This window comes from Setaria italica, chromosome IV (assembly GCF_000263155.2).
Source record: "Setaria italica strain Yugu1 chromosome IV, Setaria_italica_v2.0, whole genome shotgun sequence".
NCBI classification, from domain to species: domain Eukaryota; kingdom Viridiplantae; phylum Streptophyta; class Magnoliopsida; order Poales; family Poaceae; genus Setaria; species Setaria italica.
In genome coordinates, this window is record NC_028453.1 from 5,186,263 (window position 1) to 5,256,004 (window position 69,742).

At 46.5% G+C, this 69,742-nt stretch overlaps 6 protein-coding genes and 1 long non-coding RNA gene across 10 annotated transcripts; 4 read left to right on the plus strand and 3 right to left on the minus strand.

Annotated features, from left to right (window-relative positions):
• Positions 1-488: 488 nt before the first annotated feature.
• On the plus strand, positions 489-2,159 carry LOC101766494. 3 transcript variants are annotated; one of them, XM_012845443.2, is made up of 3 exons: positions 489-890; positions 1,599-1,676; positions 1,750-2,159. In XM_012845443.2, exons 1-3 carry the CDS (start codon positions 726-728, stop codon positions 2,029-2,031), a joined length of 525 nt encoding a protein of 174 aa, XP_012700897.1. In that variant the 5' UTR covers positions 489-725; the 3' UTR covers positions 2,032-2,159. The 3 variants fall into 3 exon arrangements, with proteins under 3 accessions (XP_012700897.1, XP_004964797.1, XP_004964798.1); XM_004964740.2 differs by having other exon boundaries at positions 1,756-2,159; XM_004964741.2 differs by having other exon boundaries at positions 1,762-2,159.
• A 3,874-nt stretch (positions 2,160-6,033) lies between these two features.
• Positions 6,034-6,615, minus strand: LOC101784584. The gene is made up of 3 exons (XR_001163865.2): positions 6,541-6,615; positions 6,399-6,455; positions 6,034-6,150 (listed from the first exon to the last, which is right to left on the minus strand). It is a non-coding gene; the product is annotated as an uncharacterized LOC101784584 (long non-coding RNA).
• A 10,441-nt stretch (positions 6,616-17,056) lies between these two features.
• On the plus strand, positions 17,057-17,750 carry LOC105914180. Its single transcript, XM_012845184.1, has 3 exons — positions 17,057-17,078; positions 17,150-17,205; positions 17,319-17,750. The coding sequence occupies exons 1-3, from the start codon at positions 17,057-17,059 to the stop codon at positions 17,748-17,750; spliced, it is 510 nt and encodes a 169-aa protein (XP_012700638.1).
• A 5,166-nt stretch (positions 17,751-22,916) lies between these two features.
• On the minus strand, positions 22,917-24,498 carry LOC101767579 (protein HEADING DATE 3A). Its single transcript, XM_004964742.3, has 4 exons — positions 24,188-24,498; positions 23,945-24,006; positions 23,741-23,781; positions 22,917-23,451 (listed from the first exon to the last, which is right to left on the minus strand). Exons 1-4 carry the CDS (start codon positions 24,389-24,391, stop codon positions 23,222-23,224), a joined length of 537 nt encoding a protein of 178 aa, XP_004964799.1. The 5' UTR covers positions 24,392-24,498; the 3' UTR covers positions 22,917-23,221.
• Positions 24,499-42,017: 17,519 nt separating this feature from the next.
• On the plus strand, positions 42,018-44,622 carry LOC101767983 (GDSL esterase/lipase At5g45910). Its single transcript, XM_004964743.4, has 4 exons — positions 42,018-42,354; positions 42,463-42,672; positions 42,814-43,236; positions 44,181-44,622. Exons 1-4 carry the CDS (start codon positions 42,102-42,104, stop codon positions 44,393-44,395), a joined length of 1,101 nt encoding a protein of 366 aa, XP_004964800.1. The 5' UTR covers positions 42,018-42,101; the 3' UTR covers positions 44,396-44,622.
• A 1,430-nt stretch (positions 44,623-46,052) lies between these two features.
• Positions 46,053-51,176, minus strand: LOC101768383 (probable beta-1,3-galactosyltransferase 14). 2 transcript variants are annotated; one of them, XM_004964744.3, is made up of 7 exons: positions 50,599-51,164; positions 49,478-49,630; positions 49,321-49,403; positions 49,121-49,220; positions 47,873-47,986; positions 46,952-47,094; positions 46,053-46,567 (listed from the first exon to the last, which is right to left on the minus strand). In XM_004964744.3, exons 1-7 carry the CDS (start codon positions 50,997-50,999, stop codon positions 46,464-46,466), a joined length of 1,098 nt encoding a protein of 365 aa, XP_004964801.1. In that variant the 5' UTR covers positions 51,000-51,164; the 3' UTR covers positions 46,053-46,463. The 2 variants fall into 2 exon arrangements, with proteins under 2 accessions (XP_004964801.1, XP_022681386.1); XM_022825651.1 differs by lacking the exons at positions 46,053-46,567; positions 46,952-47,094 and having other exon boundaries at positions 47,906-48,041; positions 50,599-51,176.
• Positions 51,177-54,388: 3,212 nt separating this feature from the next.
• On the plus strand, positions 54,389-56,509 carry LOC101785382 (exocyst complex component EXO70B1). The gene has a single exon (XM_012845185.2). It carries the CDS (start codon positions 54,469-54,471, stop codon positions 56,299-56,301), a length of 1,833 nt encoding a protein of 610 aa, XP_012700639.1. The 5' UTR covers positions 54,389-54,468; the 3' UTR covers positions 56,302-56,509.
• The last annotated feature ends 13,233 nt before the right edge of the window (positions 56,510-69,742 follow it).

Below are 69,742 nucleotides of genomic sequence, written 5' to 3' on the forward strand. Positions count from 1 at the left end.
GGATGTTGTTTTGTAGACATGCATGTAGGCCCGAGATCGAGAGAGATGGATGTTGTTTTGTAGCCATGTATTACGCCGGGCCGGCCTTTCTGTTCTCTTTCGCAGTTCGTGAAAAGATCGACGACGCTAGCTTTGGGTGATCTGCTCTTTTCACGCCGGGGGTATACCTAAGGGCTGTGTTTTATGTGTAAATTAGCCAACGACAAGCTTCTACCATTTCGATCGGCGTGGCCGTTCTTATTACGTACACTCTATCCTGAATCTACTGTTCACCTTCAAACTTGTCGGACAAAGAGTATTTTTCAGATCATCCAATAAATTTCCTTGTAATACTTTCTCGCCCAATTAACGAATCGATCATTTACTCACACCATCGATATCCGAACCAGACTCTCTAAGAGCACGTACAACGGGTGTCTTGGAGTCGACTGGGAGCCGGCATATTTGCCAAAAGCCCCTCGTCCGAGCCAAGCGACGGGCGCGCCGTCGTCTCTTGGCTCGGACGCACCGTCGTCTCGCGGGCTCGTGCTCCAACACCCAGTGACGACCTCCATGCCCCGTTGTATGATCCACCCGCGCACCTCCGGATCGGGTGCGAAAATCAACCCGCACGCTTATCTCAGGCAAGCAGCAGCGCTGCTTCAACCGATTCCCCTTCGGCTCCCCTCCCTCCGCACAGGACGCCGACGGGAGGCGAGGCCGGATAGCTGGGCCGCCGTCGCGCCATGCTTCCTCCATCTCCGGAGGCGGGAGCTACGGAGGCGCGGCTCTCGGCCCTCCTGGCCGCGCGCGGCGTGCGGGATTTCGCCTTCCGACACGTACCCGCGAACTACTACGACCGTCCCCTTGAGGAGCGCCGCGGCCTCCTCCGTGCCGACTCGGTCGCTCAGGTCTGCAAGAGCATCGTCATAGTTTCCCTTTCCATTTCCTTGAGGGCATTTCATCGAGCACTTAGCCTGCCTAATTGCGTTAGGTTCGCTACAGTTACGATGATATGGCGTTTTGTCGAGCGATTGGTGCGGTCATGCTGTTGGTCGATTTAGGCAAGCTGCATTAGGTTGTTAGTAGCATGTGGAATATGAAGGAAATGGTGTCCAGATTAATTGCTTCTGGATTGTTAAATGACATACGAATTGTATTGTAGGATGAAAAAATGCTGGTAATATTCAGATTTTTTAGACGACTACTACTAGATTACACTCAATATGACTGCTGCTATCTTCTATTGTATGTTCATACTAGATTACAGTTAATAAGACTGTTGCTATCTTCTGTTGCTCGTAATGTTCTGTACCATTCTATGATTGTACTAATATGTTGGGTGAGTGCTGTTGCAGTTGACTTGTTACAGGAAGAACTGCTCTAGTTTTGTGTTTTTGAAATCCTACAGTTCTAATAGCTGTACAAAGGATAGGATAATTTACCGATGATATAGCCTTGTTTCTATGAACAATGAAATACTCTTTGAGGGCTACAACTAACAATGATATGTAACGATTTACTTCCTAAGCATAGAAGTGTAGAACTACAGTTTATGGCCATGCCTCAAAATCCGACAATAATCTTTCTTGGTGATGAATACGTCCTTCGTTTATTAGGTGAACACCCAAGCCACTGCAGATGTTGTTGACTGCAGCAATCCAAAAAATTCAAAATACTATGTTGTTGTTGTTCAGGTAAGCTTTAAGATACCAGAATACCATTCTGAATTTATGACCTTGTATTTATCTTGAGAAAATGAATATCCAGAAGAAGTTTCAGGTAGCAGTGGAGAAGAGATGGTCGGAGAAGCTTAAGGTAGTGGTAGTGAAGAGATGGCAGGCTTCATTCAGAATTCGGACATCCCTTCTCAATCTGCTGCGGAGCCTGAACAAGCAGAGGACATGCCTTGCAGCAAGATGTTCAGTAGACTCTGAGGGTGATCATGCTGATGGCAAGGAGGATCAGGAAGCCCATCAGGGTGATCAGCAAGATGTGTTGGAAAAAAAAATAGAGGATGGAGGATTGCATTGCTCTGTTAGGCCACAGTGAACCCAACATATTGCTCTGTGAAATCTGTAATGTTAGGTGTGAACCTGTGCTTGAGGCGAACATGAGTAATCTATTGAGTCTTTATGACTAATATATTGAATCGTTATTATATTATCATATTATGTATTGCAAAGATCAATTATTATAAATATATATTATATTTATGCTTCTATGTCAAATTTATGTGTCCATAATATGAGGCAGCATGCATTGCATTGAGTGAACAAGCAAAATGACATACATAGATCATATTTATACCTAATCCCCTTGATTTGAATGAATTAAATAACTTGCAGATAACTTAAAAGTCAAATCATTGTACAAACTGTCAGTTTCACTGTCTATATGTGACTTACAGACGGCAGCCATCTAAACCGTTGTGCATGCCCTAAATAAAGAAGGCTAATAGATCCGACAATTACCACAAACGTGCATGTATAATTAATTCTATTGAATAATCCATCTGATTAAGAAGAGTTATTAGGAGTATTTTAGACTTTTAGCATTGCTACTATCTTGTCTAAAATTTTCTAAACAAACAGTCTTTATGGGACACAATATTAGTCATGACAAATAACCATGTTACTCCTAATTACTCACATTAGTCGTTATTGAAAGTCGCATTGTCTGTTTAAATTTTCTAGATGTTGAATGAATATATGTGCATTGGAACTAGAAAAACAACATCAATTAGCCATTTGATTGGTTATACATGCTTCTCCATATACTCTTGTTTTATTCGTGTGAGTGTTGTTTTAATTAAATGAGTTCCACTAGAAGCTAAAAGTACACTCTTTATGGGACAAAATTCGAATGCTAAAAATTATACTTATTTTGGGACGATCCATCCGTCCCAAAATAAGTATTCGTTTATAAAGTTTTGGACACATTAGTAGTCATGAGAAGTGACCATGCTACCCCTAATTACTCATATTAGTGCAATCTATTTGATTTCTGGATCCTCAATAAATGCACGTACATTGAAACTAGAGAAAAAAAACATCAATTGATAATTTTATTGGCTCTATGTACTTCTCAATACACATTTTTTTATAGGTGTGAGTGTTGCTTTAATTAGATGTCTCTAACTAGTTGCTAAGGCTAATCCCAGTGGGAGTTTCATAGAGGTTTCATGCACATTAAATACGGTGACACATCAGCATATGTGATGACATGGCATGGTAGTTATGAAGTGAGAGAGGGAAGGAGTTTTATCAGGATGAAACTGTGTCTACACTGTTTCCAAGACTATGAAATCTATTGAAACTTGCATTGGGGCTATAGAATTTCATTTCATCTGACCATATCCAATCACATGCCTCACAATTAAGGGTGTATTTGGTTGGGCTGTGGCTTTTGGAAAAGCTGCTGTGAGCTGTGGACTGTGGAAAAGCAGCTGTGAGAAAGCAGCTGTGGGAAAAGCAGAAGACCGTTTGGTTAGAGGAGCTGTGAAACTGTAGGCTGTGTAAGAAATACCTGTAATGCCCCTAAAGGTCTGTGAGTGTATTTATATGCAAATTGCTCGTAACAAAATAATGCGTTCACTAGTTCAAATGTAAACCACTATTTTAGGAAGAAACAAAAAATAAATTTTATATGTTTTTCATCCATTAAAGTAATTGGTCCACATAAATAGAACTATATCGATCAAAAAGTTCTATACAAGGATGCCAACCGTCAACATTACTCTCCTCCTCTCGCACTAACCAAAGCATCAGCTATCCTAGTGCGAATGGTATTCATGGTATCCTCATTGTCCACATCGTCACTATCATCTCCTTGTGTTTGTCTCATACCACATGTATGTTGTACCAAGTAATCCTCATCATCATCACATCTCTTGAACTCCTTATCACACAAATTGCTATCACGAATAAAATTATGCAATGCAAGACAAGCCATAATGATATGTTTCTGAGTACGAGGTGAGAAACTTGGCATGTCTTTCAAAATACGCCACTTCTGCTTTAAGATTCCAAAAGACCTTTCAATGACATTACGAAGAGATGAATGCAAAAAATTGAACATCTCGTACTTTCCTTGAGGAGGCCCCGAACGATGCTGAAATTCTGGTATATGGTATGTGCTTCCTTTGAAAGGCGCAAGATACCCAATTCGGTTTGGGTAACCTGAGTCCACGAGATAATACTTTCCTACAAAATCAAGTTAGTAAGGTACATTTTAATACAAATTCAGGTAATTTGTTGAAAGAATCATGTATACCTTTAGGAGGCAGGGGAAATGAAGGAAAATTTGCCAATGCATGATTGAGGATACGTGTGTCATGTGCAGAACCCGGCCACCCGGCAACCGCAAAGGTGAACCTCATATCAAAGTCACAAATAGCAAGCACATTTTGAGATGTATATCCATGACGGCATGTGTGGTTAACCACTTCGTCCACTGGTACTACCACTTTGACATGTGAACCATCTATTGCTCCAATTGCGCCTTTAAAGTATGGCCAAAAACGGTCCTCTCTCACCCTTTCATGCTCCGTAGAAAAGGTAGGATCCCTCGGCTTAATATTATCCTTAGCTAACTTGCGCAAACATTTCAACACTTCGTGAAACTTCATGTGAACTGTCCAAAGTGACCGTGTGAAACGATTTTCAGCTTGTGAAAAAGATTGTGGTCCTCCGACGATCCACAAGAACATTGCCAATGACTCAATAGACGAAACATTGTTGGTTGAGGTCAATCCGTAAGTAGAGACTAGCAAATTATGAAGTTTATCGAAAATCTCGGTGCTCATCCGAAACATCTTATAAAAATATCTCGGACGTGACATACACCTCATCACCCATTGAATTCCAGTTTCTGACGTTTCCCTGTATTCATCTTTGTGCAAATACCGCTCAGTATACAAGTTGCCCATTTCTCCAATAGCACCAGCATGCTGTGCAAGTTCAGCTAGCAGTAGTAGTCCTTTTTGCCCTCCTTTAGCCACATCTCCCAATGTATCATCCATCTACATGAGACATTAGTACATTAATAATTAAATACAACAAATATCTTTGACAATACTAAATGAAAAAGCTCAACATAACACACTAATAGATAAATAATGTTTCAATATAGGGTAACAAATTATGGTTCAACATAGGGAAATTGTTGTCACATATGACAATAAATAATTTGACAAACAGGCAATACAAATCAATGGCGCTTCATCATCTCCTTTTCTAGCTCCCTCTCAATCAAATCCAGTCTGCCTTTAGTTGTTTCTAGAGAGCTAAAGAGCTCCCTAAATTCAGGTTTAACAATTAAGGAAGCGGCTATGTGCATTAGAGCAGTTCCTTCTTGCACCCCACATTCTTTCACCATCTTCATAGTCTCTGTAATGGTAGGAACTAGGTTAGTTGGAGGAGCTGATGATGCTTCAACACTTGTGGAGATCCTCTCTGCAGCATTTTCTATCTTCAAACAAGTGGACTTGTACAAACGAAAGAATGGGCTCTTCTCATCCTTCTCTTCAACACCAATAGAGGTACCCTTGCGTTTCCTTTTTCCTAGGTTCACTGTCATATCCTTCTGCGTAGGTTTCACTACCTCATCCACATTATCATCACTTGCCTCATCGGATGATATATCTCCAGGACAGGATGCAGAAGACCCAGTTACATGTGCCTTGCCAAACAAGATATGCAGGTCATCGAGGAACTTGGGTCCTTGTTTTCGAAACTTTATATGGTGGCATTTGATTCCTTTCTCACGATTGTTGCATCTCTACAATTAGAAAAAAAATTAGCAAGGCACACCATAAGAAAGAATGGGAAGAATATAATTATCAAGAAACATAGTTCTTACAGCAAGGTGTTCGTCCCACCATTCATCTGAGCAGTCAATAGTTTGTTTTGCCTCATCCCATCCAAGACCAGTTGCACAATTCTTGAACTCCATAAACGTGACATACTCCTTTTTCAGAAGATCTAACTTGTTCTTCAATTGTTTTTTTTTCTCGTATCACCGGATTTTTCTGCAAACTTGGAAACAACGTTCTTCCAACCGGTAGTAGTGAAAATTCCCATCGGCCTATTCCCTGCTTCAATCTCTTCTTTGCAAGCATCAATCAAATGCCTTAAAAAAGTATCACCCCAATCCGCCTTATCACCCATTCTTCAACCAATCAAAGAAAACTCATAAGAACTAAGCTAAGTCATAACTATGAATCCAACTATCCAACTATTAAACAAATGGGAAATAAATAAGCATAGATGTCAAAGTACAAACGTTCATCCATTACATAGTTTTGAATTATCATTTTGCATTTAACCATACTGATAGTAGAAAAGTGCTTTATCTCATAAGCAGGCTATAGTGGATGTTGATAGGTAAGTCATACCAGTACAATTGATTGTTCATACCTCAAGAAATTCCTTTTCGCAGGTAGCTTCCTATTTGATTTTGTGTTGTAATTGTACCTGACAACATAAAACAATTGAATTAGTGTAAATAATTTACCCTAAACAAGTGTTATAAATTATAAAAAAAATAGTGTTTACATACCACTATATGCTCCTGGTCATTCACCAGGAGCAGGGGCAGGAGTCGGCGATGGGGGGCGCCGGCGATGGGGCGCCCTCCTGTTCAAGGGGGCGGCGGACGGCCGGGGGGCGCTGGGGCCGGCGGCGGCGGGCGGTCAAGGGGCGGCGGCGGGCGGTCAAGGGGCGACGCGGGCGACGCGGGCCCGGCACCAGGAGCAGGGGCAGGATGGCCGGCGGCGGGCGGTCAAGGGGGCGGCGGACGGCCGGGGGGCGCTGGGGCCGGCGGCGGCAGGCGGTCAAGCTGGCGGCGGCCGTCGGGGGCTCCAGGGGAGGCGGCGGCCGTCGGGGGCGGCGATGGAGCCCGGCGGCCAGGGGAGGCGGCGGGCGTCAGGGGCCGACGCCGGGCGTCAGGGGCCGACGCCGGGCGTCGGGAGGCGCCGATGGGGGCCCGGCAGCGGGCGTCGGGAGGTAGCCGTAAGGGGGCCGGCGGCGAGCCTCAGGGGGGGCGGCGGCGAGAGCCCGGCGGCAGGTGTTACGGGGCGGCGGCGAGTGTCGGGGAGGCGGCGGCGGGCGTCAGATGGGGGCTGGTGACGGCGTTACGGTGACGGCGGCCCGGCGATGGGGGCCGGTGGCGGCGTCACAGGGCCGGCGGCGGGGCCTCAACGATGGGGGCGGCGGCGCGAGGCTCGGCGGCCAGGGGCGGCGGCGCGAGGCCCAGCGGCCAGGGGAGGCGGACGGCCCGCCGGCGGCCAGGGGAGGTGGACGGCCCGCCGGCGGCCAGGGGAGGAAGGCCGGCGGCCAGGGGAGGCGGACGGCCCGCCGGCGGCCAGGGGAAGCGGACGGCCGGCCGGCGGCCAGGGGAGGAAGGCCGGCGGGCGACGGGTGGGGAGATGCGCTGTGCAGGTGAACGGAGGAGAGGAGAGGTCTGTGCGTGCGGGAGAGAAAAATTAGATGAAAGGGTACATCATAACAAGTGGCAGGTGGGTAACTTTTTACCCCAAAAGCACTTGAAAGCAGGGGGGAAGGTGCTTTTGATTCTGTACTAGAGCAAAAGTAGCTTTTGGGCAAAAGCACGTAGAGCTTTTAGGCCCTTTGGTTGGCTTTTGGCTTTTGCAAAAGCAAAAGCAGGTTGGAAAGCCCATCCAAAGGGAGCCTAAATGTCATGGGCATCCTATGAAATCGTGAAATGAAACTATGCATTGGGACTCCCTGTTTCATTCATGAGAATATACCTCATGGGATGAGGTGGCATCCTTGGAAACAGTGCAATGAAACCTTGCACTGGGACTAGCCTAAATGAACACTTTTTATGGGATAAAATTCCATAAAATTTGAAAGGTAAACGGACACTTATTTTTTTAAAGGAATAGGAATTCCATTAACTCAGAGAGGCCATGTCCTCAAGCCCATTGGGCAAACCATCCCAGCGAAGGACAGTAACCCGAGGACACTTACATCCAAGCGCCGCTATAGCGTGCGCGACCCTATTACATTCTCTAGGGCAATACATAACCACGAAATTAAGGAAATTCAGCCTAATCAAGTTTTTTATTTCGTATACAATTCCTCCAGTAGGAGCCAGCCCGAAAGAATTCGATTCCAGTGCAAGCTTGACCATCGTCGAATCAGTTTCCAGGATGACTCTCGTTGCATACCTTGGTTCACGGTCTCTGTGATCCCTTGCTGGCACGCAAGCATCTCTGCATGGAAGGCGTCCATCAGGTACTGGCAGCTGCCGGCTCCCGCATGAATAATTGCCGCATGTTCATCACGTATGACAAACCCCCATCCGCCATTACCAGTGTTAGGAGTGAATGCGCCGTCTGTATTTATCTTCAGAGTTTCAGGTCCTGGCCGTCGCCAAACCTGTTTGCAGCGTATAGCCTGCTTCTGTTTTTCATTTACCAGCCCCTAAACTCTGCTGTCAGCTTGTTAATAATATAGGCCAGGTCATCTACCTTCCTTCTTTGTTCTCCTTCTCTAACTCGGTTTCTCTCCTTTCACCATTGCCAAAGTAGCACTACTACCATTATCTGGGCATCATCCTTCATTGCCAGTACAGTTTGTAAAACCTCCTGGGGCGATTGCTTTGCTTCTAGTTCTATTCTGTAGCTCTCAAGGCTCAGTGCTTGCCACACCTGCTTGACATATTTGCTATTGAAAAATAGGTGGCCTCCATCCTCATTCAGTCTATTGCACACCACACACTTCGTATCGAGCTTCATCCCTCTCCTCTGTAATTCCATTCTCAGGGCCAGACTACTGTGTGCAAAACGCCACAGGAAGTGCCTGACTTTCCCTGGGCAATTTATCCTCCACAAGCCCTTTCACTGCTCCTCATCAAAAGCTTGCCCGGTTGTCGACGAACCTGTTCCTTGTCTGCTTGATCTCTGGTCATGGGCACGCTGCATCTTGTATGTTGACCGTACCGAGAAGTTTCCTCTATTGTCATAGTGCCATGCAACAACATCTTCCAGATCAACATGGACTGGAATTGACAGTAGCAGCTTCGCATCTTCTTCAAAAAAAAATTCTGGAATATAAGTTCTGAATCCCACTGCTCTGTTACGGGATCAATCAGCTCATCTACTTTAGTTAGTAGGCTTCACCTTCGAGGTGTAATGGCCCTTCTCGTCCAGTCCCTTGGCAACCAGGTATCAGGCCAAATATTGATGTCTTTTCCATTTCCCACCCTCCAGATAATCCCATTTCTCAACACAAATACCTTGCATTATCCTTCTCCAAGTGTATGACATTCCCCTGCGACTTCTTGCTTGCAATACATTCCCCTCAGGGTAGTATTTCGCTCTTAACACCTGAGAGCATAGTGATGTTTGGTTTTGCACCAGTCTCAACGCTTGCTTGGCCAGCATTGCTCAGTATTTCGCTCTTAACGGACACTTATTTTGGGACGGAGGGAGTACATAATAATGGGTCGGTGGTAAATTACCCCATCCGATCCTGGCGGAGAGAGAGGGAGGTATGAGGGAGAGATGTGTTAGTTTGGTCTCCACCCCAACTCGGTTCAACGACCGAGTCGGATCCTATCTCGCGCCCTGATCGGGGGCACACAACCAATCCATGGTTGCGGGCCCTGTCGCGCAGCGCATATAAAAGGAGAGGTGGGGGCTGATAGCACGAACGCCCAAGTTCGTTGTCGTGCCCACTCGCCCACCTAACAAACCCTAGAACCCGATCTAATCTAGGCACGGTAGCGACGGGAAGCACCGCCGCCACCCACACTGCCGCCGCCGCAATCTCCAACTCAGTCCATGGTGAGCTCATCCAATAAGCCCGATGGTTGGTATCTCACTCCTTCTCTCTCCCTCTCCCTCTCGGGTTAGTTCTCTATTAGTTACAAAACATTGTTGTTTAGCCCGAGCTTTAAGTCTTTACCCGACTAGATGAACTGCTAATGATCACTATTAAGTTATTTAAGTTAAGCACTAAGTCAATTAGATCTAACATTTGGTACCAGAGCCGTGATTAGCAGTTATCTAGATTGGAGTTAGTGTTTAACTCTTGATTCCGTTTTCCCCTCCCGTGGTTGCACACACACCGAAGAAATTAGAAAAGAGGGGATTTTCAATTTCGAGTTAAAACCGAATGTAAGAATTTTTTTCAGAATCTTTTTCTTCTAAAGCGGCGGCCACCGGACCCACCGACGACCGTCGGTGGTGCTCCACCGCAGGACAGAAAACACTACGGCTTGCCATATCTCGACTAACAGCCGTGGTAGCGAAACCCTAAGAAGGGGAAGATCCAGAGAAGTAAAGGAATTGGTGACTTACCTTTAGTCCATCCCTCGTTGGATCCGCTCCGGAAGAAGCCACCGGAGGCCGCGCGCGCACCGACGACCTTCGGGTCGCCACGCTGCTGCCTTGGCCGCTCCGCTTGGCGCCGCCGCAGCACGCGCGGGTGCCTAGGGCACCGCCACTGGGCCGCTCGACGGCGGCACGCTCACCCTAGGGTGGGTGCGCGCGTTGGCGAGGGGACCAGCAGCGACGCGCCACCTCTCTCCAGCTGCCGCTCCTCTATTTCACTCGGTGCGGCGCTGAGGAAGGGAAGAGGAAAGAACAGAATGAGTTAGGGTTTGGGGAGCCGGCCACGCTGCGCCTTTTGATCCTCCGAGATCAACGTGTGGCCGTCGGATCAGATTGAATGGCACAGATCGTCTGGGCCAACTTTTGGCCCCGGTGGGTGCAAACTTTGCCGGCCCAAGCCCAAGTTGTGGCCTGGGAGAGCCATGCGAGCGAGCGCAAGTATAGGATCTAGGATACTGACTAGAGGGGGTGAATAGGCAATTTCAACTAAAATCACAATACTAAATAAATTTAATTAGTAACACAAGATGAAAACTATTTCTAGCTACTTTAAAACTATGTGAGCGTTTGCAACCTAAGATGACAAGGAATAGTTCAATCTCTAAGAATGTAATTGCTCAAATTAAATTGCAATAATGAAATTGAGCAAAGAAAGAACCGAACACAAGAGACGAATTTTTCCCGTGGTATCGATGACTTGCCGGTCACCCCTAATCCACGTTGAGGTGGATTCAATGCTTCAACTGCTCCTCTATCAAGATGTCGCTTGATGTTTGAGCCAGCTTGAATCAAAGAAGCTCTCCAAACCTCGATTCCACTAGTGTTGCTCTTCACCGCTTCGGCGAGGTGAGCACAAACCTCTCACAAGAATAGCCGAGGCTCCTTCACAATCTTCCTTGAAGGGCTCAACGGCTCCACATTCTCCAAGCCGTCTAAGAGGCAGCAACCTCCAAGAGTAATAAGCCAATAACACTTGCTTGAAGACTCCCTAGTGCCACAAAACTCAAACTCTTGATGCAATGCACTAGGATGCTCTCAATCTCACAAGAATGCAGTCTCTAAGCAAAGTGAGTAAGTGAGAGGTGGAAGAAAGCTTAAGGATGTCACAAATTCTTTCCAAAGTGCCAAGAGAGCTCACCCATGCCCGGGGGTGAAGTATATATAGGCCCTCTTCCAAAAGCTAGCCGTTAGGTTCAAAACTCGTGAAAATAGGGGACTGGCGGATAGGGATGAAAACAGTCGGGAACGATCGGGAAAACATCGTAACCATTACCGCTCCTGCATTTTATAACCGGAAACAGTAGTGGGAATGGGAAAGCCGGACGGGAAAACGAATTCGATATTATGGGATATCGGGAACGGAATAGTTCGATCGGGAATGTGTCGATTACGATCGGGAATTGATAACACAAAACGGGAACATCGATATACATGTAAACACTTAAAACAGTTAGCTCGACTCAATAATTGCAACCATGCATAATCCATATTCAAACAAATGACAACAATATATCCACACCACAGCATCAGTGCTTGACAGAATGACAGGTTGATAGCAACACGCCAACACAAAACAACAGTACGTCACAATGTCACATAGCCACTGAGCCACATAGCACACAAGTCACAACAGTACATCACAGTTCACAGAATCACAATTCACAGGCAATGAGGCAAGGCAACCACACTACTGATCCAACACTCAACTCACAAATACAAGTCCAAATAAAAAATAAAACATGCCCAGCTGCCAACACTACATGTCAAAGAAGCTCAGATCATCTCCATATGGTCCATCTACTTCGTCATCGCTGTCCGCAACATTGTCGTCCTACAAAAAATAGAAGGCATCAGTGTTAGTGTGTTACAGTAACAAACGATGTAGCAAAATGACCTAAGATAACTCAATTGACAATACCTCAATGTTCAGCTTTGAAGCAAGGGCCTCAATAACTTCAAGATCACCAACAATAGAACCAATCTTTTGATCTGAAATTCAAAGTAAGGAAAGACTCATATATCAGTAAACATGATTATGATTAATATTGTACAACTAAAACTAAGATGCTTTTCTAACTTCTTCTTCCTGCAGCAACCCAATCTTTCATGCATATCAAAGCTTCAACCATTTTAGGGTCAAGGCGGCTACGGAAAGGATCAACAACACGTCCACCAGTGCTAAAAGCAAACTCAGAAGCAATAGTTGAGACTTGTACAACTAGCAAATCACGAGCTATTTTTGAAAGAATAGGATACTCATTGGTCTGGTTCTTCCACCATGCCAAGATATCAAACTGACCACTGAGCCTTAGAGGTGGATCTGCCATGTACTTGTCCAGCTCATTCAAATCATCAGCGCCATGCCCACTAGACTCATATAAGAACTTCTCTAGTTCATCATCTCCACTGTCCACTAACATGTCAGCTGTATGTCTATCCTTAGCATCATTTGACCCACTTTTAGGCCTTGAAGATGAAGGAGCAGCAGCAGCACAGAACAGGTACAATTTCTTCATGACATCAACAAGTTCATCAACATGAACTTGAGATGAGATGCCATGAAATTTTCTCATGTAGAACTCTATAAGCCTTTTCTTATATCTAGGATCTAGAAAGCAGGAAACAGCAAGTGTAGTGGATGATTTCTTCCAATATTTTTCAAACTGTCTACTCATAGAACTAGCCATTGCACTAATAGTGGTATCTTGACAAACAGACCATTCATCTAGTAAAATCTTTATCTCACAAAACCCTCTATAGAACAGATTTGCAGTTGGATATAAAGTACCAGACAACAGTTCAGTGAGATCAAAGAATTTCTTCAAGCATTGGAACAATTTAAATGCCATGGCCCATTCACTAGGAGAAGGAGTGATTTTTTCATACCTACGGCGATCTGATGATTTAAGCCTCATGAATGCATTCTTGTAGTACAAAGCATCTCGAAGCATCAAATATGGGGAATTCCATCTGGTTGACACATCAAGTGAAAGACCCTTGTTTGTATCCAGCCCACAATCAGTTGCATGCTTCATGAGCTCCTCCCATTGCAATGGAGATCCCTTGATAGCAAGAACTAGTTGTATAATATTCTCAATTGTTGGTGCAATTACACTCAAACCATCCCTAGCAACAAGGTTCAGTATGTGACAAGCACACCTCACATGGAAGAATAGTCCATCACATATCAAAGACGTTGAACTAGCATTGGCCCTTAGATCAGAGATAATGTCTTTGACTGCTACTTCATTTGCTGATGCATTGTCCAAGGTTAGAGCAAACATTCTCTTATCAATATACCACTTAACCATAAGTTCAGTAAATGTCTCAGAGAGCTTTGTACCAGTATGACGGCCCTGTACATGCACAAAGTTCACAATCCTTTTCTGGATACACCAATTGTCATCTATCCAATGTACAGTAACACACATGTATGACTTGTTCTGATTTGAAGTCCCCATGTCCATGGTGGCACTAAACCGAGAAGAGACAGATTTGAACATGCTATACAACCTCTCCTTTTCAGCTAAGAACATGTTCATAATTTCCTTCTTAATGGTAACCCGAGATCTAATCGGAAAGGTAGGATGCAGGGATTTGATGAAATCAACAAAATACTCATGCTCAGATATATTAAATGGGTACTCATGCATGACTATTGCCAAGTAAAACTTTCTCAGGCTAGCCTCTTCATCATACCTGTATGGTACCATAGCAACATGTCTTTCCCCCCATCTTTTTCCACTTTGAGCTACTGTTGGCCCTTCACTATACTATGTGCCACCCTCAGATGGGTCCAAAATCCAGTTGTTCTGTAGTTACTCTCACATCTGCCCTTGTGATTGCATTTGGGCCAATCACAATAAGCCCACAACTGAACATATGTCTTGCCATTGTCCTCAACGACCACTCTCTTCTTGGTAAAGTACTGCCATACATTGGATGTGCACCTCTTGTGCCTCTTTCCATAAGGTACATCTCCCTCTTGCACAGGCTCATCACCCTCAATGATGATTGCATTTGCAGTACTTGTTCCAGCAGCAACAAGATCTCTATCACTTGCACCAGTACCACCTATGTCACTTGCAACAGCAGCACCTATATCACTTGCCCCAACAGCACGTATGTGTATGTCACTTGCAACGGCAGCACCACTACCACCAGCACCAACTGAACCACTGCCACCGGCACCACCTAAACCTGAACCACTGCCACCACCAGCAGCACTGCCACCTTGACTTGGACTTGGACTAGATGCAGGAGTTGCACTTGCAGATGATACAGACAGACATATACCAAGATCTTTACCAGGGCTTTCACTTGACCTCTTAGATCCTGCCAAGACAAGAATAGAAGACATCAAAATGACAGTAGCAATTGGACCTTACTCAATTACTTTTACTCATGCATCTGTTTTTTTTTTGAAATGTTCATGCATCTGTTAGTTTGATAGTTTCATCTAACACACAAGCAATAAAACACAAGGGGACAATATTCATCTATTAGTTTCATCCCTAAAAACAAGCAATCCCATGTAGTGATTCACACATCTAACATCTTTGCCAATAAATGAAACATACACAGATACACTAATTCACAGTTTCACACATCTTTACCTGGCATTGGAAAAGGCGCGAGGGTGCTGCTGTTCACCGATGAGGGTGGCTACATGAAGAGGCGGCGCTTGGAGGCAGATGAGGCAGATGCAGAACCAGAAGCTTGCTCAGTTGGTGATGGCTTCATCTTGGCATCCGACCTGCCTCCCTAGGCCCCCCAAGTCATGGATCTGTCGTGGGCTTGTGGCTTGGTGGTGGGCGGTGGGTGACGGCGGCCACCGACCAGCCAAGGCACCGCACGGCCGCATCAGGATGGAGGGCAGGAGCCCAGGAGAGGAGAGGCGTAGCCACGCAGGAGCTTGACGCCGATAGCTTGGGAGTTGAGAGGGAGACTGGGAGAGGAAGAGGATTGCGGCGAGCGGCGGTAGGGAGGGTGTCGAGCTGCCAAACTGCCGATTCAGGGAGGGGCGGAGGGCGGCCGGCGGCGGTAGGGACTAGGGAGCCGTCGAAGGCCGAAGTGCCGATTCAGGAAGGGGCGGAGGGCGGCGGTAGGGACTAGGGTTTGCCGATTCTTTTGCCTGGATGAGTGGGCCGAGCGACGTGGGCTTTGGTCGGGGTGGGCTGGGCTGTTTGTGGGCAAACCGCAAGCAGGGAAGTCAGGGAGGCCTTAAAATGGGAATTTCCCGCAGGAAATTTCCTGAGAAAATACGGGATCCGCTAATTCGGTCGGGAAAACACCCTAACCGATTTCGATCCCGGATTTGCCGTATTTTCCCGGATTTCTTCCCGAATCCGTTTTTTTCCTGTGAAAATGATATCCGATCGGGAATTCCGGTATTCGCTGTCAGTCGGTACGGGAATTTCCCATTCCCGCTTTCAACCTTACTGGCAGACCGTCTGCCTCATAGGGGCCGGACCGTCTGCCGTTCAAGTCCAATGGCTACTTCAGCATTTAATGTGTGTCAGACTGTACTGTTACAGGGGGGCGGACCATCCGCCTCACAAAAACAGCCTGTAACCCTGAAAATACGTCTCTGTCTAAGTTAGGTTGACTGTCCGCCCATATAGGGCTGGACCGTCCGCCTTTATGCAGTTAGCACTCTTTAGAATATGTTTTTTTTCTCATTTCTTTCACTTTCTCAAACTATGTTAATCCATATGCATGCAATGCAATTGTTTGAGCAAAATGGCACTATAGAACCGTCAAGTAAATGAAATTGACCCCTCTTAATAGTACGGCTATCTAGCCTATTAAATCGGTCAATTTACATCCACTAAGCACCTCTTGACTGATAAAATAGAAAACCCTATTGTATACCTTTGCCTTGAGCTTTCCAACGTACAAACCATGCAAGTTATCACCATAGCATCCTTTGATGCTCACTTCAACTCCGGGACTAACCTATACTCATATTCTCAAAGAAATTGTTAGTCCACTAAGGGCGTCATTAATTACCAAAACACAAGTTTGGTGCCTAGATGCTTTCAGCAAGTAGCAGGCCGTGCTGTTTCATCTGGTGGGCTGGACAGAACAAAGCGTTTTGGCTCAGAGAGTTGCGGGAAAAGATTAGGCCAAGGCACACACGCTAGCTGCGCCATGTTGCGACGGCACTCGCTGAGCCGCAAGCAGGCCGTTTTCGTGCTCGGGCCAGAAGAACAGAAGAGTTTGAGCTTTTTACGTTTTCTTTTTCCATCGATTTTTGCATTTTTCCTAGAAATTGAATTAGTGGCTCAAATAAAATTAGTTTTAAGGAGTTTTTCTTGTGGGTAAAATTCACAAATTAAGTTTAACCTTCCACTGTATTAAGTTTAAGTTAAGTTGAATTTTTTTGGCTTTATTTTGCCAATTTATGCATTAAGATGAAGTTTTTTAGTCTATTTCTCTAATTAAATTGGAACCAATGGGAAAATTTAATTAGAAAATAAGTAATTTTTCTGAGTATGATAATTTTATCTACTGATCAACGTTGTTGATAAAATTGTTGTACTGATAAGTTTTGTTTTATCATTGTTGATTCTATTTCTGTCCAACGATGATATGGAATTAATAATGAGAAGTTTTATGTTTTAATTTGACCAACGTTGAATTAACTCAATTTTTTATGAATTTTATTTTCAGGCAATGCTTTGAGTTACGTCTCGTCCATAGAGCCCCTCAATGGAGGGAATTATGGCTCATGGTGAGAGAAGATTGAGATAGCACTTGCGTTGTTGCATATTGATCTAGCACTGACTGATCCTTGTCCCATAGCTCCTGAGGACCCCGTGAGGGCTGAGAACGAGAGTGAAGATGATTTCAACGCTCGGGTGTGTGATCATGCACCAATTAGAATGCAGTACGACCTTGATCGTGCGAAGTGGGACTAGTCAAACAGAAAGTGCATGATTGTGATTAAGAGCTCCATTTTGGAGGCAATAAGGGGAGCAATCCCAGAGTGTACCACCGCCAGAAGTACCTAAGAAAGATGGAGAGTCAGTTTATTGGCTCTTCAAAGGTTTATGCAAGCACTTTTATTAAGAGGCTTGTTACTATGAAGTATACTGGTGGTGGAATAAGGGAGCACATATTGAGAATGAGCAACATGGCTTCCAAGCTTAAGCCTATGGACATGGAGCTCAAAGATGAGTTCATAGTCCATTTGATCTTTGCCTCCCTACCCGAGGAGTTTGAGGCTTTTGCTGTTAATTACAACTCACAGCTAGAAAAGTGGGGCATTGAGAAGATGATTGCCATGTGTGTGCAAGAAGAGGAAAGACTTAAGGGCTCACATGGTGATTCTATCAATTACCTGAACCAAAATAAGAAGAGAAATTATCAGAACAATAATTCTAAGCCACAAGGGAAATCCTAGTGGAACAATACCTCTTCTTCTAAGGCACATGGAAAGGCTCCACTGAATGATCACCATCAAAAATCAAACCATGAAGAGGTGGTGGACAAGGACACTTGCAAGTGGTGCAAGAAGAAAGGACACTACCAGAAGGATTGTGTAGAATTCCTAAAGTTTCTATGTAAGAGAGGGCTTCCATACGAGGAGGATCCTACAAAGAGGAGAAAGAAGCATTAAAGTAGCAACTGGTGTCGAAGCTGAAGTCAAAGCCATTGGAGAACTCCCATTAGAATTAGCAAATGGTTTTGTACTTCATCTGAGAGATGTTCTTTATGTACCCTCTTTGCGTAGAAATTTAATAAGTGTATCGTGCTTGGACAATGATGGTTTTGCTTGTCATTTTGGTGATGGACAATGTAAAATCAAGTTTAATAATAAGGTTGTTGGCCTTGCCTTTAGACAAGACGAGCTTTATTTGTTATCACTTTGTGAGAATGTGAATGTTGTAAGCACTGAGAATATGAATATTTCCTCATCCATGAATGTAACAAATAAGCAGAAAAGAATTGATGATGTATCTTCAAAATTATGGCACTGTCATTTAGACCATATTTCGAGGGGGAGAATTGAATGGTTAATTAAGGAATCAATTCTTCCACCTTTAGAATTTTCAGATTTATAGCAATGCATCGATTGCATTAAGGGAAAGTTTGTTAAGAAAATTAAGAAAGATGCCAAAAGAAGCATAGGAATTTTAGAAATATTTCACATAGATATCTGTGGTCCATTTCATATGACATCTGTGGATGGTTATGATTCTTTTATAACATTTACAGATGATTATTCACGTTATGGTTATATTTATCAATTAAGGAATGTTCAGAAGCGTCGGATAAATTCAAGATATTTAAGGTTTAAGTAGAAAATTAGCATAGTTTAAAGATTAAGATAGTAAGATCCGACCGTGGGGGAGTACTACGGTCGACATACCCCATATGGCCAAGTTCCTGGACCTTTCGCAAGGTTTCTACAGGAAAATGGCATAGTTGCCCAGTACTCTACACCGGGCGAGCCTCAGCAGAATGGAGTAGCTGAAAGACGTAACCATACCTTAATGGATATGGTGAGAAGTATGATAAGTTACTCCACTTTACCGATTAGTTTGTGGATGGAGGTGTTAAAAATCGCCATTCATATTCTTAATCGAGTTCCTAGTACGTCGGTGTCTAAAACACCGTATGAGTTGTGGACTGGACAAGAGCCATCACTTAATTATTTGCGTGTGGAGGGCTATCCAGCTGAGGCTAAAGTGTTTAATCCAAATATTGGGAAATTATATCCTAAGACAGACAGTTGCCATTTCATTGGCTACCCAGATAAGTCAAAAGGTTATCATTTCTACTATCCTGACAGACACACTAAGTTTGTAGAAACGAGACATGCTGTATTTTTGGAGGATGAGATGATCAGGGGGAGCACGGTACCTCGAGAAATTAGCCTTAAGGAGAATCGGGTACATGTACCCACTCCAATGATTCACGAACCTTTTTTCTTGAAACCTGTTGTTGTTGCATCGACAGTGCGGGACACTATAGTTACAGCACCTGCTGTTAGTTCTCCCATGGCAACAACAAATGAGTATGAGGAACCTATCCTTCAGGATCCTATAGAACCTATTGTCACACATGAGGAAGAGCTGCAACAGCCCCAAATGGAGGATGTGCCAAATGTTGAGGCCTCCAGAAGGTCTCAAAAAGAGTTAGAAAGCCAGCTATTCTTGATGACGATGAAGTCTATGTCAGTGAAGAAGTTCAAATACAGGGAGATCTCACCTCATTTGAAGAAGCCATGAGAAGCGCTAACTCATCACAATGGCTTGAAGCCATGGAAGATGAAATGAGATTTATGAGTAGCAACAAAGTTTGGAATTTAGAAGAAATTCCTAAAGAAGCCAAGACGGTAGGCTGTATATGGGTCTACAAAATAAAATATGACTCCAAAGGGAATGTCGAAAGATATAAAGCATGACTTGTAGCAAAAGGCTTTACGTAAAGAGAAGGAATAGATTATAATGAGACTTTTTCTCCAGTCTCATGTAAGGATTCTTTTAGAATTATAATGGCTTTAGTGGCGCACTATGATTTAGAATTACATCAGATGGATGTAAACACGGCTTTTCTCAACGGAGATTTGGAAGAAAATATTTACATGGCACAACCCAAAGGTTTTGTTGTGGAAGAAAAATAATGTATGGGATGTCGCCCGAAGAAATCCATTTATGAATTAAAACAAGCCTCCAGACAATGGTACTTGAAGTTTGATGAGACAATAAGAAAGTTTGGGTTCAATGAGAATAAGGAGGACAACTGCATTTATGCAAAGTTTAAGAGTGGGAAATTCATTTTCCTCATCCTGTATGTGGATAACATCCTACTTGCTAGTAGTGATGTTAGTCTGCTATTTCAGACGAAGAAGTTCTTATCCTCGAACTTTGATATGAAAGATCTCAGTGAAGCTTCATTCATTTTAGAAATTGAAATTCACCGAGATAAAAGAAAGGGGTTTTTAGGATTATTGCAGAAGGCATACTTAGAAAAGATTCTAAAGAAGTATAGTATGCATGCGAGTAAACCTACGCCTGCTCCCATAGTCAAGGGTGATAGATTTGGGAAATTTCAGTGTCCCAGAAATCAATATGAAATCGATCAAATGAAAACGGTTCCATATGCTTCATCTGTCGGAAGCTTAATGTATGCTCAAATATGTACATGCTTAGACTTAGCTTTTGTTACCGGGATACTTAGCAGATATCAGGATAATCCAAGAATAGATCACTAGAGAATGGTAAAGAAGGCATTGCATTGTACGCAAGACACGAAAGGCCTCATGTTAACGTACAGAAGAACTGATTCCCTTGAAATAGAAGGGTACTCAGATTCAAATTTTGTGGGAGATGTAGACGATAGAAGGAGATGTAGACGATAGAAAGTCCACATCAGGTTATGTATTCACTCTCGCAGGTGGAGCTATATCATGAAAAAGATCCAAGCAAACCATCATAGCATCGTCCATGATGTATGCCGAGTTTGTAGCTTGTTATGAGGACATGGGGTAGGCAAAATGGCTGAAGAAATTTGTACACAGGTTGAGAGTGGTAGACAGCATTCAAAGACCACTCAAGATGTACTGTGACAAGGAGCCAACAGTATTTTATGCTCACAACAATAAGTCAAGTGGTGCTGCCAAACACATTGACATCAAGTTTTATGTTGTGAAAGAGAAAATCCAGGATGGTACCATAAGTCTACAGCATATAAGAACAAAAGAAATGTTCGCGGATCCGCTCATGAAAGACTTACCGCCCAATGTGTTCAGAGAACACTTAGCCGGCATGGGTTTACGGGAAAGCCTATGATCCCTGGATACTAAGGGCCTAGAATAAGAATCTGTTTCAAAATAGAAAGGTGTGTTGTAGCTGTTGAATCTGATAGTACGTAACTGACTATTATGACGAGACATGCTCTATATACTGATCTGTGATGAAATGGGTGCTAAGTTAAGTTTAAGACTAAGTTTAAGTATGAGGTGAGATTAAGGGGGAGAATGTTAGTTTGATCTCCACCCTGACTCAGTCCAACAACCGAGTCGGACCCTATCTCGCGCTCTGATCGGGGGCGCATAACCAATCCATGGTTGCAGGCCCCTGTCGCGCAGCGCATATAAAAGGAGAGGTGGGGGCCGGGGGCACGAACGCCCAAGTTCGCTGCCGTGCCCACTCGCCCACCTAACAAAACCTAGAACCCGATCTAATCTAGGCGTTGTAGCGATGGGAAGCACCGCCGCCACCCACACTGCCGCCGCCGCAGTCTCCAACTCAGTCCATGGTGAGCTCATCCAATAAGCCCGATGGTCGGTATCTCACTCCTTCTCTCTCCCTCTCCCTCTCGGGTTAGTTCTCTGTTAGTTACAAAACATTGTTGTTTAGCCTGAGCTTTAAGTCTTTACCCGACTAGATGAACTACTAATGATCACTGTTAAGATATTTAAGTTAAGCACTAAGTCAATTAGATCTAACAAGATGGTTTCCATTCTATGGAAATGATAAAATTCTAGTTTAATCTCAAACATTTATAATTGATTCACTTTAAATAAAATTATATGAAACTAGTACCACCTTTTTCCTCAAAATGTAACTTATGTGCTGGTGCTCGTTTTGAAAGTTAATTGGATTGTTCTTGTTCCTAGTGTTTATTGCTTGTAGCCACGCATGCTATTTGTTTAAATTTTCATTTGCACTCTACTTTACGTTGACTGCATGATTAGTTGATTACATGATGTTTGAGCCATTGCCTTGTTTGGAACCTGTTACCTAATCATGTAATAGATATAAAGTAAAGTGCTACCCATGCATATATATGTAGGAACGTGAAATACAAGTAGGAAAGGTGAATTCTGAAAGCTGCCGACGAATATTGCGCACATCCATCGGCAAAGCCTCCTCCTGATGAGAAGATGTTCTTGCAATGGCATCAGGTGTGTCAGGTGAATCTTCAACTATTTGTAAAAGGGAAAAAAAAGGCTGGTGCGCCGCCCACAAGTTTCACATAACGAGAACGCGAGAATGTATTCACTTTCATTTACCAACTTTTTGTGCCCCTTCCTTGGATCATCCATATCCTCCAACTTTACAAGATACGCGCGCCGGCCGGCCCGTCAAGCAATTTGCATTGTCCCAATGCAAACCTAGGTTGGTTTACTGGTAATTGTGGATGTGATCGATGCATATGCCTCTGAGAGTGCAGGGAAAGAGGTGATGTGCTACGAGAACATGCCCTCGGCTGACCATGGGATCCACCGCTTTTGTGTTCGTGCTCTTCCAGCAGCTGGGCCGGCAGACGGTGTACGCCCCGGCGGGCGGCGGCCGGCCGCCGCGGGAATTTCAACACCAAGGACTTCGCCGGCCTCTACAAGACTACAACCTCGTCTACCTTATAACTGCCAGCGTGAGGATCGGACGATGTGGATTACTGATTCTACAGGGAACTAATGCTGAAGAAGAAGAGCCGATGCGTTCTTCTGCGTGCTGGCAGGTGTTAGTGCGCTTGCATGATCGAAAACTGAAGGGAACCTGTCCATATATGCACATAGAATTATAGATTCAAAATATACCAACTAACACTTGCTCATTAGTCATTTCTCCACTGACGACTTATTACATCAAGTAATGCATACATGCAATACCTTAATTATTGCAGTCTCTGTTTGTCTCCCATGTCACCATTCACATGCTAACTTAATTTGTCTCCCATGCATATGATAAATAGACACTTAAGGAGTGGCTAGTGTGTCGTACTGCTAGCCGTTTATTACACACACCATAATGCTAAGCTAGGCTTTGTCGTCCTCGGCTGCTGCTAGCTAGTTCACACCATTAATTGCTAGACAGAATCATGTGTCTTGATTAGCTGAGAGCTTGCATTGGTTGTCAATAATTAGGGGTACATCCTCCTGCCGCCGGAGCCGGCCTCGCGCTGGCAGTTGAAGTAGACGGCGGCGACGGGCGGGCCGAGGTTGTAGAGCTCGGCGAAGTCCCTGGTGTTGAAGTTCTGGCGCCACCCGGGGGCGTACACCGTCTGCCGGCCCAGCTGCTGGAACAGCACGAACACGAAGCGGTGGATCCCCATGGTCGGCCGAGGGTTCTCGTAGCACATCACCTCTTGCCCTGCGCTCATCATCACCAGAGCCATGCACAATCGTTATCAGTACTACATGTACATGTGTAATAATGTTTTGAACAAATTAATTAACCTTAATTATGTGTGTGTAATTTATCTCCCTCTATGTAGCCGATCGACAAATGTAAATAATGCCTGTGCAGATACGTGTTGTGTGATTGTGTCGTGTGGGTTTGATTTTCTCTCTGTTCTTCTTTTTTCCCGTAGTAAAAGCTAAGCTTGTCTGGTGGACAGAGGGTAGCAGAGACAGATTAAGACAGGGAGCTGATGGCTCACCAAACGCTGCCCCGGTAGATCCTGGAATATCAGTGACCAGCCTGCAGCATGAGAAGACAAGAGAGTGGATCAATCCGTATGCCATCATCATTATATATCATGACAAGATGTACATGCACTAGCTCTAAGCCTCTATACAATGGTCTAGCATATACACTACAGAGTCTGAGAGAAGAATAATCATCTGAATAAAGTTTTCCTTACCAGTGCAAATACTCCCTCAGGTTGGGGTCACTTGGGCTAGGAGCATCCGGATCAACCATCACCTATAAATCAAGGAGCAACACAAAAATTAATTAAGTCATATACGAAGTCATTTTGTTTCTTTTTCATTCAGCTAGGCACGTACGAAATTAATCACTAGTAATAAGATATACATAGAAGTAATTAATGGTTAATAATGGTTATGTGTATGCTGCGACGAGGACGACGACTTCCAAGACGTACGAGGGTGTAGAATGTCCTCATGTCGGGCCCGCCGACGTCGACCCTGGGCTGGTGCGAGACCATGGACGGCTTGAGCTCGCAGCCGTTGGCGATGGTCCTGGCGCCGAAGCTGACCCTGAGGTTGGTGGTCCGGGTGAAGGGGTCCAGCACGTCGCCCACAACCCTACCAACGACCAACGGGTCCCTGTCCCTGCCGCCGGCCATCTCGTCGCAACTTGCTCGCACGAACAGGGGTGTTTTTGTACTTGGCTGAGACCTGCAGCAGCAGCAGCAGAGCTTCTTCTACCTGTAGCCTTGCTTGGCCTACTGGTTTGGTGTTGTTGGTTATTTCCATGCTGGTGTCCTGGCCACTTTATATAGGACTCCGTCAAGCTCAGATCGACTTGGTTGATCGATCGATGAGCTCACTGTGCTCTGTGCTTGTGCATGCCGTACGGCATCTGGGTGTTCTGAACAATTAATAGAATCTGGCATCCCTTTCTATCTCCATGTGGACGTGACGCGCTCGGCCGTCGGGCATCGCATCGCTTTTGACCCAAATGCCAAAGCAGTGGCCAGCTCTCTCCTGTTGGAGATCCATCATCGCAAGTACACGCGCCAGCATCGTCAGTGCTGCTGCTATTGCATGCGTGACCATATGCATAGCACATCTCTCAATCCATCATCTCTTGCTAAGCTCCATCTTCTCTCCATCAGTACTTTGTTGCGTCTCGGACTCGATTGATCGAAGAATGAATGTCTGCCAATTACGACGTGGTAATTTAATGGTGGCGACACACGCATAATGCATGTTTTTCACCTTGTTATAGCTTACATGCTCAGCCTGATTTGCTCAGGCAGGATAGGGTCTCCTTTGCCGGCATTGTGTACGCCCGATCTTATTCATCGCAGGGCCTTGCTGTCGATCTGTGGCGTAAAGCTTCCGTTTATGTGCATGGTGACGATGCAAAAGGCGAACAAGATCTGAACTTTGGATAGTCACAGGACGAGAGAGAGGGTGAGGAACATTTTTTGGTGGCGAGGGGCCTCAGCTTGCATTGTGTGTGGTCAGAAAGGATGAAGAAGAAGCGCGGCATGCGATGTCAGATCAGTTGCCATATTGGGAAAGCGTACAGACGACGCACGCCCGTAATAGGTTAAAAGGCTTCTGATCGTTATCCCCTAGAGAATATGGATGGCGCGATCAACACCAAGGGCGACGAACTTTGCTTGCCGGCTTAATCAGAGAGCATCGGCCGGTAATGCATGCGCGCTAATGTGGTGTCAGTAGCTAAACCTACGACATTATTGACAAGATGCTTCATTCCTCTCTTTTGATCTGATTGCTTTTGTCTCCCCACAGTTTTTCGAAAGTGGACAACACTGCTTTCTAGCTAGTACATTTCGCTAAACAGCTACTCCCTCCGTCCCGCAAAGAGTATCCCTTTAGGTTTGTCTTAAGTCAAATTGTTTTAAGTTTGACCAAGTTTACAATGAAGAGTATCAATATTTATAATATTAAATAGGTATGCTATGAAAATATATTTCATAACGAATTTGATGAAACTTGCCAGACATCAAAAGGATTGATATATTTTTATATAAACTTGATCAAATATAGGATGGTTTGACTTAGGACAGAACTAAAGGACACTTTTGGCGGGACGGAGGGAGTATAAGGTAATGAGTTTGTGGGGATTATGTTCATTGGCAATTTTCCAAAACTGTTGGGAATGCTGGAAATCATACTAACAAAACTTTTGGTAACTCCGCTAAAAATACTAATGGGTAATAATACTGTTGGCCACATGTAAAAGAACTATTAGGAAAGATAGAATTTTTTGTGGTGTCTGACTTTTTGTATTTGTTTTCTTTTATCCTTGATGAATTTTTGAGAAAAATATATGAAGAATTAGTGCTACCAGAAAATGTTTAGATCCAGTACACACATACAGACGGACCCTCGGCAAGGCCAGGTCGCCGAGACTTGCAAGAAAGGGAAATAAAGCTTATGCATTGTGTCCTACTCCCTCCTTTTATCTTTATAAGACGTGATATGACATGGCACGGTCTTCCAAATTATATTATATTTTTTAATTATAAATTTATAATCATTGGAGAGTACATTTAATTACAAATCCAATGCAACCATTTCAAGTTTACATCATAAAAAAATTATTGGTTAAATTATTAGTCAAAGATAGCAAAGTTTGAATCTTGATATGCACGTGCGCCTTATAAAGATAAACGGAGGGAGTACTTCCCTTGCTTCATTTATGATGAGAGGGATGGGAGCAATTTCATCAGGATGAAACTGCTGCTTACCATTTCCAACACATCGAAAACCATGAAACTCCCATTGAGAGAGTTTGTGTGTTTCATCTCTACATGTTTCATGAATTCCCATTGGTCATTTAAATGCAACATTTAAATGATATGCTAGAGTATAAAACCATAAAATGAAACTTTACATCAACTTAAATATCCTTAGATGATGTGACACTCTTGAAAACTGCACAAGATAATCATCGGTAGCCTTTTATTATTTTTGCAGAACTTTTTTACTGTGCGTATATGCAGATGAGCGCACAGAACACAAGGATCACGATGCAAAACAATTACTACCAGAAAACCGGAAACTCCCGTCGGTTTAGATTTTTCCCGTAGTTATTAAGAAAACTGACAGGAACCAACTACATTTACTGCCTCCTCGGTCTCATTACTTTTGTATGCCCGCATGTATGTGTCTTCTTTTTTTGGGGGTTAAGGGTATGGCATGGGTTCGGTCCCTAAAACTCTAGAAGGCATTGGTTTAATTTTAGGAAGTTTTTAGGAAAGAAAGAAGGTCAGCTGCTACTTAAAAGAATGTCAGTCATTAGGTTGTCTGCATCAGTCATCGTTTGGGGTGGCCAGTCATTAGGTATAGCGAGCCGGGCTGAATTCCGCTGCGCGCTCTAACATCCCTTGCTTTTGTTTGCTGAGACTCCATATCTCTTGATGCTGGTATAATTACACGTGGGAACAAAATTGTGTTATACTTTTCGTTAACAGTTGGAGTCCCATCTGATCGAGAATGGAGCATCTAATCATCTACATACATTTAGCCGGCTTGAAAAGAAAGGCATCATCTATCTTGCTACGGCACAAACACAAAGTCAAGTCATTTTCTCCTGTATTGTCATTTTCCTTTTATCGATGCATGATGCATCTACTTGCTAAGTGGCTAGTGATGCTAAAGTTTCAAGGGAATCAATTTTTACATTTACTTTTCACCATCTTTTTTTTTTACCACCTGGCCTTCTCCTTTTCAATTATACAACATCAATGTCACACGCGTCTGCAACTAAAGCTGGGTTCAAAATTTCGTCCGAGCCGGCGATTTTCTATTCTATCGATCACCCCCCCCCCCCCTAAGCATGTATACCTGTATTTTTGTTTTTGATTCTAATGAAATTTGTTCAAATTTTGAAGACTTTGGCTGGTTTTTTGTCACTAGTCTTACCGGGCCTCTCTAATCTTTTCTTTAAAAATGGTATAGGCTGAACTCTGAACCAAAGACTCAGCTACTGTGCTAAAGAATTCCGAACAAAAGGTGATCCACCAAGAAGCTGACTTGGGGGTTGTTTATTTCAGTGCTATTAAAAAGTTAGAGAAGTTTAAAAGCAAGCAAACAAGATAATGTCAGGTGTGGCCCAAATCTATACAGCCTAAAGGAATAAATAAAATCGAAGATTACACATATATAGACATACGTGTGAACAATTCAGTTGACGAATGATATGTATTCTTGACTGAAATATTCCTGATTACTTTCACTTCTTGGTTAACATATGACTTTGCACACGGATGCTACATTTGTTTCAAAATGTTCAACACCGTTGACTTCTGAACACAAGACCATTTGTCTTACTAAAAAATGTAGTGCCACTATGCAAAATATAAGTCATACTTAAAGTACCTTTAATGATAAAATAAGGCAGCACAAAAATAAATGATGTTACACAGTTTTTTAAAATAAGATAAATGGTCAACATCTTATCTAAAAGTCAATAGTGTCAAACATTTCGAACAAAGAGGCATTAACTACTTTGACTCGTTAAATATCTAAAAGAGTAGAACCAAGACACGCCACTATTGGAACACGTCAGCGGTCGTATATGTTGTCTCGTACAGTAATTTTTTGATGTAGAGAAGAGAGAGGGAGGTAAGAGAAAGAGGTTGTTGTTTTCTTTGCGAAACAACTGTCTCAAAGACTAAATGTTAGGACCATGGACAACTTCATCACCATTGTACAAGTTGTTGCCATCCAACTCATAATATTCCTTTGCACAAATTAAGAAATTATCGAGTTACTACTAGACAACTTAGAAAAACACATTGTATAAATTGTTTGTTAAGTCATCTTAAGATTACATTAGACTGCCTATTAGATAACACAAATCTACTTGAGCATCGTATTTATCCCCCTCATATCTCACTTTTATTTTGTTTCCTTTAGGATAAAAGGACATGATACGCATGGTCGTTCATTGTTCAATAGGGTATGTGCGTGGATTTCCCAGGAACAAAAGGCATAACCTTTTTCCTCGTGCCTTTCTAATGACAACAGGCATGACGGTTTAGAATTCTCCTGCTCCGACCGGCGGGCCCAAGCTGGTATATTTGTCGATGAGCCTCCATGTGTCATGTGTGTTTGTCGCAGCGCGGCGCGTCCACCATGCTGGATCAGCACGGCTAATTTGGCGTGGGAGGATGCATAGCAGTCGTTCTTGTCGCCCAAAAGAACCCTGCCGGTCAAATCATCACACTAATGCTGGATAAACTGAATGCTGCAGGATAAGGCATTTCATCATGAGCTACTTGTTCTAGATGGAATGAATGTACCATACTGCGTGCATCAGCATGCCATGTAAGGCTTCTTGAAGAAAGGTGGTGCACATGCAAAAATTGTTTTTACAAAAGGCTGAAAATAAACTATATACCCTGCTTTTTTACATTTATTCAGGGGGATTTTACGCAAATTAGAATTTGATTATTTTTTACTGCGTCAATATAGTGTTTGTAGTGTGTTGGTAAGAATTTTAGTACATATGCGTACCGTTTTCTTGTTTCATTTGCTTATTTTTGCAATTGCTTCTATGTTCAGAGAAACTGGTTACCGACAGTTACAAGGGTTTACAGTGAATTTGCACCTAAAATTTCGTAACAATATGAACTGAAAATGGTAGCTGCTCGAAAACCCCCCAAAAAAGTTGTAGCTAACAAACTGAATATTTTTCCTAAAAGAAATGGCCAAAAGTTGTTCAGATAGAAATGATGAAATTTTCTTTTACTATATATTACCTCAGGCTAGTGCTGATGTGACTTTACAATGAAACCAAGCTTTAGGCAACGCCGTGTAGAGGCTGGAACTTGTTTCCATTTTCTGAAAAAGAAGGTCCGTGAAACAGTAAAGGGCACATTTTATTTACCACCTGCAGTCCTGTGAATGAAGAATTGGTTGCGTACCTTATTGTATTAGCTTTTGTTTGAGTGAAGGTTCAACGGTATTGTCGAATATTATTAATTATTATCATTTGAGGAACGTTTTGGGCATAAATATTATTATTCTTCTCCTTTTAGTGCTTTTGTATGGAGGATATTTCTAGCATATTCCAACGGTAAAATCAAATCAGCTACAAAAGAGATACCAATAGAGAATTAAAACAAAGGCTATAGTAGCATATATAAAAAATAGCAAAAGCACTAGTCCTTTGACCACCTAGCAATATATAGGGAAATATTCTATATATCTCGTATTCTAACTAATTAAAAAAATATAATTAACATTTATATTAGCAGTAGTCAACAAAGTATTGAAACTTTTATTATTGCATTAGTTCTAGTAGATATGACATATTTACCTAGAACTAATTAATTTGCCTACCATGGCATTGGTAAAATATGCAATAACAAAACACATCCATATATATAAACCTTTAAACCCAAAAGTAATTCAACTTCTAGATAGTATGTTAATTCCGTTGGTTTTTTCCTTGGAATTTGAAGAAAAAGAAAAAAAAAGGTTCACCATGTGAAAAATATACACTCCTTTTCTTTTTTACGGCGTGTATGTAACCCAAGGTTTAAAAATTTGTAATTTAAATTTGGTATTATTGGATTCACATATGAAAACAGTTTCATATATAGTTGTAATATTATAATATATATGGGATATTAACTGTAAAAAACGTGGCATATCGGGGACCTATAATAGCACATTAATTAGTACCAATAGCCCATACATTCAGTTTAGACCTAGTCTGGCTGGAATCTGGATAAGCTTGTGCTATGCCTGAGGTAACCGGAGCCCCATCACGTCAGCTAGGTGTCGTAACCGCCGGATGGAAGCGCAGGTCAATTCATGGGAAAAATTGCACTGGCGCCACAGCCTTATCCCCGGCCGTTAGCCATGGGGGCGCCCCTCTTGCCACCGGTAGCTTTGCTCATCCAGAGATTCCAAACTTTCCAAGAGGATCAAAAAAGGAATTTCGATGGCCTGAGCGGGTCAAAACGCTGCGCATTATTGGACAGGGACGGCCGGAACGAGAGCTCAAGAATCAGATTGCATTTGCGTGGCATCCAACTGACTGAGGATCAGTGTGGCTAGTGGCTTTACATCATCATCTTTCCCCCTGGAACTTTGAGTACGAGATAAAGGCCTGCAACCAGCAGTGTCTTTCTGGGGAAATGCCCTGGAAGGCTGGATGGAAGATCCATATCCGTTATGCTTTGCAACTTGCGAAGGTCATTTCAGAGGAAATGATAACGCATGCAGACGCTGTCGTGCATATTCTCTGAAAGCCTGAAACTTCACATGGGGATGGAGAGCTGCAGCAGACATCCAGATGCATGGTGTGTGTGTGTGTATCTAGCATATCGTTTGATATCTGATATGATAATATATGCCTAATATTTGCCATTTACCAAGTGCAAATTATGCATGTATATGCTAAGTCCAAACTTAAGAATCGGTGCATATTCTCTGAAAGCCTGAAACTTCACATGGGGATGGAGAGCTGCAGCAAACATCCAGATGCATGGTGTGTGTGTATCTAGCATATCGTTTGATACCTGATATGATAATATATGCCTAATATTTGCCATGTACCAAGTGCAAATTATGCATGTATATGCTAAGTCCAAACTTAAGAATCGTCAACAACAAGGAAATTTGTTGTTAGTGAACAGCTTTGAGACATGTTACAATCCAATATGAATCTGTTGGATTTTTAAAAAAAATTTGACAAAATATAGGGGCTCTGACGGTCTTCTTCTAGAGCTCAGCTCTGGTTTTAATCAAGAAGATAAATAGAGAATGGCACACAACATGCAACAAATTTTGATAGTGTGACTACCGCAGAAATCGTCATATCCACACCGGATAATAAGTAGATATGAGTATATGACCATATGTATGTACCTGTGAAGATGATCATAACTCGTGATTTTATCTGTTGGTGGCTATATATGGTCATAGTTACGTAGCTCTAACGTCTAATTAGACATGGGTATAAAGATGAGAATCACCTTGGTAGACTGAAGCAAGTGTTAATCGCATTGTGAATTTAGGGCACAAGCATCATGTGTTTTCTATTCATTTAGAACAAGCATTGGAAGTGCATGCCAATGATGAAGTTACCCAGGTTCTTTCTTTTCTTGTACTTAACATTCATGTCCTTATGCTCTAGGCTAGACATGACCACAATCAGCAATAAACATGACCATAAACTCATTGTTTCTCTGCTACTAGTTATGGACTTATGGTCATGTCTAGCTGCTTAGCCGCCTGGGCATGCCATGAATCAAGTGTGTGTTGAAAAAGGATGATTACCATATAAACTGAGAGATGAGAATCACCTTGGTATAGAACTGATGCAAGCGAGAATCCCATTGTGAATTTGTACATTAAATTTGATCTTTTTCTTTTCTCCAGATACATAACGAATTAGCGCTGGTAAAGATATACCGAAGGTGTCGGTATGTAATGAGCTCCGGTAGGGGATACACATTAATGGTGTCCATAAGTAATAAGCGCACCCAGGTGTAGGTTAGGAACTATAGCAATGGTGAGGGTTTCTTCAACCGTGGGTGAGAGTTATTTGTTAGGCAATTTATTAGCTCCACCCAAATGGTATCATCTTTGTTATAAAAAAAGATAGGAGTTATCTTTTCTATGGTCTTTGGTATTTTTTTTAGATTAAGGAACATTGTCCGGCCTCGATCATCCTCAATTGGATGTCTACAGTCACCAACTTACAACCTGGACACAAAACATGCATCTCTCAGGCTGCTCCTGAAACTTCTAGTGCCAAAACACAGTTTAGACAAGACTAAACAAGGTATCTGATACTTCTTAGGATCGAACTAAAACAGACCAAGCTCCTAGGTCTAGAGTCTGGTTCCAAAACAAAGTTCAGACAAGACTAAACAAGATCTCTGATACTTCTTAGGATTGAACTAAAACAGACCAAGGTCCTAGGTCTAGAGACAGCTTCCAGGTAAACTGAAGAAAGACCCACGCCATCAGCACATAAACCTTTCAAGATCTGCCCTGACGCTAGACAGCCTAAGACATCAATCTTCTCTTAAAGTTCCATCCATATTTATGGAAGAAATCCAAAGCAGTAATTTCAAGTCTGCTACAGTTCTTCTTCAAATCAATTTTCTCTTCCTCCTTAGATAGCATCGCCCATGCCCTTGCCCAATAAGTCCCTCTGAACATTACCTGCAAAAAGGAGTTAGTGGGGTATTGTCTTCGATTTCCGGCTTTACTACAGAAGTGGGAGGACGGGAATTTCTTTGCTTTCGTTGAGTATGCTCCATATGAACAATGATGGAAAATTTCTAACTGCACGAGCATGCTCCATGTATTCAGCCCAGCGAGCTTCCTCGTCTTAGGTCCAGCTAGCCACAAGTAAGCATGGGACTGCTATGCTTTCCACAGTCGCGAGTCCACGGCTGATGGAGAGAAAAACAAGGAATATTCGAAGATAAAATATCCATTTCAAAATTTTGCAGCGGAAGAAGACCATTCTTGCTGAACCTTGAATAGGGTATTTATTTTTGCAAATAATAAAATTAAATAATTCCGATCAGGGTTGCGCTGGTGCTGAGCTTGATTTTTGCTGGCTCACACGTAGAATTTTAAGGGACATTATTCGGGCGAAACCTGGTGCAAAGAAAAACAACGTTGTACTCTTGGGGGGAAAAAGTATTTGCTCTCTGGTGCAAACAAACTGCTACTCTTCTCTTCTTTATCACTGTCTCTATCGAGATAAAGCACGAATTTCATCCATCTATAGCTTTGTGTTGCGCACTTCCTATCTTATAAAAAAGTCGAAGATAACCGAGTAAAATCCCATCAGGGAAACAACGGACCTGTACCACAAACTACTCTTTGTATCCCACAATTATGGGGTCTGTTACTGCTCACGTAGCCATGATTCTCTCACGCACTCTCATCTGGATTGCATTAGCTTAGGATGTACTCGCAGAGACGACATATCAATAGAATTTCAACATAAGTGATGATGGTCGTGGAAGAAGAATAAAATTCAGCCAGCTTGAATTGTTACTATTTTACGAACTTATGCAAATTCTGTTCTTTTTATCAGCCAATTATCTTTTGGTTAGATCATAGAGTTTGTGCAGTGAAAAATAGAACAAAGAAATCTATTGCTCCAATGTATTTCACTTTCTCATGCTTATACGTGCATAGAGCTAGTGGCTATGCTAAATGAACACAAAAGCTAAATTGTTTACATGTGGTACAATAGGTAGAGTGCATTTAATTAAATTTATCTAGTTAATAGTAAGGATCATGGTAGCTTCTCTAATATTGCGTGGATTTGAAACTAGAAAACTATAGCAAGACATGGCCAATCTGTTAGTTCCAGTAATATGGGGGTAGGGAAGCAGTAAAGGGAACATGCTTCATGTACACATAGATTTGCTATGCTAAATTAGTTTGCGGTTTAATTATGCATTGCAAAAATATAACTAGTTGGTCCCACTCCTATTTTTATATAATTTCTAGCTTTGCCCCTATGCAGAAGTGATAGCTCGATGCAATTAGATTGTGCTTAAGAGTAAAATAGTAACTTGCCCAAGTTAAGTACATGGGGTTCTAACACGTTACATGGAAAATTTGTACATGGATATAGAAAGACATAACAATTAATGAATGAGCTATTGTAACACTTTGTATCTCAGTTGAGATGAATTCATTGTAACTATATTCGATACATCTTTATTAATTCCAACTTCAAAGAAAATCGTGAAAACAAGTACGGGGCCAAAGAAAACTATGCATGAGAGCAATATTGCATCCATGTGTGTGCCCGGGCCAACGACGCTGCGGCCAACACGTACGTCCAGCCCGGCGGGCGATCTGCCGTGATTTTCTTCCTTTCTTCTTTGAGTTTCTCGGCTCATAAGCGTCATCATTAGATCCACGTACGAACGCACACTGCCCTACGGTGGATCGGACACGGCGGCGCCTGACGCAATCAGGCACACCGTACCAGGGCACGACGATCCGGCCTGGAGGCAGAGAAGTCCTGGCCCGGATGAGGAATGAGATCTCCGTGATGTTGAACCTGCAGACGGGAAGAACTTGAAGAAGCTAGCATAGCACAAACCATCTGAACATCGTGGGGTTACTTCCTTGCTCCTTCTCCTTCACCATTTACCGTCACCGCCCCGTGGTCCTCCGATCGCCGCGCGTGCAGTAATTTTTCCACGCCACGCAGGCCGTGTGCCGTACGGACGTGTCGATCAGGCCACCGAGGATCGGAAAACCGGCTGCGATCGAGCTGCGTCGTCGTCCGGCCGGTCCGGTCGCCGCTGTCCAATTGGCCGGCCAAGGAAACTGGCATCGGCTTCCGTGCAGCTTCGACAACACCGTACCAGTGGTTAAAACAAGGTTCAGTCAGTCAGAGTTAGAAAATGCAACGCTAGCTGATAACGAACGAGCGAGAGCGTGGTGATCTAGTTGCCACCACTACCAGTGATCTAGTTGCATGGATGCATGGGCGATGATTATTCATGCACGAGATCGAACGGAATCGATTAAATTCTGAAACTAGAACCTGGCGACTAGTCCTGTGGCGTCCCAGTCTTCCCCGTCTCCATTCAACGGCGATTGGCCCTGTTCTTCCAATCGCACGCTGCGACCTTTCTTCCCTCCCATCGGGTCGCTCTCGCTCTAAAGAGACAACTCCACGCAGGCCGGCCGGTGGTGGTGGTCAAATCTTGATCACCGTAGTATCACACACCTAGCCCTACATACCTAGCAATATATGTATATATATAAATCACATTCGTCGCTGCAGGGGATCGGAGGTGAGATCAAAAAAGCTTAGTTGAGAGAGCAGCTGCAGCCACTATATATAGGCTATAGCGTAATAAGCTACTCGATCGATCGATATGGAAGGACGACCGAAAGGCGGCGGCGGCGGCGGTGGCTCGTCGAGGCCGGCGGCGGCTCCTCCCGCGGAGGCCGCCAGTGCCGGGCGGTCGACTGCGGCGACGCAGCAGCAGCAGCAGCAGGTGAAGGTGAAGCACATCGTCACGAGGGAGGTGCGCACGGACCAGGCCAACTTCAAGGACGTCGTGCAGAGGCTCACCGGGAAGGACTCCGCCGCCGCGCGCGCCGCGGTCGTGGCCGCCGCGAGCTGGACCGGCGGGAGTACTGCTCCTGGTGTTAGCTCCGGTGGTGCTGCAGCAGTTGTGCTCGAGGACAACGTAACCGGGGTGACGACGATGCTCCCGTCGGAGGAGGAGATGAGACGGTGGTGGCACGGGCCGTGACTGGTCTCGCATGTGTGCATGAAGCCACGGTGTGCCATCAGATGTTGTTGTTGTGTTAGCTTCAGTGTCCTCTTTATTTTATTTCAGTTGCTATTTAGAGAACAAAATTAAACCATTTTTGCCAGGGATTGATCGGAATTTGAATGTTTGTAGCTGCTAGACATGTTGGGTGTAACTTAGTTCCGATTCTTTTTATTAGGACGTGTAAGTATATATGATTATTCTTCTTTAAAATCTGGATATGATTCTAAAGTAAGTTTGTTCTTTTGGTTTACTGCTAAGAAGAGGCCAATGCGGCCGCTTGTATTATCTCATTCTTCAAGTCCCATAGTGATTCCAGAAGCAATTTAATTTGCTGATTTCTGCGTCAAACTTATTTCTTTAGGCCTTATATACTCCAACCAGAATCTGATCTGAAGAACGAACAAATGGAAAGGACGACAGCATGCACATGTGATGAAACTGCACACTCCTAGGTCAATGTGAGCACATACTCGAGGTTTAATTAGCGATACCAATTACCAAGGACGATGTGATTGTGAAGTCGGTGCAGGTCTGCAGGAGCAGGATATGTGTGTGCTGTGTGCATCCAGATATGGTCATGTACAAAATTGAGTTTTTTTATAAAGAGTACAAAAAAATAAACAAAGAAAAAGAAACCTGTAGGCTGCTGGCTGTGCTAAGCTACATGAAGCGTAGAATGTTTGTAGTGCGACTTGGGCCAAAAGCCCAAGACTGGGCCTCTATCACTGAATGCCTCTAAGCATTGGGCCGGCCAAGTAACCCCCCTATAAGACACAAGTTTTGAATGAGATACAACTAACGGTAGCAAGTGCAAGCAAAGCTTAAGTAATTTTCAAGCCTGAGATATGCGTCATTTAACAGCTGTTTAGCTAATAATAAGGTAAACTTCCACTCAAAAAAATAATAAGGTAAACTTAATTGTTTTATATACGTTGGTCAAATGGATATAGCAAACACACTATTTTACATTAAGCATATTGACTCTGAAAAGTGATGCTTATAGTCTTTTTGAGTTCTCGGCACCATTTATAAATCCTGATTGTAAAAAACGACAACGATGGGACGAAAGCTGAGCTAGAAATCAGAATAATTGTGAATAGCCTTTATTTGGTTTCCTCAACAACCACAATTATTTGTCAAGGACTTACCATGACGAAGGGGCCCGGAGAACTAGCTTGCAATAGAAAGGTTCGATAGCACTATATCCAGCAGGTTGATTTGATCCAACATGCTCCTGGTAGGTATCCGGATGGTGACAAGCTGAGGTGAAGGTGACAACTAAATGAGACAGATCCTTTCTTTTCTTCTTTTATGTTCCACCCTACTCCTGCCTTTTAACCACGAGTGTGTTCTTGCGTAAGTCTACTCTCAACTCTACAAAAAGCATCTCCCACATGCGTCATCGTCCCTACTTTAATGTTAACATAAGATTTGCTGATGCAACGGAAAAAACTAGTTAGTTTTTCTACGACATCACGCAAAGCGTTCATATCATAAAAAAATTCCAATTTTCATCCAAAATTAGCATGGATCTTAATTCTATGGTGCAGGGATGGGTCCAAAAGGATGGGTTGGTACCATTGGCGTACAGTGTACACCCAAACTTTATCTCGGCAATAGCACAAAACTTTTGTCTTTTTTCCCAGATTTTATGAATTTTCCACGTGCATTAAAGTGGTTCCACATAAAAAGTAAGCTTTCTAAAAAAAATATGAGTTTTGCTATTTATCTGTTGACAGATTTTTTAGAAGAAACTCTGTCGAATTTTTTGATGTTTCAAATGTCGTCATTTGATGGTGCAAACATTATGTTTCGATGTTTCAAAATATTTTATGATTTCAAGGGAGGGAATGTGGCAGATTCTCCTAATATTACAAATCCTATTTACTATATTTTAATGTATTGTTCTTGCATGTTGCATAGTACTTCATGTTTTCAGTCATATGCAACATGGGAGAATAACATTTGTAACATCAGAGAATAACATATGCAACATCATAAACTTCGACCGATTTTACCCTAAAAAATTGTTGACAGATATATACACTCCCAAAAAATATATACATGGTTTTCCAAAATATTATTATAGCTTTTATTTTTTTTAAAATGTGCCATTGAGATAATTTTCCAAGTTGCGTCATTGAGATAAGGCTTCTAAGGGTTGTCACTCACTGTCACTGCGAACGGGTGCACGGTGGCTATTTTACATGTTTTGCTTTCCAGCGGAGAGAAGTTATCACCCAAATGGTACGGTACAATCACCGAGAAGAGTCAAAAATCATGACCGCTTTGTAACTATGGAACATTCTAAAGCACCACTTGGTGACAGCCACCATCTCATCGATGAGGTGAACTTGGGGAGAATGCGGACGCCGTCGTCAGAACCGTCAGGATCATGACAAGTTCAGGATTTACGTGACGCAAGTGGGCGCTGCATGCAATGCAAGTTAACTCTTTTGTACCCATCAACGAGAACTTTTAACACGACTAGTCCGAGCGAGATGGCGAAACGGTTGGAAAACACGCCACGCATGGTTGGGACATGTTGACCGTCAGTTGAGAGTTGTTGGACACGATCGATCGATCGTCAGTCGAACGAAGACTAGCACCATCAGCAATCGTCTTCCATCATTAAGAATTTTTTATATTCTCCTTTTTAGTTTTTGTTCCCTCTCTAGCTCGTTCCAAAGCAGCTGGGACGACGACAATGAAAGAACAGCAGCATCTGGGCCTAGTGCCGTCCTTACACACCACTGAATGAACGAAAGAACATGATCCACGAAGCTTCGACGATCGCTTGGCGCTACAGGTCAGAGAGCGTGCTCCGGAGCAGGTAGAGAGCAAGTTGCAGGAGATGCATATCGATCGGTCGTATCCCGACCGGCATCTCTCGTGTTTCCCATTGCATCGTCCATGCATGGACGACCCACACATGACTTGACAGAGCACAACCCAACCAATCGGTCGAGTCCCACACGTCGTCCGGTTCGGCGCAATGGGATCGACGCAACAATATTTAACGGAACCAACAGCGACATGCTCCCAACAACCCCCCTGATCAGCCACGGAGGAGAAGTTAGGCGAGAGGACGTAGCGTCCCCATGCATCCCGAGGTAGCCAACCGAGCTGCTCTCCCGTCGCCACCCCACCCGATCCCAATCATGCTCGTGCCGTGCCGGCCAGTGCCGGTCACCTTTGCGGTGGTGGCGCGGCGTCGCGTTCGAAAGCAACGCCGGGCCGAACGCCGCGAACGCAGTGCGGGCGGTGTCGTGAGCAGCTTGCACTGGTGGAGCTGCTACAGCTAAGATGCCCGGCCGTGCCACTGGCTGCCGCCGGTGGCGGGGGCGGATTGACCAGTCGCCAGAGAGAGTGACGCCGCCGAACTGGTCGAGCCTGCGGACGACGTGGATACATGGAGGAGCTGCGTGAGGCACAGGAACACGATGCGGGCGCGGCCGCCACGCCACGCGGGGCTCCGGGTGCGTGTCGCCGTCTCACAGCTAGGATGGCATGCAACTTGTGATGATGACTCCGGGTGTTGCCCGTCTCCCTCGCTCGTTCCGGTTGCCACTGCCATCGTCGTCGTCCCGGGAGGAGAGGATCGGGCTCAAGTTTTGCGGCCTTCCTTCCGGTCTCCGGTGGGCACCAATGTCGAGGGCGTCTTTTCACGGCATTTATGAGCGAGATGACGATCGGTGGTGGCGTTAGGATTGGTGGGTTGCAGTGCAATGATTGAACTAGCAAGGCAGTGGAAGCTACTCCTATCTAGCCAATAGCCCATAGCCCATAGGTTTGGACAGGACAGGTTCGTTTTCGCAGTACACACAGGTGCAACAACCAGCAAAGCACCTGTTATTTCACTTCACTTTGAGGGCGAGCAACGGTCGCATGGGTGCCGGATCGAATCCGGATAACATGCTTAAAATAACACAGCACACACTGTGGTGTGTGCATCTCCGTCTCATAGGTGCAGAATAGTGGCATTCCGTTATGCGTGTAGGTGTGCTGGTGGTAGTGGTGGCGGCGAAACGACGACAGGGCAGAGTTGTTTAATCGACTGATGACTGATGAGACAGCAACCCTGCTACTAATGGCTTCTTTTGTTATTACTACCACCTTGCCAGCCAAATTAAAGTGTGATCACTGACACTACTGTGAAGCACAAATATACTATATACAGGCCCAAATTTCTGGTATGGTGCTGCTGCTGGTCCCTGCGTTTAGCTCGCATCAAGTGGCCTGAGTTGGGCCTTGTTCCATCACTTTCTCATCATCATCGGCCTCTGCATCCATCCAAGTGCTGGGAGCACGATGCAACTTGCTGTAAACCTGTAACTGATGCCTATACATGCTTCAAAGCAGAACCACATTAGGAGGTCGGTCTTGATCTTTCTTTCCTTCTTAGAAAAACCATTATGATGGTGTGGTGATCTTGGTGAAGGTCCCTCGTGATTATTCAGTTAAGCTGTTGTGTTGGCACCCACTGGCATAACAGCAGTACGCGAGTTTAAATCGAGCCCTGTACGCTCCACCTAACTGACAAAAATGAATAGCGCGAAGCATAAAAAAACAACACTGATCAGCAGCAGTTCAGCAGCGTACCTAGAGAGAACATTTGATCGGGAATTAAATGCTGCAGCAAGCCAACTGGTGGAGTGCAACATCACGGCGCTGTAGCTGTACCCTGCAGCACTTCCTCGACACATCTGGCATTTCCCCCTTGGAACGATGTACTCCAATTGTTCGAGCATCTGTACCTTTGCAAGTTTCTTTTTTCTTTTAATTTGAAAGAAACTGAGCACGAGTTCGGCCTCTCTGTTCACCAACGAAAGAAAAACAGGTAGAAACAAAGAACTTTTGTAGGCTACTATTGGCGTCTGCCACCGGTCTCCAGAGCCAGGAAACTACCCTCTCCGTTTTCAGAGCTGAACAGACGCCTCGTGCTCGGTCAGTTTCCTGGAACCGGGAGAATCGCCGAAGGGATAGCGAGGTCAGGTCATCCTCGATCGCAAACATCTCTCTACCTGTCTACCACAAGTCGATAACATGAACAGCCACACGCAAGCTTTTCTCACATTTTCCATGCCACGCCACGCTGCATGCGGCGCCAAGCATAGCCATAGCCGTAGCAGGCGCCTCCCCTCAGATGCAAAGAACTTTAGTTTTATCGTCAGGCACAAGGTGAAGCAGTCTCAGGACTCAGGAGTCGAGAGAGAGATGAGTGCCGGTCACTCACGTCTGCTACCCTGAAGCCTTTCCCCAGCCCAGAAAGTCTGAAACTGAAAGTAACCCACCAACTCCAAAGGGCCTCGACCGAGTTTTCAGAAAAGGGCAGCAGCGAGCAAACCCTCCTCCTCACGGGACTCACCCCGGCCACCCGGCTGGCTAATCGCCGATTAGCTGGCTGGAAAACGCCCCCCTCTCGCAATCATTCCGGTGAGACTCGCCGCTGATTGGCCCTCTCCTCCCATCAACCCATCATTGAGCCATTGCCCACCCGAGAGGAAGTTAAAGCTCACATGGAAGTCGCCGATGGATGGCCAAAGCCGGGGAGAAAAGGTGGCGACCGCGTCGCGCGAAATGAGCTCATCCCGGCACCTCCTTGCCGGAGAGAGCGTGCGTGTTCGTCCGGGCTAAGTAACCGCCGGAACGGAACGGGCGCGAGCCCGTTTAAGCAAACGGCATGTGGTTAGGATGATGGCGCGCGGACGGTCCGGATGGACAGGATTCGCCCGTTGGAGCGCGATCCGGACCGTCCGATGCCGATCTGGTGGCGACGTGTGGGACCCGGATCCGGACGGAACAGCGGTCGCCGAATACCGCCGGCGCGTGACGGTGGAGGGGGCGTGCGGTACACCTGTGTGCGCGCCAGGCAGACGGCGCGGGAGGCAAAAGTTTTGGCGAGCCGAGGCGAAAGGAAGGCGACGCGCAGGGCTCACGAGGCCGGGGCTATAAAAAGATGCCCCCGGCCAGCCGTTTCGTTCAAGTGCTCTGCCCCTACAACCTCTCTCTGCTCTGCTCCGGCCGCCGCTCTCCGTGCATTGCGTGATAGGCTGAGATGAGGAGCGGTCACCGTATGGCGGGTGCGGCGGCGCTGGTGGCGGTGGTGTGCGCGTCGTGGGCGGCGGCGGCGGCGGCGCAGAAGTACAATGCCATCTTCAGCTTCGGCGACTCCATCACGGACACGGGGAACCTCTGCACCAACGGGAAGCCGTCGCAGATCACCTTCACGCAGCCGCCCTACGGCGAGACCTACTTCGGCACGCCCACCTGCCGCTGCTGCGACGGCCGCGTCATCGTCGACTTCCTCAGTACGTGCTCGAGCTCTCCGGCCACCGCTCTCGTTCTCTCTCTCTTTGACTATCTGACATCCATTGTGGATGGATGCTGACTGACGGTGGTGGCTTCTTCCTCTGCAGGCAGCAAGTTCGGGCTGCCGTTCCTGCCGCCGTCCAAGTCGACGACGGCCGACTTCAAGAAGGGCGCCAACATGGCCATCACCGGCGCGACGGCCATGGACGCTCCCTTCTTCCGCTCGCTGGGGCTCTCCGACAAGATCTGGAACAACGGACCCATCAGCTTCCAGCTCCAGTGGTTCCAGCAGATCACGTCCTCCGTCTGCGGGCAGAGTGAGTACTGGCCATCAACGCCCAGCTTCAATTTCTGAAACCCTGTCACTCCTTGCTCCCTGCTTGCTGCTCCTCACTCGAGTGACACGACTGGGCCCTGAGTCCCTGACACCTCTCCTGTCTCCTGTAAAACTTTTGCAGACTGCAAGAGCTACCTGGGCAACTCCCTGTTCGTGTTCGGCGAGTTCGGTGGCAACGACTACAACGCGATGCTGTTCGGCAACTACAACACGGACCAGGCGAGCACGTACACTCCCCAGATCGTGAGCACCATCGCCAACGGCATCGAGAAGCTGATCGCGATGGGTGCGACCGACATCGTCGTCCCGGGCGTGCTCCCCATCGGGTGCTTCCCCATCTACCTCACCATCTACGGCACCTCCAACGCCGGCGACTACGACGGCCTCGGCTGCCTGAAGAAGTTCAACGACCTATCCACCAACCACAACAACCAGCTCAAGACCCAGATCGCCAGCCTCCAGTCCAAGTACCCCAACGCCCGCATCATGTACGCCGACTTCTACAGCGGCGTCTACGACATGGTCAAGAACCCCGGCAGCTATGGTACGTTCCTCTTCCTGTTCTTTCTCAGTTCTCAGCCGTAGCCGTCGAGGTTGAGCCGTCGCGCTCGTGTCGTTCCCGGCCGCGGCGCCGACGAGCAGGAGCATGTGGTCCGATGGGGGAGGGGATTGGTTGCTGACGGGAGCGCTAGCACGGTGGAGAGAGACGCACGGCGACAGGGTCAGGGTCCAGGCCTGCCTGCGAGTTGTCACGCACCTCGAGCATCCGTGACGAGTGCCCCGGCTTGGCGGCTTCCGGCGGGCTTCGAGCGGCGCGCTTGGCTCATCCGGTGGCCCCCGCGCGCCCCCAGCCGCTTGAATGCGCCGTCCTGGCGAGTCACCTACGCGTGTGGCGTCCGTCCGGGCAGGGGAATCCCGTGTCGAAAACGCGTGCACGGGCAGCGGGAGCGCAGGCAGGCCGCAGGCCGCAGCAGCAGCGCGCCCACGCCATGTGCACGACATGGCTTCAGAGGCCTGCAGCGACGGCCGACGAGGCGACATGCCCGTTGCTGGCTGCTGCTGCTGCTGCTGCTCGTGCGCTGCGGGACGAAACGTGGGCGTCTCGTGCGGGTGCGGCGGCGAATAGAAAAACGGCGCCGGATCGCGCTCGTGACGGGTGCCTGAGCCTGACGCGCAGTTGTTTAGGCGCCCGATCTCAGGACGGAGAGCCCCCCAATTATGGGATGATGATGATGGATGATGGCGGGCGCGCCGGTAGTACGGTGTCGCATGACAAGTCCGTGCGACTCCCCAAGTGCCCGAACGTGCCTGTCCCTGCCCCATGTACAGAGCATGTTCCCGCGACGAGCCGGAACCCCGGGCATGCCCATGTTCCTTCCCCCAACCAACACATGCCAGCTGAATTGAACGCCGGCCTGCACTGCTCCTGCACGTCGTGCTTGATCTCACTCGTCGTCGGCGTTTGCCTCTGTGACTGTGTTACTGCAGGGTTCAGCACGGCGTTCCAGACGTGCTGCGGCTCCGGCGGCGGCAAGTACAACTACCAGAACAGCGCGCGGTGCGGGATGTCGGGCGCGTCGGCGTGCTCCAACCCGGCGGCGCACCTCAGCTGGGACGGCATCCACCTCACCGAGGCCGCCTACAAGCAGATCACCGACGGCTGGCTCAGCGGGGCCCACTGCAGCCCGGCCATCCTCCACTAGCGAAGCAAAAGCCTCCCCCTCCCTCGAGGGCAGCGAAGCGAGCAAGAGGAATCAACCAATCGATTAAATATTTATTTTTTAATCATTATATGTGTTTAGTTGCCGGAGAAAAAAAGGGTCTCGGCAACTGTAGCATGTGGAATAATGTCACCGTTCGTCCTTGCTGTAACTTATCACCGGTTGTCATCAGTTACAAAATCAATCAAAATGGTACAGGTTTTCGTTCATGCCATGCCTTCATGGCTTTTGTGCAAAGGATCTCCGCTTTTGCTCCGATCTGCCGGGGGCAGCTTGGCTTTGCCCTTTTGCCTGAGCCGGGGGCATGTGGTCGGGGCTTTTGGGAAGAAAAAGCTTCCCCGGCGGCAGGCTATCACAACCCTGGCGGTAACCCTGTCTCAGACGCAGACTATCATGTCACTCGCTCGTCAGACCCCGTGAGTGGGGCCCCTGACGACTGACACGAATCGTCTCTGCAGAACACTCCAACGACCAGTTCAGAATGGCACCAAAAGGGAACTGAAATTCTGTTGGTGTCCAACAAGTTCAACACCGATTAAAAAAGCGTCCTCCCGGCTACGGCTACCTTTACTTTTTTTTATAATGATTTTGATCTATTTTACATTTCGAAAATGTCCTCTCTCGACCACTATATCTTTAGGATATGCTGTACATAAAATCATTAAGAAACACGTGTACAAATTGAACTTTTTCACGTGGTTACATTTCTCACGCCTTCCGCCCTCTAACCTCGAGACTTCATCTTCATTTTAAGCTGATCGTCCAGCCTCGAGGCTTCATCCACGACCTGAGATGAACGCCCAACCTCGAGACGCTTGCTTTGTTGAGTCTTGTCGAGAGGTTCTAACCTCGCATAGTTCTTCTCCGAGCATCATCCCTAAGTAAAGATTAAAAAGATAAAAGCTCGGTGTTCGGAACTGACTCCGAACACTCGAGGGTTAACCCAGTAAAAGTCAGCCATTATTATTGTCAATCACTACCCTCGAGTCCTTCCAGGAGCAAAGATGATGCAAGGATACGAGATTTACTATTAGAGGTGCCTCCATAGATTTACTATTAGAGGTGCCTCTTTATACTTATGTCAAAAGATTCCTTATGCTGTGGATGGGGCTTGAGGGTGTTTAGGTTTTGACGATCCCGACAAATTCCTCGCAGGACAAAAGAATAAAACAAGAGCAGTTGTTTCATTTTCGTCCGTGGATAAATGGATATGCTACTGCTGTCATGGTCACTAGTCAATACTCCAGACTTCCAGCACCCGGACAGCGATTCAACATTCAAGTCATTTTGGCTGATGAATCTGAGACGCGGCATCCAAAAATCAAATTGAATGCAATCTGAGCAAATTCGTACAAGTTGCTGATGCAAGTGGCCTGAATTATTATGGACTGTTGGACTTCTGATCAGCAACAGCTAGGGGCGACCAATCGGTTTGGCATCGTATTTAATGTTTATCCCAATCTCAAGTGGCAGCTGGAGATGAACGCTCCACATTATCACTCCCAATAACGAGCGATTCAATTCAGCAAATATCCCAACCTAATCACCTAACCGCTGAAATTAGAATGAGAATGCCTTGATAGAGCAATACTGCACGAATTAAACTGTTCTCACCAATTAGGGATCAAAGGAAGTAGAGTAAACAGCGTTGGCAAAACAAACTCACATCATCAGCAAATATCAAGCGTAAACCGCTAATTTTCAGTGTCACAGCATCAGGTGTGTGGTCTATCAGCCGCCAATGCATTCTCCTCCCTCTAATTTCTATACAACAAAATTCCCCTCTGCTACGAGACAGGATGAACGCTCCAAACGACCATCACGGTTCCATTGTCAAAAAAGAAAAGCAATGAAGGCTGCTATGACAAAAATGCTGAATGAGAATGCCTTTGCTACAGTGCTAGGTTATGACGCCACCAGTATAGGCTCCTTGAACAGTGCTCCCGCAATGATTGTACCTGATGAACCCAATGAATACTCCAAGCACAGCTATTGAGTTAGGGGCAGAGGTCAACTATCAGATCCGTAGTTCGTGTTTCCGATGAAGAAATCATCGGTCCTCAGACTCAGACACCTCAGCTGCCACCGTTGGACCACCCACGCATTCTTTTCTTTTATGAAGCTCTAGCATTTTTACCTCTGGGTGGCATAGCCCTGGGTCACAGATTTGGATGTTAGTGAGGCCCAGCTTGGTCTGTAATGATAAACTATACACATTTTGAACTGATGAAGGTTAACAAGAAAGGGGTATGAAGACCAGCATCTATAAGTTTCTAGTCTTACGAAAGCATCCCTCAAATTTATTTATCACTATTATGCACTACACATTAGTACCTGTGGAACCTATTTACAGGCCAGTTTACTAATGCTCACTATTTTTGGTCTTCATACGTACAGTTCATAAAAGATATTGTACAGCGTTAAATATACATGTTAGCCAAATACTTGCAAGGGGACAAGAAAATATATAACTGTAGTGGAAAACCATATTTTTGCTAATTACACCAATAGCAATCTAGAAATATGAAAGAAAATCACCTGAGCATTTTGGAATATCCCAAACAGCAATTGAGGACTCTGTGCAGTCTGGTTCACAAAGTGCATGCGTGTTCTCATGGTTGACGTTCATAGCAAGCATCCAGGATCCAATTGTAACATCCTCATTGCTAAACATTCGGAAACTGGACAGAACATATGCAAGAATCTAGTAAGCAGCAGATAAAAATGACTCAATCAGAGGTTCAACAGTGATGCAATAATGCTACTATGTGAGAAACTGAGCCTAACAACATGTTCTGATGTGTTCTTAAGCTAAAAAATGTCAGTTTACTTGCTATTTCTGTAGAAGTTCTACTCCAGGCTCCAGGTTTTGACTTCAATATAGTATTAGCAATCTGTTCTTGCTCGTTCACTCAACCAAAAATAGGATACAGAAAGTCTAACTTAATGCTACAGCATTGTTTTATAGATGAAAGTAGCACGTCCCCATGCCATACCAATTGTTAGCAGGTCCAAATTTCAGTCAAAAATTAGCCGCATAAATTGAAATAACAGAATGTCGTGCCACACTCTTTCAGCATCAGGGGATCACTACATCTCAAAATTCAGTCTTGCAAGAGGAATGTCTCCACAAAAAGATTTGTTTCTCAATTCCAAGCAGACACGAAACAGTTGAAGATGCTAAGATATCTGCCATGTAAAAAGTTTATTTTTTTGTGGCAATCGTGAGTACTGACTACTGAGTACAGGTATCCCAGTTATACCAGCAACTACAGTTTCCCAGAAGCTAGTCTGCTAGTGCATGTGCTACAAAGATTAATTTGGTGGTAATACAAAAAGACAAACCACCATATTTGCTGAGTGCAATTAAGAACATGTGTAAGTAGAAAATACTTGGAACAGAAGGTCCTTTAGTTTGTGTTTCATGATAAGATGGGAAGAACGTTGACTACAACTCACCTGTTGTTTCTCAAGGCAACCAAGCTAGCCACTACATCAGCTGACAAAGCATAAATTGGCCCATATGCATGAAGGAAGTATTCAGATCCGAGTAAGAAGGATTGGGGCTCATACCTGCATCTCTCAAAGGAACAAAGCCAACCAATATAATTAGTTATTGTCTTATTCCCTGGATATATAAGTTATCACTTATCAGCATGATCCCGCAGATAAACCAAGCAATTCATCTAAACTAATACCATCCAAGGGGGCTTTATGTGCAAATACAATGCAACTGTTGTGCACTCAGGCACAACCAAATACATAAAGGATTTGCAAGCGCATTGGCCCCTCCCAGTTTAATTAGGACACTTAAACCCCTAGGACTCTACTTTTCTAATTTGATAAAGCACTCCTAATTAACTCCTTAGCCCAAATCTTCTTTCATAATTAACTAAACTCTCAGATCAATCGACTCCCAGGCTGAGTACAACTCCCAGACAAGTAAAAGAACTCCTGGCTTCTTAACTCTAGAGACAGAGACCACAACAATTAGTAGTGGAGAGAAACGTGTAACTTCAAGCTGCAAAATTGCATATCCAGAAACATAATGAATTAAATTAAAAGTTTCGGTCCAAGAATGTAACTACAGAAGTTCAGAGACATGCCCACAGCAAGTTGCAACTTGCAAGTAAACAATCCTAAATAACACTAAGCTTAGGTTTACTGCAACACATATGTTGGTTGCAGCAATGTTTGGCCATTTTGTCTAGCTTCACTCAGAGCATATTTGACCGTTCACCCATCTGGCCCATGTAGCCCTATTGGTTAAGACTATTTTAATTAGGACAGTTTCGTTCTGAGCCTAAGCGGATGGAAAATATTAGTTTTAATCTTGCCGTGCATACTGACATATGATAACACTCTAACACACTATTTTAGATGGAAAAATCCACTCTCTTGAATTATAGAACTTCTTGAAGTAAAGGTAGATAAATGAACAAAAAAAATGACATGAACATTTTCACATGTCGATGAAGTAATGAGTGTAAGCAAAACTACTTCTGATATCCCTTAGGTAGTAGAAAGAAATGAATATTTACACATTCAGATCAATTATCAGTTCATGGCTACTTCATACAATTAGCATGATACCATAGGCATTTCTTTTTCTCAATCTCAAGTAGACAACCATTTCAATTTTCCAATAAAAAACACTCTGAAAAGAGGAGCGCATTATACCAAATAACATTAAATGGTAAAACTAACCATTTCAACTTAGGATCAGTAAAAACAGGCCCCTTCTTCATGCATCCGATATATGTTTGTGGATGTGACCTCTCTTTAGCTAGAAGTAAGGAAAGTCTATCTGCACAAAGAGAAATAACCGGTGTAAGCATCAGCATTTCAAAAGGAAGGATGCCTATTAGACAGTCACTAGAAGGAGATATTGGGATATCGTTATTCACCTGGTCGCAAGTAAATGTCATCATCAGCTTTAACATAGAAATCAGAATCATACAATGCATAGGCAGCCTTAAAGAAAGCTAACCTAAAACATAAGAAAAAAATCAGCATCCTGAATAGAGACAGAATAATCATGTGTAAATTGCTCTATTTCCTTACGTTTTGTATGGGAGCCTGCTATACTCCTCCTCAAGATCTAAAAGCACAAAATCATCATATTCTTCAACTTCTCTGTTAAGAACAGCCATCTTGTTCTTTGAGTTGCTTTTCCCAATCACGAACCGGAATGCCAGACCAGTAGCTTCCTCCAATCTGCAATGCAGAGAACAAAAACCCACATTGTAAGGGATAGAAAGCATTTTCGCCAAAGGGAAAAACAATAATTAAAAAACATGGAAAGTAATAATTGCCAACAATGGTCGGGAAACTTAGACAGCAAAGTGAAATTAGAAAAAAAAATCCTCATTGATCATATATCTTAAAGCTAGTGTGGGGCTGATTTATCGTGCTAGGCAACATTTGTTAGTGAAATCATTATATTTTCCACAACTTGCGTTGGAAAGACCAGACATAACTATGTCCCAAGATTCAAACTAATGAACTGCCATTGGCAGTGAGAAAAAGTACAACTAAAAAGGGTGAACCAATTCATGTAGAAGAACAGCACAGTCCAAATTCCCAAAAAGCACTAAGCACCAGGAGAGCGGAGGCAGAGCCTAGTTCCTGATCATCACCAAGAAACAGTCTAGGTGAGTTAGTAGCAATTAAGCGCAAGGTGGGAGAGTGGTGCCTAACACCTGTGTAGCCGCTATTTGAATGTACCACAAAAACAATGCATACTTTGCAATACCATTGGATTCCGTCAGAAAACAACGGAGATGAACTAGCACGTGAAACACCAAGAAGAAGATATTTCAGGAAGGCAGTTAAAGAGCAAATAGACCATTCTACTGCCACATAGTAATCTCTAGATTGACAAATAATTTATCAGGTGTTCTGATATATAAAGATCATCAGCCTTTTCCTTTTTGATGATCTGAGAGCTAATTGGCAGCAGCTGAATATCTGAGTGGATCACAGTTACATCTAGGTAAGTGGGGACAACCAAATCAACTCTTATAAGCAATTTCAAGTTTGCAAACCAATCTCACCACATTGCTAACAGCAGCAAACTAGCAGTAAAAAACGGCATCAACTGTTCACACTCAACAACTACAGCTAGATCTCGACCAAGCAGGAGCGGAAACGAAGTAGCAAAAGCCGTGACACCAGCGACTAACCGTTGCAGGCCCTGGCGATCCGCGGGGAGCCACGTCCGCCTCAGCGCGCGGCGCCGGCCGATGGAGCTGAACCCGGTGAAGATCCCGACGAAGGCCATGACCTTGTGCCGTCCGCGCGATCCGGTGGCGAGGTGGGCCGGGAGGTCCGCGGCGGAGCTGTCCCCGGGGCGCCGGTCCCACGCGACGGAGACGGAGAGCGGGCGGGAGGAGTCCGGGCAGCGGGTGCGCGGGGCGGAGGGGGAGCGGGAGAGGGTGACGGCGGCGGCGAGGAAGCCGGCGAGGCCGAAGAGGAGGCAGGCCGCGGAGAAGGCCGGCGAGGAGAGCAGCCGCCGCAGCGCCCCCGCGCGGCGCGAGGACGAGGAGGCCGAGGAGGCGAAGAAGACCTTCGGGGAGCTCGGCATGGCGAAGGGCGGGCGGGCGGGCGGGCCGGCCGGCCGGTCCTCCCCTGCGCGCGATGCCGGCACGGGCGCCGGAGTGGGTCGGATCGGAGCTCGGGAATGGGAGAGAGAAGGGGGGGGAGCAGCGTCGCTGGGTGGCCACGGCCGTTTGGAAGCCCAGTTGGTTGAGCCGTGCCGGAGGGCCCCCGATTGATGTGGTGCGGCGCCTTTTTTTTTTTTTTCTTTTGCGGTCTCGTGGGGATTGGAAGGTGCCGAAGACAAAGAGGGCCATGGCCCATGTGCCAGATCGTATATTGGGCAGCAGCCTCAAGAAATCAGAATGGCGTACGAAATATGAATGAAGAGAAGAAATGGCGCAGTATTGTAAGTTCGTCGAAGCGTACTCGACGGCTGATGCATGCTGATTTATGAACGGGTACTTTTTTCAAATACGGTACATGTGCAAATATTCATATACACGCAAGTACATTAGCCTACATCCTAATCGTACGAGTACCATTGAGTGACTAAGCCGGCATATTTTAACAAAAAAAAAAGTCACCACAGTCATCTCAAATTCTAAAATTCATCGTTAGCATCCGTTGAGGCAAGAACTCGAATTCGAATGGATGTATTCCAGCATGAAAAATTTATCACTAGCACCCATTGAGTCAAGAACTCGAATTCGAATGGACATATTCCACCATAAAAAGACCAAGCTAGCTGAGCCAATTTGTGTCTAAAGATATTTCTTTGATAGTTGAAGACCTATTTTTCCTAAAATCTTAGCTGCGATCTCTTTGCCTTGACACCATTTTGAACTCGGTGTCACTGGGACCTTAACTTGGAGGAGTATAATTGATGAAATTATTAGGGACTCGATTCCCTTGAGGATCATAAATTTGGAAAAATTTAGAATAGTTTGACTTAGAATAAAAAATCTAGTCAACCTTGATTGACATTATTTTGTTGTGAAAAATAGTTTCATAGGATATATATAGTAACATTCCAAATATTTATCATGACATTCGTATAAAAAAATAATTGCTAAAGTGTTACCGTGTTTTCAACCACATACGGCTTGTTTGCTTGGAAATCCAAGAAAAGCTGCATGGCACAGGCAGCACCCTTAGTCGCACGATTTCGTCAGCCTAAGGTCAGCACAAGTTTCATACACTTCTACTAATTTACCTATAAAGGTGTATGAATGCAATATAAATTAGTAAAGTACATTCTCATGTAGCATAATGTGAAATTTGAGCTGAAACAAAAACTTGTGATAGTGGGGGGGGGGGGGGTATCAGTATATATGACCAGCAATGAGCGGATACGATTCAAATTTATTTTTTTGTTTATTGATTTATTTTTCCATTTTGCAATAGTTTTTGTTTGAGTTCAAATTTTTCATGGGATCATGATAGCATGCTCTCTGCATCATAATATTTCAGATTTTTTTTTCATGATCTTTTGGACGTGCATTTTGTGATTGACAATGCGACAGCATTATACTTTTGAAGTTTTGAGAATTAGAGGATGTACTTGGTCCAACATTGAGGACTGGCATATAGAAGAATAAAAGAAATGCACTGTACATTTATAAATGGACGAGCGCTTATTTAGTAAGCAAAGTTTTCAGGTGCCTGGATCATAGGAGCTAGCTGTGATGGCATGCCTGCATAAGCTTTGACGAATGGCGAGTTAGAAATCTATGTTGGGACTTGTGAGTAATGCACAATATGAAATATCCAAATAATCCTGGCGGCGGCAGCAATGAAACCATGAAGCGAAATCGCGGGGAACTAGCAGGGGCACGACCACCCAGAGACCAGAACCGTCGCGCTCGGCCATCTTTCTGCACGACGCCGTCGTTACACGAGCTCGCGGTGATGTCATGTCGATGCACACATGGACGTGTACTCCGTCTCCTTGGTGCCACAGTCAGCACACGCGTCTGGTGAAGTGGCTCATCCCCTGGTAGGCCCAGCACCGAAGCTTCGACGACCACGTGCTAGCTTGAGGCCGTTGAGGTGTTGACGAAGAGTTTACTTGTGGCGCTCGATACGGATGGTGGTGAACCGGTAACGGTGGTTGTTTGCTCACATTATTCTTCTGAACGAACGATCGACGCAGGTAGAGGGACACGTTTCCGAAGAAGGGGATAGGACCTCGTAAAACTAGTTTTAGATTTTGATAACTGAGTGACAACATAGTTATGAGAACTAACGATTTATCGTGCTCATAGGTTTTAAAGCAAAACTATGGTAAGATTCAAATCACCGTATTCAAGTGTTCAACTTATGATATTTAGAATTATTCTACAAGCCACGATATTCAAATCATGGTACGACAGCATCCAAACAATGGTATTCAAATCACGGTATTCAACTTAAAAAAAAGCGCTGGATGATCCAAGGCCCACCCAAAGTGACCACCGAATCATCCGATGCTACTGTTTTTGCTAGCGGTTGGGCTAACGACCACCTCGGGTGTCTGAGCTATTTATACCCCATCTACTCACATAGCTGGAGTGTGCACAAGTCCATTGAAAACTAAGACTCATCAAGAACATATCTATACCACCAAAAGTGTAAAAGTGATAACTCAAGACTTAGCACGAGATTAGAAGAGTGATCGATGCTAGGATAGGCCTAGAGTGAGTAAGTGCAAGGTGTTGCTACCTTGTGATTGGTCCAAGGAGTAAACCACAATTGTAAGCTTGGTGTACCAGCACCTTGTGACCTTAGTGGCTCTCCGGCAAGTCTTCGACCCTCCGAGTTGGTGTGAAGCAGCGATGACGAACGTGTGCGGGGACGAGGAGACCTCTTCCTTCGTGGAGAAGCTCCATGGTGGATGACGTTAGAAGCTCCATAGTAGATACAACGTCAAGGTGTCGGAAGAGTGAGTAGTGTCCCTTGCCTTTGTGGCAAGCTTCATCCGTCTTGGTGAGAGCCTTTGTGACGAGCTCAAGACCTTAACTATAAGAGACTTGGTGACTGGAACATATCCTTGGTGGAGCTCCAACATGGATCACTGGGGGTGACATTTGCCTACCGATACCACGAGATAAAATCACCGTGCCGAGTTTACATCTTCCTAACCTACTCCTTTACATTTCCACCTTTTATTCTTGTAACTTGAGGGTATCCTATTATGATTGACTTTATGTTTCAAAACTCTTTGCGGATGCAACCACATATACACATTTAGATACATAAACTAATCCATGTTTCAAGATTTTAAATTTGATTAATTCACCACTTCCCTCTTAGGTTAGGGCACTGATTCCTTGCAGTTTCCTCTAACTACTACACGGTTAGTGGTCTAACCGTCCGATCCAGCCGTTGACCAGCGTCCATGAGAAAACTGGAGGCAAAAAAATTCCACTCGCTCATCTCACAAAACTGGAGGGATCAAGTAGGAAGCATTTATTATCACCGTCGTCTAAGCTAGATTCATCACTCGATTCATCTAGCTACCGCACAAAGAATCGCATATGATGCAGTTCAGCGGCGGCACGGCAAGCGTGCTTCCTCCGCGGGCGCCGGGGAGCCTCGAGCCCGACTACTCCACGCGGAGCATCTACCGCGATTCGATTCGGAGAGTCTCCGTCTCCAGCGGCCTGTGCACGTCGGCGCGGTTCTTCCTCCCAACCGGCGGCGACACTGCGTCCTCGGCGGGAGAAGGAGCCTACTGCTGGTCGAGCGCTAGCTCGGCCTCCTGGGATGCATCGGCCGGTTGGTCTTCCGTGTCCCAGTCCTTCTCGTCCGATGGCGACCTGTGCTTCTCCGACTGGGGTGCTGCGGACCCAGATGGAGACGACGAGCTCCGCGCCATCGCGCGGCAGATGGTCCATGACGGCTGCATGAAGGGCCTCATCCGAGGGTTCAGCGCTGGCCGCTCGAGCTCGTCGTCATCAGCGCACTACGGATGCCTCGGCCCCGACTCCAGCGCCAGCCGCGAAGAGCTCCTTCTCCTGGGCAGCTGGTTCTCAGAGCTGGATGTGGAGTGGGTTCTCCCTACCGGGCAAGGAGACAGGACGCAGCTCCAGCTCCACCTCCACCTGGAGGATGGATGCGCCTCCATCCAAGATTTGACGGAGAGGTGGATCAAAGCTCTCAAGACCATGGTGCAGGTGCTCCGCATCACGCAACTGGACCTCCGCGCAAAGAAGAAGCCAGCCGCCGGGAATGGAATCTGGCACTTCATGCTGCTGGCCACCGGGAAAACGGCGGAGCACGAGCAAGAGGTGGCCCAGTTCACGCGGTTTGCCGAGGTGAGCCTCCTCAGGATGCTTGACTTCGTTGACGCCGTGGCGGACGCGGCTCTCAACGACGACCACTCGCCGGAGACGCTCCCCGGGATGTTGCAGGTGTACACCTGCGTCGTGGATGACTCGCCGACCGTCCTGTCCTTGTTCGACGAAGCGTCCAGCACCACCTCCACCTCCACCTCCACCTCCATGTTCGAGGCCATGAATGATGTCTTCCTGCGGAAGAGGAACAAGCTGAGCGACGCCATAAGGAGCATGATAGAGAAGGTTACAGTTTCCTTCTTAAGGGACCGCTGCATCTGGACAGCCTCGCTGGAGGAGGCTGGGGGGGTCCACAAGACCACCATGCTGATGATGAACTACGTCATGTTCCTTTCGCGGATCGAAGGTGCGCTCAGTTTCGGCCTGCACGATTCAAGCCCCGTGGTCAACCTCATCAAGGATGTGATCTCCTGCTTGGAGAAGCAACTCGAGAGGACGTCCAATTTGATATCTGACCCAGGATTACGCTACTTATACTTGATGAACAATTACAGCTTCATTTCAAAGAAGGTTTCATCTTTGCTCTTGCCACCATGGACTCTGATGGAAGACTACAAGATCGAGAAGCCCAGAAAAAGAGATTCCGTGAGAAGACTTCCCCCAATGGAGGATTATGTTAACCAGCCAGATCCAAATCTTCGAGCCAAAATCGAAACAGATTCGAACTTGGATGGCCTTGTCAAGACCCAGAGCTTCATAGAAGCTTACCTCGATGCCTCTTGGGAGCCAGTGATGTCTTGCTTGAACCATGCCATACCTCACGGCTTCCTGAGATGCGGCAGGGCACTGGATAAATTCGAATCAGAATTCCAGAGAACGTACGCCATGCAAAAGCATTGGAAGGTTCCAAACCCTGAGCTTAGGAAGAGATTGCGCAAAGCCATCATCGAGAAAGTCATTCCAGGTTACAGCAAGCACTTGGCGGAGCAAACGGCCAAGTGGAAGAGCATTAGACAACCTAAGAATACTCCCCTTGAACTGGAGCAGCTACTTGAAGAATTGTTTGAAGGATGATTGGTCGTGTTCGTGTCGGCCATGTATAATGAAAGAGGTTTGTTACGGTGCTTGCATTGAAAGGAACCAGAGGTTCCTCCCCGTCTTCAAAAAAAGGATGTTTCAATTGAAATAGGGGTAGCTTAGTACTTACCTCTTCTGCACGGCCCTACTCGACGTGGCCGCCGAGGCCGACCTCGCCGAGCCCCGGTACGTGTACTTCGCCTCCACGGGCGCGTTCCTCGCGCTCATGCTGCGCCTGCCGGCGTTCCGTGAGGACCTCACCGCCGGTGCCGCTGCCCTACATGCCGGCGTGCCTGTCGAGGGACAAGGTCGGCAACTATGAGTGGTTCGAGGACTACGGGCGCCGCTTCATGGGCGCCAGCGGCATCGTCATCAACTCCTCGGTCGAGCTCGAGGTTCTCGCCGCGATCGCGGAAGGCCGCTGCGTGCCGGGGCCTGGCTCCGGCGGTCCACGCCATCGGCCCCGTGCTCTGGTTCGTGGCGCTCGAGCAGACGCACGCGTGCGCCCAGTGGCTCGACGCGCAGCAGCCAGCCTCGGTCGTGTACTCGTGTTCCTCTGCTTCGGAAGCAAGGGGTTCGTCGACAAGGCGCAGGTTCGACGTGCCGATGGTGTCGTGGCCGCTGTACGGCGAGCAGCACCTGAACGCGTTCGAGCTCGGCAGGGTCATGGGCGTCGCTGTCCAGCTGAAGGATATATACACTTATACACACTGGAAATTTTCCAGTGATAACTGAAGATGCGAGCAGCAAGAATGCCCTGTTCGAGTGAGACGGACAGTTCTCTGCACTCGAGGTGGCACGGTGGTAGGAGGAGATGGGGTAGCGTGCCACAGAGACGGATGCGGCGGCGCTGGCAGGGAGGGGATACGGCGGCGGGATTCGCCCAAGTTACCGCTGTGCCGGAGGGGACGGGGAAGTGAGGGGATGCGGCGGCGCCGGCAGCGAAGGAATGCGGCGGCGTGAGTCACCAATGCTGGCATTTGGGCCGATAGAACGTATGGGCCGACTAGCCAAATTAAAATACCAATATTTAGTTTCTCGTAACATGTTCCTTCCACTTTTCAACCATTAGATCTAGACCCGTGAATGGCTATTATTTTTTTTTTGAAAGGAAAGGGGCACGAGAGTGTGCCTATTTCATTGATAGAGTAGGGTTACAGCCGGCGAACCAGGCAAAAAAGAGGGAAAAGGAAAAAGGAAAAAAGGAAAAGGAAACCAGGCACCCATAGAGTTGTGTTTACAAAAGAAGGGCCGCTAAGGCTCTCGCTCCCGCTGCTAACCACATGTTGGTTGAAGATTTGATTTTTGCCATTAGCGATGTCGTCGGGGAACCCTGGTGGCGGAAGATACGGGAATTTCGCTCGTTCCATATTTCCCACATAATAAGGAGGGCGAGGCTTCGGGACGCTTTACGCGGGATTCCTATTGTTGATGTGATATTGGTCCACCAATCTATGGCCGTTATGCTGTGCTTCCATTGATCCGGTTGCAGGCTTTTCTGTGACAACCATTGGGCTACGAGTTTCCAGATTTGCTATGTGTATCTGCATTCGGCTAGGAGATGATGCGCGGTCTCCATCGTGCATCGGCATAGGGTGCATGTTGGGGTGTGGTCCCAGCCCCGTTTTGCTAATCTGTCCGAAGTCCAGACCCTATTTTGGAGAATTAGCCAGGCAAAAACTTTGCATTTTGCTGGTGCCCAGGCTTGCCACACTGTTGCAAGATTAGTCGTCTTCACGGTACCTAGGAGTTGGGCCTTATATGCTGAAGCAGTGGTGTACTGACCGCTCCGGGTGAATTTCCATGTAATTTCGTCCTCCTGAGTCGGGTTTAATTGGTACTGTTGGATTAGAGGCCATAGGTCTACAAATTCGTTCAAGAGGGTGTTTGTAAGGCCTGCTGTGAGTTGAAGATCTCTGATCCAGTTGTTGTTGTGGATTGCCTCTCGCACTATCTTCTTCTTCCTTTTGGTTTTTGCGTAGAGTTGTGGAGTGATGTCCTTTGGTTGTCAGCCTGCTACCCACGCATCCTGCCAGAAACATGTCCTGTCCCCATTGCCGATTTGAATCGTCGTACATGCAGCGAAAAGCAGTCTATCTCGGTCGTCGCATGGAGTTGCGGTTCCGACCCACGTCTTGTCCGGGGAAGCCCATTCATGCCATAGCCATCTAAGGCGGAGTGCTCTTGCGAATTTATGAAGGTCTAGAATACCCACACCGCCATGCTCTTTTGGTAAAGTTGTCCTCGTCCAGTTGATCTTGCATTTTCCCCCGATGAGCTCATTGTCTCCCACCCATAGAAAGCGTTTTCTTATTTTGTCGATATCCTCTAGTACTTCTTTGGGCGTTTTGAGGGCTGTTAGGGTGTAGACGGGTTGTGAGGATAGGACGGACTTGGTGAGGCATAATCGACCGGCCTGCGTGAGGTTCCTTCCCTTCCACTTTGACAGTTTGCTCGCCACTTTGTCAATCAGTGGTTGGAAATCTATGCGGCGTAGTCGTTCGACCGTTAGAGGAAGGCCCAGGTATTTTATCGGGAAATTCCTCTGCGCTACACGGAGGTTGCGGAGCACTTCTGTAATGTTAGTGTGAGAGCAGCTTATCGGTGTGACGCTAGTTTTTTGGATGTTCGTCTTGAGGCCTGTCGCTTCCCCGAAATTTTGCAGGAGGTTCTTCAGATTTGTGACGTCCCTTGTAGTAGGCTTAATGAAAATCACCGCGTCGTCAGCGTACATGGATGTTCCCATTTTTGCCGCACGGTTATTTAGTTTTTGAAGCAGTCTCTTTTCCGTGGCGGCCGATAGCAGGTACTGTAGGGGGTCTATCGCTAGGATGAAAAGTAGCGGTGAGAGCGGGTCCCCTTGGCGGAGTCCTCTTCCATGTTGTATGTGTTCCAGGGGGAGTCCGTTGAGTAAAATTCGTGATGTTGACGTGGTCAGGATAGCCGCGATCCAGTCTCTCCATTTTGGTGGGAATCCTCTGTGTTGCATCATGGTGAGGAGGTAGTCCCATCGTACTGAGTCAAAAGCCTTGGATATGTCGAGCTTCATAAGCAGGGTCGGTTGACTGTGTCTGTGGATTCGGCGTGCCAGGTTGTGGACGTAGAGGAAATTATCATGAATGCTTCGTCCTTTGATGAAAGCGCTTTGGCACGTTGAGACTAGTTGGTTCATGAATGGAGCTAGGCGCAGGGCTAAGGTCTTTGTTATGATCTTCGCAATGGCGTGGATTAGGCTGATGGGCCTGTAATCTGCTATGCTCTCAGCCCCTTCCTTTTTGGGTATTAGAATGATTGTGGCTTTGTTTAGTAGGTTTAAATCTGCGCAGCGAGAGTTGAAGAAGGAAGATATTGCCGCCATGAGGTCACCCTTGATCGTCTCCCAGCAGGTAGTGAAGAAGAGTCCTGTATAACCGTCTGGTCCGGGCGCTTTGTTTTTTGGCATCTGTGAGACGGCCCGTCGGACCTAGTCTTCCGTGAACGGGTTATCGAGCGTAGACAGATCGAAAGTCGGGAAGGTTAGAGCTGACCAGTTTAAGTCGAGCGTTCTGCGCGGCGGTTCCCGCGTAACATTTTGGAAATGGTCTTGCACGATTTGTTGTTTGTCGTTATGGGTGAAGGCCCAGCCATTGTCCTTACTTAGTTTTTGAATGAAGTTTTTTCTCCTCCTGCCGTTTGCCTTTAAATGGAAAAATCTTGTGTTGGCATCTCCTTCTTTTAGATATTTGACTCTGGAGCATTGCTTTTTCCTGGCTCTCTCGATGACTGCCCATCCCATGAGTCTTTGTTTGAGTTTGCCCCTTAGTTGCGTTTCCACCGCAGATAGTGCGTGGTTATCTTGTGCCTCATCTAGACGTAGTATGACCTCCCGAGCCATATGCATCTTCATTTTTACGTCCGATAGCATTGATTTGCTCCAGCGTCTTAGCGCCTGCGATGTCGCATAAAGTTTATGGCCCAACCTATGAAAAGGCTCCGTATGATGGGTCGGGCTATTCCAAGCCGTGGAGACTACCTGTTGGAAATTTGGCAAGCGTACCCAGAAGTTTTCGAATTTGAAGGTTGTCGGGCGTCGGAGGGTGGCATGGTTGGTTAGTAGCAGAGGAGAGTGGTCGGAGTGGGCTGATGATAGCGCGTGCAGTAGGCAATTATCAAATCGGAGGTCCCAGCTTTGGTTGCAGAAAACTCTGTCAAGACGGACAAGTGTTGGTGTCCTACGTTCATTGCTCCATGTGAATCTTCTATTTTGCAGGTTTAATTCCTTTAAGCCACAGTAGTTGATGGTGTTGCTGAACCTGTTCATAAGCCGCCGGTTGAGGTTCATATTGTTTTTATCTCTTGCGCGGTAGGTTAAATTGAAGTCCCCTAGGATTATCCATTTTGTGTCGTCAGATGGTTTTAGCAGCCGCATATGTCTTAGGAAGGCTTCTTTTTCGGGTCGTCGCACCGGGCCGTATACCGCGGTTAGCTTGAAGGTGGTCATGCAATGCCGGATTGTTATTTCCGCCGATATGGAATATCTACCAATTGTTATGTTTTGAGTTTGTACCGCCGTGTCATTCCATAGGAGGAGGATCCCTCCTTTCGTGCCTATCGTCGGTTTATATGCAAAGCCGTTTAATTTGTAGGCTCCCAGAAAGGCGGCCAGGCTGGAGTCGATGGATTGCAGTTTTGTTTCTTGAAGGCATGCAATTTGACACGGCGTTGATATCATCAAATCATGTACGGGTAGGCAGCGTGCTGCCGCGTTTAGTCCTCGAACGTTCCACGATAAAATGTCCAAGTTGCCGTATGTCATAAAGCAGTTTTTGGCCTTATGTAGTATATGTCGCTACAGCGTTTTGGTCGATTAAGTTCTTCGGCGGTTATGCAAAAGGTGTTGTTTGTGGTTGTTGTTAGGCGTGGCCTAAGAACGACTTGGGCAGCAGGCCCCCCTAGTTGTACGGCAGTTCGTAGGTTCGTGATACATATAAATGCCCGAAGGTCGAAGCCAGCAGGGCGTGGAAGATTAAAAGCCCGAAGGTCGCAGCTAGCAGGGCTTTGCAGTACAGTTGGTGATACAAACAGAAAGACGAACGACATGTAGTGACGGTGGACCCTCGAAGTTGTTGTCGCCGCTCTAAGCTGTAGGGTCCCCATTAATCTGCTGTAGCTCCGCCGCGGCCGTGCCTGCGTGGTTCATGAGTGCGTCTCCTAGCATGTCCGCGCCTTCATCGTCCAAACCAAAGATGGCCGTCAGGGCTGCCACTATGTTCTCCGGGAGGGGTCCTTGGAACATTGACAGGAAGTCGCGAAGGATCTCGTCAATTGGTGTCATTTCTTCAGTGGTTAGACCCAGCTTTCGGCATAAGTTTCTTTGCGCCTTCTCGGTCACCGGGATGGATGGCTTCCTTGCCAGCCGCGCACTCCTTCGAACCGCCGTAAGGTCGAAGGTACGGCGTTGACGGTGGCGACGCGGCTCCGGCTCCTGGAGCAGTGGTGGAGGTGGATTGCAGAAGAGAGAATTAATCTCCCTCAGATCCTGCTCTCCCTCCCTCTGCCCGTTCAGCGGGCTCTCTTGACCGACTTGCTCGTTGAAGCCCATGTCATTGGGCCTGACTTGGCGAGTTGCCCTCCCTGCAGAGGTGACCGCATGGGCCAGCGACCCGGCAACTGGCGAGGAGGGGGCTCCCTGCGCCGCTGGGCCGTCTTGCGTCGCCATCCGGATCGGTGTCGTGGGCGAGCGGCCTGGTGTGGGTGAGCGGAGAACGGAGGCCCCGTTCGCAGTCGGCCCATCAGCGAAGGCCGCGCCGAGGCCATGTGATGTGGGCCGGTGGCCCAGCTGGGGTGTCTCCTGAGCCGTTGGCCCAGCAGCCAATGGCCCCCTCTTCTGGCCGTCGTCGCGGCCCACCGTTGCTGTGGCCTGCTGGATGCCGACGGACATGGCGTCGAGCGCCCGTTCGACGTCTGCCACCGTCGGCGATGGTGGCGCCAGGAGGAGTGCCGCCCGCAGGGTGCCGAAGACTTGGGGCAGCGGGATGGTTGCGGACCAGGCTTTTTCCCCCGAGGATGTGTCGTCGAAGCCTAGGCGGTCGGCGAGCCAGGAGATCTTGCGTGCGTAGTCGTCGGCGTGGAGGTCCCTGTTCCTGGCTTCCAGAGCAAGACAGTTAGTGGGTGTCGTTACCTGGTTGTGCTTCATCATCGCGGTCGCCTGGGCCTGGAACAGAGCTCGGAGTTGAGACGTGTTGTGGATGCTCTGTTCCTGTGCGCCGATGGCATGATGTCGTCCTTGTGGCAGCGCGTAGTTGCGGCGGGGCGGTGACCTGGTGCGGTCGCGGCGCCCAGCATCCGCGCAGCCCCAGTAGGCGTCGCCGAACTTGCGCCCATGGCCTGGATGGTCGTAGTCCGGGTGCTCGTCGTCGTCGTTTTCGTCGTCGTCGCCCCCGCGCCGGGACGGCCAGACAAAATCACTTTTGCAGGTTTGTCGGGCCGCCCGGAGCTTAATGTGGCTCCTGTCGTCCTGGCGAGCGTGTCGTCCCCGCCCGTGTCCGCCACCAGCCACGTCGCCTGTTGGGATACGAGGTAGGCTACACTAGCGCAAATCAAAATTTTCTACCGCGTATAACCAGGAAGAACTGCCGTATAAGGATCACGGGATTACCACTCGACGCACTACTGGTGCGGAAGATGTAGATTTGCGTCGATGCAGTGAAGACGATCACGTAGTCGTACGTAGTCGATCAACGTAGTCGTACGTAGTCGATCACGTCCAGCAGCTCCTCAGCAGCTCGTCTACGTGCACAGCAAGACCGCCTCTGGTACCGTGGCTCGTCGTCGGCTCGTCGCGGCTCGTCGGCGGCTCGTCCAAGTGCTGCAGGCGCAACACCTCCAAGGTATCCACACGTGCAGGGAGGAAGCGTCGCAAGCCGGATTGCTAGATCCGCGAGTTGCAACAGGCGAGGGCGTGGGAGGCGCGGCAAGTGTGTTCAGCCAAAAGGTGTGTAACCCTAGGGCGCCCCCACCCCTCTATTTATAGGGGTTCCTGATGGGCCTCTGGATCCGAGGCCCATTAGTACTCCTAAACCTAATCCAACTCGGATCAGATCCGAATTGGGCTTCCAGCCCCTTAAGTGTGTGACCCTATGGGTTCGGATACGTATAGACATGGCCCGAGTACTCCTACTCGGCCCAATAGTCGGTAGCGGCCTCTAGCAAGACGTGCCAACTCCTATACGTATACGAAGATCATATCAGACGAACCATCACAACATAATATACATGCTATTCCCTTTGCCTCACGATATTTGGTCTAGCTTCAAGCCGACCGCTCTTTCTTGATCCTATGATTCGGAATCCCTTTGTAGGTTAACTCTTAACCGTACGTAGCATGGCCATGCATTTTCTGATCCGATCACTCGAGGGGCCCAGAGATATCACTCTCAATCAGAGAGGGGCAAATCCCATCTTGATTGACCATGTCTCATAGCATGCTTCTTGACAAACCCGAAAGCTACCTTTATAACTACCCTGTTACGGCGTAGCGTTTGATAGCCCCTAAGTAGGTCAATCCACATCTAGAATACATGCGACAATCTCAGGTCTAAGGACAAAGCGTATATGTTGTTTAAAGAGAGAACTACTTCTCGTGTTGGGTCAGTCCTAACACATGTCTCCACATGTGTCCACATTATTAGTTCAACATCTCCATGTCCATGACTTGTGAAACATAGTCATCAACCAATACATGTGCTAGTCTAATATTCATGTGTGTCCTCACATGAACTCCGACTAGGGACAACTTTAGAATAACCATACAAGTAAAGAGTTTCACATACAATTCACATAATTGCAAATCAATTCAAGTAGCCTTTAATGGATATTCAATGAACACAGTATACAAATCATGGATACAAATGGAATATCATCATCTCTATGATTGCCTCTAGGGCATACCTCCAACATCGCCTTCACTGGAGACTCCGCGCCTGACGCCGGCGGCACCAGAGGCTCCATTCCTCCCGCGTCGCTGGTCCTCCATCCTTCTGTCGCCGTGGTCGTCGTGGGTCCGAGAATCAGGCTCTCGCGGTGGTCGCAGCAGCCTAGCCGGGAAGCGCGATCTCGCGTCCGGTGGGGTGCCATCAACCAGGCCATACCGCCATTCATACCGACGGCGAATCGGAGTAATGTTCTCCGGGTCGTTGACGGCTTGCTGAAGATTGCGCGCCGCCGCCGTGTAGTCCTCCAGGAGGGGCATATGGATGAAGACCTCATAGCGGGCTCCTTGCTGCCAAGACATTAGGGGAGGTTCGGCCGACACGGAGAAGGTGGAGGATTTGGTCACCGGGCTGTGGACGAAAGCAAGCCAAACCTTCTTCAGGATCTCGCTCGGGTCCACCGTCCACGCCCAGAGCTCGATGTGCCTGGAGTCCGCCGGCTGGATGAGGTCGATGACGATGTGCTGCAGTGCACACTTGTGGCCGATGACGCGCTCGACGATTTCCGGCGTCCAGGCGTGGCTCGGTATGCCGTCGAGGCAGAGCCGCACCCTGTAGAAGATGCAGAAGCCGAGGGTGTGGGTGAGGCTGCGCCATGGCCGGAGGCAGATGTCGATTCCCCCGCCGGTGAAGCGTCCGCGGCGCCGTGCCTCCGCCGCCCGTGTCGCACTGTCGAAGCGGATGAGGTACGGTTCCGGCTGGTGAAGTGTGACGTTGACTTCGCTGGGACGTAGGTGGAGCTCCCTGTTGATGAGCCCCGCGATGTCCCGGGCTCCGGCACCTGGCAGCAGGTGTAGCGCCCATGGGACGAGGGCGCAGGCCTCCCATTCCCTCGCGTCGTGCTCGAGGTGGAAGGAATCGGAGACGAAGATCGTCTCGACCTCCGGGTGCGTGTGGGGGTCGCCAATGGCCATGTTGCTGGTGGTCTTGCGGCTTGGCGGCGGAGGTGGGGTAGCAGAGTTGAGCAAGGTGCGCGGCGTGATGGTGACGGAGGCGTGGTTGCGTGGCCGGGGCGTGGGAGGTGGGCGTGGCGCGGGGGGAACGGGGTGGTGGCTGGTGGGGGGTTTTGGGGCGGGATGGGGAGGAAGCGGCGATCCTCACCTTGCAGTCCCGCTCCTTGTGGCCGAAGCGCCTGCAGCGGAAGTAGCGCACCGGGTCACGGCAGGCGGCGGCACGGTGGTCAGGTGCGAGGCAGATGAAGCATCGCCCCGCAGTCACGCGGTTGAAGTCGAGCAGAGCTTTGGTGGGTGGGTTCCTTGAAGAGCTCCTGTAGTGGCGGTCATGTCCGCCGTCTCGTCCCGGCTTCTCGGGCGGTGCCTCTTCCTCTGGCAGGGCCATGGTGGACTTCTTTGAAGCGCCGTAGAGCAGTCGCGTCGCCGGAGTAACTGCCTCTTCCTCTGGCAGGGCCATGGTGGACTTCTTTGAAGCGCCGGACGGGAGGATAGGTGGGGGAATTGAAGGCCCCCCCCCTTGACTGCCTCCGCGTAGGACCTTCGCCTTCCAGGGTGGCGCTCCGACACCAGATCCGCCGTCGGAAGCCGTAGATCAGGTGAGGGGACGCGTAGATCTGGCGAATCCGGCACCCACTCATCGTCGATGGGTAGCGGTCGGCCGTCGCGGGGGGTGGAGGTGGGGACGGGGAGAAGAACTGCTCCCAGGACGAACGCGCGTGTGGGGAGGTTGGTGGTGGGGGGCACGGCTGCAGGGGGGCTTGAAGGGGCGGCGATCTGCGGAGGAGGCGCAGGGGTGAGGGGGATCCGGTCGTCGCCGGCGAGGGACGGGGCGGCAATGGGGGAAAGGTGGGTGCCATTTCTTTCCTAGCAAGCGTGAACGGCTATTAATATTCTCAAGCACAGTAAAATCTCTCATAATGAAATATTGTTTTTATGTACACATGTGCATTTAGATAAAAGCAAGAATCAGGGACACGTTATAAGCTAGACAAGGTCCCTACTTGCGAAACTATTGTACATTTTTGTAAATCTTTTGATTAACATAATCCATTCGATGTCGTTGGCAAAACACTTTACACAAACATGTAGGATCTTCGGTAGATTGGTTAATAATCCAGTTTCTCTCACCACTTTCCTGCACACGGGCCTACCAGTTTCAGTGGCCCCGATTTGGTGCGGCGCCTCTCTTTTTTTCCTCGGCCTCGTGTGGGATTGGAAAGCGTCGAAGACGAAGAGGGCCATGGCTCATATGCCAGATCGTACATTGGGCAGCCGGCTCAAGAAATCAGAATGGCGTACGAAAATACGAAGAGAAATACTGAGGTTTTTTAAAAGTTCGTCAAAGCGTCCGTGACGGCTCATGCAAGTTGGTTTGTGAAGGGGCATTTTGATTCATCAAAGATTAACTTGTGTACAGAGATAGTTCTGTATTGAAAAGATCTTAAAACCTTAGCTTTTGGCCTCTCGAACTCTATGTTAATGTGATCTAGGTTCGAGTTCGAGATTACCTAACATAAGGCCTTAAAACTTAAGGATTATGGACTCAGTGACTCAATTCCCAGCAATCTTCCGGAAATTATTTCTTACCCATCTTCTAGGATTTGAGATTGTGCTATCTTCTTGGACAGTTGGATTCAACCAACCTTTTTTTTTTTTTTGAAAAGTAAACCACCTTTTCCTTCGCCCATCACAGGGCACATGCATGCGCGCACCAGTTAGGAAGGAGCTGTCGCCTTTTGACTCTTGAGGGAGCTGGAGACACCGTGTCCCTCTGGGATTTGCCCCGAAGGTGGGCGATGCTTTTGGTTTTCAAATTTAAAATGTAATTTTCTCTCAAATCGTAGATTCTTTTTCGAATTTGTTTAAACCCACTACGTTACTGTGAGATCCAATATAAATATATTTTCCTATTTTTTAAAACTCTACATTTCAGATGAAGTACCTGAATATTTTGAGTAAATTACTTCAAAAATGCTGAACTAGTTTATTTGAAATGTTGAATTTGGTTTCAAAAAGTGTTGAATATACTATTTAAGAAACTTTTACTATACGGCTCAACATTTTCTTAAAAATGTTGAATTAGTTTTTTTAATATACTATTTCAACATTTTCAACTATTTCAACATTTTTAGTATATGGATCAACATTTTTATTTACAATATTGAATTATTTTTTTTAATATACTAGTTTTCAATATGCCATTTAAACATTTGTTATATACTATTTCAACATTTTTGAAAAATGTTGAATTAGATTTTACAAAATGTTGATTTTTTTTCAAATGTTGGATTGGTTCATAAAAATGTTGAATATGTTATTACAAGGATTAGAGTAGAAAAAGGAAATGAAATATAAAAATGTCGAAGCACCTTGCTCTCTCCGTGGCTGCTTGCAGCGACGTGCTTCTGCGCTGTGCTGCTGTTATCTTGCGCTTGCTTTTTTTTAGATCTCTCCACCTTCTATTTATTCAAAGTTCTGGGAGTACGAATTACAAACACCATTCGGTGGTGTTAGAAATCATACATGCCTACCGACCTGACTATAAATTAAATCGAGCTTCTGGTCAGTGCATGTGTATTGTTGTTGGATCTTCTGCTTTTATGCACGACCTCAACAGCTTCAAATCTTCTTCTCCCTGCAATGATCTTCCGGATGACTTATCCATAGCTGCCCATGTCAGCCCCTTGAAGATTCTTGACGATCCTAGCACCATCACTCGCCAATCTAAATTTCTGAATGAGTAGGTCGCTTGCTAGTGCCAGATCTTCTCTGCATGCCCGCGCTTCCGCTGTCTCGGCATCTGTTACCCGCTTGAGTACCACATGTTGTCTTGCCCTTGCTGCATGCTGTTGCTTGCCGTCTGGGCCGTAAGCTGCTGGGCCTATGGGCTGCGCGATGTCTAGATATATTATCAAGAGTAGATGGATGTACAGGAGCCCCCCCCAAAAACAAATCCACGATGTTTAGGGACCTACTCCTTGATGACTTCGAGGAGGGTCAAGCGCTTCGCATTTGTGGGCCCATCTATGCAAAGGCTTATGCTCATCATATATGATCAGATGGATCAAGCAGATAATGGTACTTTTTTTCAACTAAAAGAGGCACTTTGCCCATCAAGACCGACTGAAAAGCAATGGAAGCTTGTTCAAAAAAAAAAAAAAGCAATGGAAGCATGATGATCTTGCTTCTAGCCTCAACTGCTACCGACAAGAGGATTATCACGGTGCGTTCAGGCTTAGAGCGGGGTTCGGGGCTGTTGCTTGACCGACCAATCGACTTACAATAATGGGAGACATTGTGTGTGGCTCTGTGGCAAGGCGTTGGCGTGGGGTGAGGGAAAATGAGTGGTTATCACGGTGGGGTCAGCGGGCACGGATCCGGTAGTGAGGATATAGGGAGGGAGTTTGATGCGCTTCTGCACATACTCCTTCCATCCTGAAAAACAATTTATTCTACGATTCAAAATTTATCATAAAAATAAGTCGCTATACTCAATTAGCGTCAAATATGGTTAAAAAATAGGGACAATCGAGGTTATTTTACCTTCGTGTTAATCTGAAATTTCTAGGATGACTTGTTTTTTGGGACGGGAAGTATACGGGAGGAAAGAGAGATGCACCGTGCAAGTTCGACGGCCAACTATTGGATGAAAAGCGTATTGATTCTGCTCATCAATCGAGAAAATAATTTCTTTTCAGCATCACTGGCGTGCACCTTTTGGTCATGGGTGGTGACCCAGATTCAAATTGCAAAGCAAATTAAAAGGGACATACATGCTATGCTCATTGCTTAATCAATGGCAATGAAATTTTTTGGAACAACGGGTAGGAATTCTACGTGGCATATAGTATATCAAAGGTAGCGAATGAATGGTAATAATCAATGGATTCGCTAAATGTACATAAATTTTTGCAAGTAGAGACGCTGTCTAATGTATTTTTTCTCTCTAAATGTGCAAGTATATAGTCACCAATATGAAGATTCATCCTTCGAACAACTCTTCTATTAGCTCCTCTAGTTCAAGGGGAGTGCTCATCGCGGGTCTATTGCTCTTCCCTCTCGCCAACCTCTGCGTCAAGTATGGGTTGTAACCTGAAATGACTTTCTCAATGATGGCTCTGCGCAATCTCTTCCTAAGCTCAGGGTTCGGAACCTTCCACATCCTTTGTGTGGCGCAAGTTCTCTGGAACTCTAATATGAATTTGTCTAGCGCCCTGCCGCATTTCAGGAAGCCGCGAGGTATGTCATGGTACAAGCAAGACATCACCGGCTCCCAAGAGGCATCGAGGTAAGCTTCCATGAAGCTCTGGATCTTGATAAACCCATCGAGATTCGAATCCGTTTCTATTTTTGCCCTGATACTCGGATCAGGCTGGTTAACACAATCCTCCATTGGGTGGAGTCTTTCTCTGGAACCTCTGGACCTCTCTATCTTGTAACCTTCGAACGGCGGCAGGAGCAAGGACGAAAACTTCTCTGAAATGAAGCTGAAATTGTTCATCAAGAATATGTACC

Coding starts and splice junctions, on each gene's coding strand:
- LOC101767579 (XM_004964742.3), bottom strand. CDS start 24,391: ATGGCCGGCGGCAGGGACAGGGACCCGTTGGTCGTTGGTAGGGTTGTG. Junction 23,782..23,944: donor CTGAGGGAGTATTTGCACTG/GTAAGGAAAACT, acceptor CTCATGCTGCAG/GCTGGTCACTGATATTCCAG. Junction 23,452..23,740: donor ATCTACCGGGGCAGCGTTTG/GTGAGCCATCAG, acceptor TGATGAGCGCAG/GGCAAGAGGTGATGTGCTAC.
- LOC101766494 (XM_012845443.2), top strand. CDS start 726: ATGCTTCCTCCATCTCCGGAGGCGGGAGCTACGGAGGCGCGGCTCTCG. Junction 891..1,598: donor GTGCCGACTCGGTCGCTCAG/GTCTGCAAGAGC, acceptor TTCGTTTATTAG/GTGAACACCCAAGCCACTGC. Junction 1,677..1,749: donor ACTATGTTGTTGTTGTTCAG/GTAAGCTTTAAG, acceptor ATGAATATCCAG/AAGAAGTTTCAGGTAGCAGT.
- LOC101785382 (XM_012845185.2), top strand. CDS start 54,469: ATGATGCAGTTCAGCGGCGGCACGGCAAGCGTGCTTCCTCCGCGGGCG.
- LOC101767983 (XM_004964743.4), top strand. CDS start 42,102: ATGAGGAGCGGTCACCGTATGGCGGGTGCGGCGGCGCTGGTGGCGGTG. Junction 42,355..42,462: donor CGTCATCGTCGACTTCCTCA/GTACGTGCTCGA, acceptor CTTCCTCTGCAG/GCAGCAAGTTCGGGCTGCCG. Junction 43,237..44,180: donor CAAGAACCCCGGCAGCTATG/GTACGTTCCTCT, acceptor GTGTTACTGCAG/GGTTCAGCACGGCGTTCCAG.
- LOC105914180 (XM_012845184.1), top strand. CDS start 17,057: ATGGAGGGAATTATGGCTCATG. Junction 17,079..17,149: donor GGAGGGAATTATGGCTCATG/GTGAGAGAAGAT, acceptor CTTGTCCCATAG/CTCCTGAGGACCCCGTGAGG. Junction 17,206..17,318: donor AAGATGATTTCAACGCTCGG/GTGTGTGATCAT, acceptor GGAGGCAATAAG/GGGAGCAATCCCAGAGTGTA.
- LOC101768383 (XM_004964744.3), bottom strand. CDS start 50,999: ATGCCGAGCTCCCCGAAGGTCTTCTTCGCCTCCTCGGCCTCCTCGTCC. Junction 47,987..49,120: donor ACTGATCCTAAGTTGAAATG/GTTAGTTTTACC, acceptor TGAGAGATGCAG/GTATGAGCCCCAATCCTTCT. Junction 46,568..46,951: donor GGATATTCCAAAATGCTCAG/GTGATTTTCTTT, acceptor TCTGTGACCCAG/GGCTATGCCACCCAGAGGTA.